This window comes from Bombina bombina, chromosome 5, assembly GCF_027579735.1.
Source record: "Bombina bombina isolate aBomBom1 chromosome 5, aBomBom1.pri, whole genome shotgun sequence".
Lineage (NCBI taxonomy): Eukaryota > Metazoa > Chordata > Amphibia > Anura > Bombinatoridae > Bombina > Bombina bombina.
In genome coordinates, this window is record NC_069503.1 from 149,760,754 (window position 1) to 149,832,842 (window position 72,089).

Consider the following 72,089-nt stretch of genomic DNA (forward strand, 5'->3'; position numbering starts at 1 on the left):
ATGGAGCAGCGGTCTTTAGACCGCTGCTTCATAACTGATGTTTCTGGTGAGCCTGCAGGCTCGCCACAATCACGGGCCCTCAAGCTCCATCCAGAGCTTGATAAATGGGCCCCACGGTGTTCACTCCTTTGTCATTCTCTCAATTCACAAAATGTGCACTTGATCATATTCTAATATTCACATCTCATTTTCTCCCTCTCTGCTACCCACACTCCAGTTCTTACCTATATATTTAGCATCTCTGTAATAACTGACACATTTCCATCCAGTCAAATCAGGATCCAAAGAAAGGTCTGAAAAGCAAAAGTTCATACACAGCCAGGGTAATAAGAACCACACAAACGTAGTAAAAAACAAACTAAAAGGAATAGTATTATAAATAGTTGCTAAGTGCACACCAAAAAGAAATTAAAATAACACTGCTACAGTACAGAAATAATGCAACCATTTCACTAACATGATGCATCCATGGCTTGAACCAATTACATGAAAAGGTTAACAAAACAAGACAGAACAATTGCAGTAATTTCCTTTCTTAGATCCTTCACCCAAATTCCCCCTTATCTCTAAACTACATAAATGGATTTCAATGCTTGTGGGATAATCCACTATCAGAACGAACTCGGCCAGTAGTCTTCTTATCCCGGCATCGAGCCAGAATGATAGGGAATATCCCAGAGCAGAGAAAGTTTGCAAGATGAGGTAAGCGGCACTCACCACAGGCAGGATGGTCTTTAGCGGCAACAGGCAGGGAATCAGAGAAAGGCAGTTCAGGGGTAAACCACAAGAAGGGTCAGGCAGGCAAGATTTGGCAACGGTAAAGCAGTCCAAGGGTAAACTAGAATGGTCAGGCAGGCAGGGTTTGGCAACAGAGAGGCAATCCAGAACAATAGGGGTTAAACAAGCAGAGTGGTCAAACAAGCAGAGTTCAGCAGCAGTAAGCAATCCAGCAATTTAGGGGTTAACAGGCAGAGTAGTCAGACAGGCAGAGTTCAGCAGCAGTATATCAATCCAGCAATTTAGGGGTTAACAGGCAGAGTAGTCAGACAGGCAGAGTTCAGCAGCAGTATATTAATCACATCAGAGAGAGAGAGGAGCGTGTGGCAATGACGTCAGCGCCACACGCATCTGGACCCGACACAGCCCCTGGTAATGAGCAAGGAAGGAGACACCATGCCCCTAGCAACGGCTAGAGCGGCGCAGCGTGACATAGCCCTCCTCTCAAGGGTTCCCTCCGGGAACTAGACTCGGCCTCAAAGGATGAGCAGCATGGAATTTGTAGACCAAAGATTGAGCATGCACATCACAGGCAGGAACCCAGGAACAATCTGCCACAGAGTAACCCTTCCAATGTATCAAATACTGCAGTTGTCTGCGCCTGTTTCTGAAGTCCAGGATCTTGGCTACTTCATATTCAGGGTCACCATGGACCAGGAACGGAGGAGGAGGAGCTTGGAGCCGGGTATATCTATTCTTGATGTAAGGCTTGAGTAGTGAGATGTGGAAGACTGGGGGTATGCGCAGGGTTTTGGGCAAGGCCACTTTGTAGGCAACAGGAGAAAGTCTTTTCTGGACTTTGTAAGGACCGATAGACCTAGGTCCCAATTTGTGACAGTTTTGATTTAGACGAATATGTTGAGTAGAGACCCAAACACGTTCACCTACTGAGATAGCACGTATAGAAGCTGTATGATGATCAGAAAACTTTTTATATCTAGAGACAGCTGAATGTAGCTGAGAGCGAATACTTTGCCAATGAGTGGTGAGTTCACTAACGTGTCGGCCTGCAGCAGGAACCCCAGTGGACTGAGCAGAAAGAGGGAAGACACAAGGTTGATACCCTGCTGTGGCTTGAAATGGAGAACATCGAAGAGAAGAGTGCCAATGAGTGTTTCTTGCCAGCTCAGCTAGGGGTAACAATTCAGACCAGTTAGTATGACGAGCATTGACAAAGGCTCTAAGGTGAGCTTCAAGATCCTGGTTTACTCTCTCTGTTAGTCCATTGGTCTGAGGATGGCAGCCAGAAGACAAGGAAACAGTGGTTGCAATCAACTTACAAAAGGCTCTCCAAAAGGTAGAGATGAACTGTGGACCTCTGTCGGAAACAATATTCACAGGAATGCCATGAAGTCGTACCATATGCAAGAGAAAAAGAGACAATAATTCTGTTAGGCTTTAACCTATTTTGGTTACAAATCGTGATGTGTAGTGAAAGCATGCAGCCTTATACCGCTCAGTCTCACACCAAACTGATGACATGGATCTATGCCAAGTCAAGTTTTTGCTCATTGACTGAGGGGACTGTAAGCAGTCAGAAATGTTAAAAGTTAAAATAAAGTGATCAGAGTGAATGAAGGTATTTAACACAAACAATACTTAGAGTGTGTTGTGGTATTAAAGGATAGGAAGATCAACTAACAATAGGTACAGATGTACCAGATATATATATATATATATATAAAGATTACTACTTAGATTCTTAGCTAGTATAGAGTTCTCCTATAATTCTGTATGTAACACTTAACCCAACTGTAGGATTATCTTAATAAAATGTCTTCCATTTTGTAACTAAAGCATAATGTGCCTTTTAATCCTAAATTAGATAACAATTGAGCCGTTATTTCTCTATACAACTGCTGTCATACTGCGTTGTAGCTTCTCCCATGGCGGTGTGTATACCGCTTGTTTGAAAGTATATCCCACTGTGTAAATTTGTGACAAGTCAGAAGGAATTCTTACCCGTTATCGGGTTTGTTTAGATTTGGAGATTCGGCATCTGGCGGCAAACTGAGAGGAGTGTTGCAGTCTCTCGGCTAATCAGCTGATGTGTGAACGGAGCGTGCAAGGTACACGCTAGCTGGTTTGGGCAGTCAGTCAGAGTGGAAGGAGCTGCAAGAGAGGATGACGTCAGACAGCTGCAGCGTGTAGATACAAATGTTGCTAATGTCTCCCAATAGTTCTGGAGCGGCAACACCGATTCTTTAGTAAGTTAGGAGTAATTAGCTAAGTAACAAGTTACAATCAAATAATGTAACAAAAGTCTGGAAAGACCAAGGCTAAGTTGATGCATCTGCAAGAAGTACTAGTTCAGGACAAAATACTTAGCAATGAGCCAGGAACAGGAGGAGCCTTATATAGACTCTGTTAGAAGCCTTAAAGGGACAGACTGAAAACCTGACAGAACACCCCCTCCAAGGAGCCGCTCTGCGGATCAGGGTTTAGGTTTGTGCGGGTGTCATCTGTGAAAAGCTGACACCAGGCGTGGAGCAGATATGTTTCTAGCAGATTCCCATGAATCCTCATCTGGACCAAAACCTTTCCATCTAATGAGATATTGAAGAGATCTATGTTGATACCTGGAATCCAGAATGGACTAAACCTCATACACATCCGTTGTTGGTATAGGTGGTAGAACGGGTTGTGGAGATGAATCCGGCCTGAGATGATGATACGGCTTCAGTAGGGCAACATGGAAGGTTGGGTGTATTTTATATGTTGGAGGCAAATCCAAAGTGACAGCGTTTTGATTCAATACCTTTTTTATGACAAAAGGACTGATGAACAACGGAGCCAACTTCTTAGTGGGGGCAGCCAACCTAAAGTGTTTGGTGGATAACCAAACCTTATCACCTGGTTGATAGGATGGGGCAGGAGACCTTTTGGAGTCATAGTGTCATTTTTTTTCAGGACTTCTGGGTGTCCTGAAGGATGTTTTGCAGGGATGCGAAGTTTTGAGCCAGGGAGTTAACGTACTGATTAACTACAGGAGAATAAGTCTGGGGTTTAGTGTTTAGGTGATAGGTTGGATGGAATCCGTAATTGATGAAAAAAGGAGTCATCTTTGTAGAAGTGTTTACCTTGTTGTTGAATGAAAACTCAGCAGTGGATAGAAGATTGACCCAGTCGTCTTGTTGAGAGGAACAATAGCAACGTAAATATTGCTCTAAAGTTTGATTTGTTCTCTCACATAACCCGTTTGTTTGTGGATGGTATGCAGTGGACATACATCTCTCGATTTTGAGAAGACGGCACAATTGTGACCAAAATCGGGAAATAAATGGTGTTGGGTATGCCATGGAGACGAACTATATGGTTAAGAAAGAGGTCTGCGGTTTCTTTTGCAGTGGGTAAGCCTATGGCAGGAAGAAAATATGCCATCCTAGAGAAACGGTCAATCACCACCAGAATAGTATTGTGGTTATTTGAAGGAGGTAAATCAATGATGAAATCCATGGCAATCGAGTTCCATGGTCTGTCCGGTATGGGCAAGGATAGAAGGCATCCATAAGGATGGTGTCTTGAGTGTTTACTTTGTGTACAGATTGCACAACTCCTGATGTAGTTGGTTGTATCCTGGAACAAGGTGGGCCACCAGAACTCTCTACGTAGCAATTCATGCATCTTATGTATCCCTGGATGACCAGCTAGTTTGGAGTCGTGAGTAGAACGGAGAATTTCATTCCTCTATGAAAGAGGAATGTACAGTTGTTCTCCGTGGTAAAGGAGTCCGTTTGATCCTCTTAGTAGAGGGAGGTTTGTGGTATTTTCAGCTGACTGATGGATGGCTATATGGTTTAGGTTAGAGGTGGTTAACCCGATGAGCCTTTCAGTAGGTATAATGGTATTGGGAGTAGAGTAAGAATCCGGTTTTGGATCCCTCCGTGAGAGAGCATCAGCTTTGGCGTTCTTATTTGCTGGCCGGTAGGTTATGATGAAATTGAATCTGCTAAAAAAGACTCCAGCGCACCTGACGAGAACTCAGTGTTCTGTTAGTTTTAAGAAACTGTAAGTTGCGGTGATCAGTGAAGATCATAATAGGAGAGGTAGCGCCTTCAAGAAGATGTCTCCAGAATTCCAGGGAGGCTTTGATGGCAAGAAGCTCTTTCTCTCCTATGGCGTAATTGAGTTCCGCCTGTGTCATAAGTCTGGAGTAGAAGGAAACAGGGTGAAAAGGTTCTTTTGTGGATCTCCTCTGGGATAGAATAGCACCTATGGCGTGATCGGAGGCATCTACCTCAAGAACATAGGGAAGAGATGGATCAGGGAATTGCAGCACAGGCGCCATAGTAAATTTCTTTTTCAATGTATGAAATGCCTTATCGGCCTCTAGGTTCTATTTGAACCTTTGATCCTTCTTGGTAAGTGCAGATAGGGGTTTAACAATCCCAGAGAAACCTTGGATAAACTTTCGATAGAAGTTTGAGAAACCAAGGAACCTTTGAATGTCCTTTTTGGAAGAAGGTGTAGGCCAGTTGGTAATCGCATCAACCTTATTGACCTCCATTTTAATCCCTGAGGGTGATATCTGATAACCCAAGAAGGAGATTGAGGAAGAATTGAAGATACACTTTTCGACTTTTACAAAGAGGGAGTTAGCACGTAGTCGAGTCAGAATGGCCTTAACATGTGCAATGTGATTATCAAGGTCTTCGGAATAAATCCAGCTGGTTTGGGCAGTCAGTCAGAGTGGAAGGAGCTGCAAGAGAGGATGACGTCACACAGCTGCAGCGTGTAGATACAAATGTTGCTAATGTCTCCCAATAGTTCTGGAGCGGCAACACCAATTCTTTAGTAAGTTAGGAGTAATTAGTTAAGTAACAAGTTACAATCAAATAATGTAACAAAAGTCTGGAAAGACCAAGGCTAAGTTGATGCGTCTGAAAGAAATACTAGTTCAGGACAAAATACTTAGCAATGAGCCAGGAACAGGAGGAGCCTTATATAGACTCTGTTAGAAGCCTTAAAGGGACAGACTGAAAACCTGACAAATTCTTGCGCAGAAGGCAGTTTTGTTAGGGGTATAAAATGAGCCAGTCTGGAAAAACGATCCACCACAACCCAGATAACTGTATGGTGGTCAGAAGGAGGAAGGTCCACAATGAAATCCATTGTTATGTGTGTCCATGGTTGTTTGGGAATGGACAATGGTTGGAGCAAGCCAGGAGGCAAGGATCGGGGAGTTTTGTTGGCAGCACAAGTTGTGCAGGCTTTCACATAATCTTGAGCATCAGACTTCATAGTAGGCCACCATACGTTTTTGTGAAAGACTCTTAAAAGTCCTTGTTAAACCAGGATGTCCTGAGAGTTTACAATCATGAGCCCAGGACAGTACAGGAGTGCATCAGTTCAGAGGTACAAAAAAGATTTCAGAAGCCACAGGAGCTTCAGGAGGTTTACTAGGCTGGGCACGTTGCAATCTTTGAAGAAAGGGGGTATTTAGTTGAGCTACCACACCGGAGGGAGGTATGATGTGTTCAATAGGGGCTTCAGAGGAATCACTTGAGTGAGGGAACTGACAGGAAAGGGTGTCCGCCTTCTTGTTCTTGGTCCCAGGAAGATAAGAGACCACAAAGTTAAAACGGGAAAAGAACAAGGCCCACCTGGCCTGTCAAGTATTGAGTCGATGAGCAGTCTCTAGATACTGTAAGTCAGATTCTTGTGGTCGGTGAGAATCTGAATGGGATTGGCGGTGCCCTCTAACCAATTATGCCATTCAGTCAAGGCCATCTTAATGGCTAAGAGTTCACGATTAATCACTTCGTAATTTCTCTCTGCAGGAGTAAAGCGTTTAGAGAAAAAGGCTACAGGGTGTGACTTTGAAGTCAAAGGATCGCTTTGGGTTAGAAATGCTCCAGCCCCTATCTCGGAGGCATCAACCTCTAAAGTGAACTTAGGTCAGGATCAGGATGGCGGAGCACAGGAGCAGAACAGAAAGTCTTTTTCAGATGAGAGAAGGCATTTATGGCTTTAGGAGGCCAATGTTTATGGTCCTTGACTGTTTGAGAAAAGTTCTTTATAAACTTGTGGTAATAATTGGAGAACCCCAAGAATCTATGTAATTCCTTTAATGAAGTAGGTTGAGGACATTCTAACACTGCAGTGAGTTTAGCAGGATCCACGGCAAAACCCTCCTTCAAGATGACATAACCTAGGAACTGGATCTGAACTTGGTCAAACTCACATTTTTCTAGCTTGACTACCAAAGAATTGTCTCTGAGACATTGAAGTACCTGTCTCACATGCTTATGATGCTCCTTCAGAGTGTAAAAGAAAACAAGGATGTCATCCAAATAGACAATGACAGTGCGGTTGAGGAGGTCATGGAAGACATTGTTGACAAATGCCTGGAAGACTGCAGGGGCATTACACAGCCCAAAGGGCATTACGAGGTATTCATTTTACCCTGATTTTGTGTTGAAGGCGGTCTTTCATTCGTGGCCTGGGAAGATACGAATCAGGTTGTATGCCCCATATAAGTCCAGCTTAGTGAAGAAGCGAGCATCCTGGAGTGAGTCATACAGTGGGGCTCCGGGAAAGAGGTCGATTTTTCAGTCATAAGGACGGTGGGGTGGCAGCACATTGGCTGCTTTTTTCTCAAACACATCTGCGAAGTCCGTATATACTGAGGGAAGGTTTGGAGGAGTCTGTATACTGGCTATGGGGATGCGGATCAGAGGAGTGACTTTAGCAAGGCAGTAGTGGAAACAGGAGGTACACCAGAAGGCCAGTTGTCCTTCAGCCCAGTCGAACTGTGGATTGTGTATCCGAAGCCAAGGGAGACCAAGGATGACAGGCTGTGTTGGGAAATGAATGACCTCGAACTGTAGCTGTTCGGTATGAAGGACTCCCACAGTCAGGGTTAGGGGTGCTGGCTCAAAATGCATCAACCCTGAACCAAGGAGGTGCCATCCAGAGTAGTTATTTTGAGACAATGTCTTTTCTGCAAAAGAGGCAAGCAAGCTTGTATCATGAAACGGTGATCCAGGAAGTTTCCAGCTGCCCCTTAATCAATGAAGGCTTGAGTGTGGACAGTATTCTGAAGGAAGGTAAGGGTAACAGGTACCAGAATCCGAGAGAAGTGAGGGGATTTAGTAGAGATCATGCTTAGAGGCCCAGTGTTATCCCTTAAGCATTGGCTTTTCCCAGCTGAATTTTACAGTTCTTTAGTTGGTGGGAGTTAGAACCACGATAAATGCATAGTCTCAAAGATCCATGGGTTCCTCTACTGGGGTGACTGGAGAAGTGGAAGTGGTAGAGGACACTGCAGAAACTGTACGAATAGGACGGGAGGGAAGGATTCTCCGAGTTCTGTCTCTCACAGCTTGTCTCTCCTGGAAGCAAGAGTCTAGACTGATACAAAGTGTTATAAAATCATCGATAGAAGAGGGAACATCACGATAAGTGAGTTCATCTTTGATGCGCTCATGCAGACCCCTCCTAAAGGCTGCCTTGAAGACACCACTCTCCCAACTGGTCTCTAGTGCCAAGGTGTGAAACTCAATGGCAAATTGTGCCACAGTTCTATTGCCCTGGTGGAGATCTAGGAGAGAAAATTCTGCAGCAGAAGTATGGCCAGAAGTCTCAAACACAGAAGTAAGTGCAGAAATGAACGCATCAGCGTCGTTCAGAAGTGGAGCATTCTGTTCCAAAAGGGGAGAGACCCAGAGTGTTACAAACTGCTGTTTGTAACTGGCCCTTTAAATGGAAAATTGCCCTGCTTCCCTGGATTTTGGAGAAGCCTATTTGCCAGCCTCCTTCCACATGACTATGGCCCCTGGAAGATTGTGCCCCTGAAAACATATTAACTTTTATTGGGTGTGTATGGCCCTTTAAGAACCGTCTGGGGACATATTGTGACTTTGGTGAACAATGCCCCTTTAAGACTATGTCCCCAGACCTGTGAAATGACTTGTCCCTGGCTTTCTCCAACTTGGTTCAGTTTCATTGTGTGCCATTAAGTGCTATGTGATAGACCCTTCAGTCAGAACTACAGAGATAACTTTGTTCAGCTTTCTAAATACAAGTTTGCTGGGATCAGCTCTAATTAAGTTTAGTGATAAACTTTCCCATTGTCTAATCAGACTTCTAGTAGTGATAAGGTGGACTGCATTGTTTTATTGTGTGTAAAATGTTATCTGCTGAAGTAATGTTGTGGCCTGTCAAAGGGAGTGTCTCTATCTAATATCAAATGTGTGATGGGGGATTTTATGCCTCCCCCTGAGAGTGTCCTGTTTGCATGTAACCTCAATAAAAAGCAGGCTGTGTGCTCCAGCACATGAGACCTATTTCTGACCCTCTAACTTGCAGCTTTGACTCATGTTTGTAGGGGACAGCTTCAGCTATAATCACTACAGGGATTGCTATGCTTTTCATACTCCCTTAGCTACGGGGATTGCTACAGAAGGAAGAGGTCGTAGGTCCAGGGCGCAGAGCAGACGGCGAGATACCAGCCCAGCAGCGGTGGTTCATATAGTCTGCATTACTGATGGTGGCTACGCAGTAGTTAGAGTGTCTACGGTGCTGCTGCTTCTTTGGTGAGCGCTAGGAGCATCCTTTTCTACGGTCCAACTTCCAGCCAGCCTGGAGGCAACCGTAACATTTGGCGGCAGCGGTGGGATCGCGTCCTAGCGCAAGGAGCAGCACCACAACAGCACTGGTATCGTAGGAGAGTAATTGAGGGCAACGCTAGCCACTGCGCAGCGTCCCTACCTACAGCAGCATGGAGCTGACAAGACACTGGTCAGAACCCTGTGAAGAGCACCTCAACCTGATCCGTCGCTATGAGGGCGCTAATTTTGTTCCAGAGGTAAAGAGGCGGCTAGTCCGATATGGTCCAGACCCTGCACAGGAGGTAGTCAGTCGCCTCATCCGGGAATTGGCTACTGAGAACGAAGCGGCACGAGCCTTTGAGCGCCAACTGTGGAGTTTGAGGGTATGGACACCTGGTCTCTCTCCCCAGCCGCAGCATGTTCCACAGGGAGAGGAGAGCAGCGACCTCCCTCCCCAGCGGCAGTATACTGTGCAGAGGGAAGAGACAACCGGTCTCCTTCCCCAACCCCAACCAGAGATACCAGAGGCAGCAGGCCTCATAGACTGGTTCTGGGAGGACCCCCAGCAGGCAGGTGGAGATGGGACCGCAGTCTCTCTACCGGCCCTACAGGGATGCTGGGCAGGCGGCCCAGATCCCCATCGACAGACCCAGCTACAGGGAGGGGAGAGCATCGACCTCCCTCCCCAGCCGGAGTGTGCCTTCCAGGGAGAGGAGACAACCAGTCTCTCTCCCCAGCCGCAGCATGTTTCACAGGAAGCGGAGAGCATTGACCTCCCTTCCCAATGGCCGCCGGAGTATCAGGAGGAGGAGGTAAGCCAATCTCCCCCTCCCCAGCTAACTCCTAACTTGGGCCCAGGGTTAACAGTGGAGATGCTAACCCCCACTGACCCCCACATTCCCTTTGCCACCGGGCAGGACTATGCCCCAATTCCCCCAGCAGAAGAGCTGGCATCAGGACAGAGCGCTGCTGGCCTCTGCCCTACAGACCTTGTCCTTGTTACAGGACTGGCCTGCAAACCCCTCACCCCAGCAGAAGCGCTGGCACCAGGGCAGAGTGCCGCTGGCCTCTGCCCCCCAAGTACCATCAGCTATTTGCCCAGCTGCGCCAGGAAGGCCGAGGATGCTACACTTTCATCCTACAACCTGGAACTTACAGGCCAGTACTACGTATTGTGGGGGGGCTACTTTGCTGCTAACGATTATTTGTGGGTGGGTTGCGAGACTAACTTAGGCACTGACCGGCAGAAGGTCAGGTGCCTGGTTAGTCTCCCTCCAAAAGGGGAGATATGTTACAAACTGCTGTTTGTAACTGGCCCTTTAAATGGAAAATTGCCCTGCTTCCCTGGATTTTGGAGAAGCCTATTTGCCAGCCTCCTTCCACATGACTATGGCCCCTGGAAGATTGTGCCCCTGAAAACATATTAACTTTTATTGGGTGTGTATGGCCCTTTAAGAACCGTCTGGGGACATATTGTGACTTTGGTGAACAATGCCCCTTTAAGACTATGTCCCCAGACCTGTGAAATGACTTGTCCCTGGCTTTCTCCAACTTGGTTCAGTTTCATTGTGTGCCATTAAGTGCTATGTGACAGACCCTTCGGTCAGAACTACAGAGATAACTTTGTTCAGCTTCAAGAAGCATTCTAAATACAAGTTTGCTGGGATCAGCTCTAATTAAGTTTAGTGATAAACTTTCCCATTGTCTAATCAGACTTCTAGTAGTGATAAGGTGGACTGCATTGTTTTATTGTATGTAAAATGTTATCTGCTGAAGTAATGTTGTGGCCTGTCAAAGGGAGTGTCTCTATCTAATATCAAATGTGTGATGGGGGATTTTATGCCTCCCCCTGAGAGTGTCCTGTTTGCATGTAACCTCAATAAAAAGCAGGCTGTGTGCTCCAGCACATGAGACATATTTCTGACCCTCTAACTTGCAGCTTTGACTCATGTTTGTAGGGGACAGCTTCAGCTATAATCACTACAGGGATTGCTATGCTTTTCATACTCCCTTAGCTATGGGGATTGCTACAGAAGGAAGAGGTTCACCTACTGGAGCCTGGTCGTAGGTCCAGGGCGCAGAGCAGACGGCGAGATACCAGCCCAGCAGCGGTGGTTCATATAGTCTGCATTACTGATGGTGGCTACGCAGTAGTTAGAGTGTCTACGGTGCTGCTGCTCCTTTGGTGAGCGCTAGGAGCATCCTTTTCTACGGTCCAACTTCCAGCCAGCCTGGAGGCAACCGTAACACAGAGGGCCTTGCCTTTCAGTAAATAAATGATAAAGGTGACCCTTGACTGGTGAGACTGAAAGGTGTGAGGATCATTGTGGAAGTGCAGTCTGAATTGGTTAAGTAAACCCCTGTAATCAGTAGTACCCTCATACTTGTCAGGCAATGGTATCCGGGGTATACTTCCAGAAGCAGAGGAAGAAGCCACAGTACTAGGAGCAGAGACTGGCGGTACAACAATGGGAGCGGTATTCTTATCTGTAACAAGTGATGAGAGTTGAACGGTTATAGCCTCTAATTTGGAATCCATACTCTGCAACTGTGTGGTATGGGTTCCCAACATCTGTCCCTGAAGATAAACTGCTCTTGCCACCTCATCTGGCTCCATGGCCCAAGTATAATGCTTCTGGGATAATCCACTATCGGACCGAACTCTGCCAATAGTCTTCTTATCCCGGCGTTGAGACGGAATGATAAGGAATATCCCAGAGCAGAGAAAGTTTGTAAGATGAGGTAAGCGGCACTCACCACAGGCAGGATGGTCTTCAGCGGCAACAGGCAGGGAATCAGAGAAAGGCAGTTCAGGGGTAAACCACAAGAAGGGTCAGGCAGGCAGAATTTTGCAACGGTAAAGCAGTCCAAGGGTGAACCACTAGAATGGCCAGGCAGGCAGGGTTTGGCAACAGAGAGGCAATCCAGAACAATAGGGGTTAAACAAGCAGAGTGGTCAAACAAGCAGAGTTCAGCAGCAGTAAGCAATCCAGCAATTTAGGGGTTAACAGGCAGAGTAGTCAAACAGGCAGAGTTCAGCAGCAGTATATCAATCCAGCAATTTAGGGGTTAACATGCAGAGTAGTCAGACAGGCAGAGTTAAGCAGCAGTATATCAATCCAGCAATTTAGGGGTTAACAGGCAGAGTAGTCAGACAGGCAGAGTAACACCTATACTTGGGCAGTGATAGATCATTTTGAAAAAACTTACATAGGCGCAGGATTCGCGCCACAGGCATCCTGACCAGCATCAGAGAGAGAGGAGCGTGCGGCAATGTCAGTGACGCACGCATCTGGACCTGACACAGCCCCTGGCAAAGAGTAAAGAAGGAGATGCCGCACCCCTAGCAACGGCTAGAGTGGCGCGGCATGACAACCTTATTTGTAAACTCACCTGATGAAACGGTTGTTGTAAGACCGTGAAACGTCGTGTTTTATTGTTTTTTAATTATATTAGACTTTCCACGAAATCTAATTATACATTGCAGTTTTATAGTCACATTGAGCTGAAGTTTCTAGAACTTCTGTGACTGTCTTCCAAATATACTGTTTGGCATGAACAGTTTTATCCCTTACTCTATTTTTACCTGTGACAGTGTACCTGCCTGAGAGTGTGTAAGCTGTATATACATCACGGAGGAGTCTGGAGAGTACAAGGATAAGTTTGCTGAGTGACTATAAGAGCTCAGAAGGCCTTTGTAGCACTTATCAAGTGCCTTGCATCCTGTAAGTACAACTGATTGGAGTGGGGGCTTTCTTTGACACCATTGATTTTGTACTATTGTGGCGCCTTCTTTTGTTTTCTCCTTGATACTGCAGAACTTTATACCAACTAATTTCCTGAAGAAGTAGCAGGCCCCTGATTTGCTATCCATTTGGTGCAGGGGACACAACCATCGTTCCCTATACAGTTTGTGGGATACCACCATTGCTCCAGGGACAAGCATTGCCGTATATGATAAGAGACTTCTTATTTGAACATTACGGACCTTATAGCTGTATTTGATTATACATATCAGATTGTTTGGGGTTTTTTTTGTGAATATATTAGTTGATAAGTATTTCTCACCATTTCACATATTTTAGTGACATATGGGATGTGATGTTTTATACTTCCATATATATGGTATATATAACATTAATTTAATGCCAATTGGTTTTCAATAGGCGCATCCAATTATTGTTTTGTATTTCTCATTTGTAAAGGACTGGCTCACTGCCAAAGCCAACAAATTCATACTCTTCTGAAAGCTCACTTCTCCTTTGACCTGAGTGTCAGTGCCCTTTCCTGTATTGAACCCTGCCTCTCTAACTAGTCCATCAGCATCTACTTCTCTGGTACCTCCTCAGCAATCCTCCCACACTATATGTCACTGTACCCTAAGATTAAGTTCAAATCTATGCTTTACAAAACCTCAACTGTACATTTAATTTGATGATAATATCACATTAACACCATTACCCCACATCTACTCTCTTGGAGTATTACTGGATCCTGTGCTCTTCTTTACCCCCAATATCCAATCTCACAATGAATCTTCCTGCTTCCATCTGTAGAACATTGCCATAATTTATTCATTACTCGTTCAAGAAACAACATCTCTGGTCCACTCACCATTTCATGTATTTACTACTGCAACATCCTTCTAATTGCTTTGTCTCTCAACGCTGTGGGCTGGATTTATCAAATGTCGAGCGAACATGATTCACTATAGTTAATTAAAGTGATGTGCCAATGCAAGCTAATACCTCCTTATGGACCTGTATAAAAACAAACTATAGTAGAGTAGACACTGTTATTGATATGTTAATCTAATATAAATGTATTCACAAATTGCATCAAAATAACAAGTTTTTGCATTTAGATAAAAAGGGTTATAAATGGTAAATAGTCTTAGGTTGGCCAAACTTGTAAAAGTAAGGGAATAAAACCGTAACTGTTAACTATGTATTTATGTTGGTGCACAACTTGATTCTTTTTTGTTGTCATCGAAGTTCAATTTAATCCTTATCTGCTAATAAAAGAGGCTTTGTTCTTTATATTGAATATGTGTCGTTAATTCTTTACACATGCCCCGTGTTAGAATACGGATTCCTTTTTAAAGGAAGACATTTACTAGTCTTTTATCCAGCTTCTGTTCCTTATCTGTGTATAAGGGCGTAGCATCTGATACTCTGTGGTGGAGAGAGATTTGCCTCTATTTCTTCTGCAAAACTCAGTATGGGAACCGATTCTAGAGTCTTGTTTACCACTGCGGTCTGATCACATATGTAGCTCTACAGCAACCCACTGGATTCAAAAGAATGTGAGAATGTGATTACATAATTACAAGTATGCGCACATGGAGGTAGCAAATCTCGACGAAGAGGAAATTTAGTCCTCGCATTTCTTCTTAAAGCGGCCATTGAGATGCGCACATGCGCACAGTGTCATTTCTCATTGAATTACACATGTAATCAAAAATAAATAAAGCATCTCTACTTCTGACTTAAAGGTCAATGTGTAATGAAAATTTAAATAAAGTTTGACTCCACCTATCCTGGCTCTCCATCTTTTTTTTCATATGCACGTTAATTGATTACTTCTAAATTCGTTAAACAATATTCAATGGGTTAATATGTAGGCCTATAAATGCATCTAAACAGATGAGGCCCATTAGCATGATTAAGGGATAATCTCCTGAAACGTCGCTGTAACCTGTTTTGTACCTCCATGCGAGAAGAAGTCTAATACATTTTCTTGAAAAGGAAGGTGCTGTGGAATCATTTGTTTGCTTTAAATTCATTAAAGAGACCGTAAAGTAAAAATTTAACTTATATGAATTTGATAGAACGTGACATTTTAAACAACTTTTCAATTTACTTCTATTACCAATTTTACTAAGTTCTCTTGATATTCTTTGTTAAAGAGTAATCATGGGTGAGCTCTATAGATAACATTGTGTTAAGCATTTTTGGCTGATGGCTATGGACACAAAGAATACCAGTGGAACTAAGCAAAATTGCATTCTCTATCTGAATCATGACAGTATAATTTTGACTTTACTGTCCCTTTAACTCTACGCTACGTTGTCTCATCTGCTTGATCAGTTCCTGTAGCACATGAGTATAGCGCTCCAGACACGAGCACAGCACCTACCTCAGTATTCTCTTCAACAAAGAATACCACGAGTACAAAGTAAATTATATAATAGAATTAAACTACAAACATTTTTTTTTAATTGAGTTTTGTCTCTTAAAATATTTTTAAACAGGAATGTTCCTGTACTGAGAAATATATTTTAACTTTATTTCAAACAATATTTGTACAATGTTTAAATATTAAACTTCTATTACTATTGAAATAATGATGTATTAAAAGCTGGCTGAGAAATCATACTAATAAAATATTCTTGATTGAGTTTGCGCTAAGGTTTCTGACGGTGCAGTGTTTTTCTGTCGCAATGGTGCCCTCATGTGGCCACTTTTTAGAGTGCAGTCAGGAAAAGGAAAAAGTGTGATAAAGAAAATTTTTATACTGTATATATATATATATTAATTTGAACCTTATGATCATCAGCCTTATCTTTAACATTTGCCTACAAAATAAATGCTTTAAAAGCATTTAAAACTGTACTTTCGTAAACGTTCAAATCATTCTTTTTCCAGTTCTGGGACAGACTCCTTGAAAAGAGATGTTTATCTTATCTCTTATGTTGTAGCCAATTAGAGACAGTTATAAATGAGCAGGGTCAGGATTCTAAATTGCATAGAATGCACTCCATTCGGGCAGAGTTAAATTACAGGAAAAGCTAAAAAAATAGATACTAAAAATACTAAGGGCTAGATTACAAGTGGAGCACTATTTTAATGTGCTTCTGTAAAGGAGTAAATTTGCCCGTTTACAAGCACGTGATAAGTAACCATCCATTACAAGTAGATGGCTAATGCTCCCGCGAGCTCGCAGTATTACTTTGCGCTTATCGCAATTTGCCAAAATTTTAAATATGCCCTAATTGCACCCAAAATAAAGTGGACAGTAGCTTGCATTAAAAAATAAAGATGAGCAATTAAAAGAAAAAAGTACATGAAGCAGTTATAAAAGGTTAAAGTGAGGGATGTGGGCACCTAAAGTACAGTGCGGTCAATTGGGGACTCTATTTTCACTTTAAAGGGACAGTCAACGCCAGAATTTTTGTTGTTTAAAAAGATAGATAATCCCTTTATTACCCATTCCCCAGTTTTGCATAACCAACACAGTTATAATTATACTTGTTTTATCTCTGTGATTACCTTGTATCTAAGCCTCTGCAGACTGCCCCCTTATTTCAATTTTTTTGACAGACTTGTATTTTAGCCAGTTAGTGCTAACTCCTAGGTAACTTCACGTGTGTGAGCTCAATTTTATCTATATGACACACATGAACTAATGCCCTCTAGAGGTGGAAAACTGTCAATATTCATTTAGAGGTGGCCTTTAAAGTCTAACGCCTAGATTTTGAGTTTTGTCAGTAAATTCCCGCAGTGCTAACAAGGCTTTTTTTCCAGTGCACCCTTAAGCCAACGCTCATATTAAGAGTTGTCTGAATGGCTGCGTTAGCCTCAGAAAAGGGAGCGTTGAGCATAATTTAGCTCCACTTCAACCCTCAATACCAGCGTTGCCTACGGTAGCGGTAAGCTGGAAAAACGTGCTCATGCACGATATCCCCATAGGAAACAATGGGGCTGAGCTGGCTGAAAAAAAAACTAACACCTGCAAAAAAGCAGCGTTCAGCTCCTAACGCAGCCCCATTGTTTCCTATGGGGAAACACTCTCTAAGTCTACAACTAACACCCTAACATGAACCCCGAGTCTAAACACCCATAACCTTACACTTATTAACCCCTAATCTGCCGCCCCTGCTATCGCTGACACCTACATTATATTATTAACCCCTAATCTGCCGCTCCGGACACCAGCCGCAACCTACATTACAGCTATGAACCCCTAATCTGCTGTCCTCAACATCGCCGACACCTACATTATATTTATTACCCCTAATCTGTCCCCCCAATGTTGCCGCCACCTACCTACACTTATTAACCCCTAATCTGCCGACCGGACATCACCGCCACTATAATAAATGTATTAACCCCTAAACCGCCGCACTACCGCCTCGCAAACACTATAATACATTTTATTAACCCCTAATCTGCCCTCCCTAACATCGCCGCCACCTACCTACAATTATTAACCCCTAATCTGCCGCCCTCAACGTCGCCGCTACTATAATAAAGTTATTAACCCCTAAACCTAGGTCTAACCCTAACCCTAACACCCCCCTAACTTAAATATAATTTAAATTAAACAAAATAAATTTAGTATAATTAAATAAATTAATCCTATTTAAAACGAAATTCTTACCTATAAAATAAACCCTAATATAGCTACAATATAACTAATAGTTACATTGTAGCTATTTTAGGATTTATATTTATTTTACAGGCAACTTTGTATTTATTTTAACTAGGTACAATATCTATTAAATAGTTATTAACTATTTAATAGCTACCTAGTTAAAATAATTACAAAATTACCTGTAAAATAAATCCTAACCTAAGTTACAAATACACCTAACACTACACTATCAATAAATTAAATAAATAAATTAACTACAATTATCTAAAATAAAATACAATTAAATAAACTAAACTATAATACAAAAAAAACACTAAATTACAAAAAAAATTACAAGAATATTAATCTAATTACACCTAATCTAAGCCCCCTAATAAAATAAAAAAGTCCCCCAAAATAATAAAATTCCCTAACCTAAACTAAATTACAAAGTCATCAGCTCTTTTACCAGCCCTTAAAAGGGCCTTTTGCGGGGCATTGCCCCAAAGTAATCAGCTCTTTTACCTGTAAAAAAAAATACAACCCCCCCAACATTACAACCCACCACCCACACACCCCTACTCTAAAACCCACCTGATCCCCCTTTAAAAAAACCTAACACTACCCCCCTGAAGATCACCCTACCTTGAGCCGTCTTCAGCCAGCTGGCAACCGATGGGACAGAAGAGGACATTCGGACTGGCAGACATCTTCATACAGGCGGCATCTTCTATCTTCATCCTTCCGGAGCGGAGCGGAGCGGAGCCATCTTCTAGCCAGCCGACACGGAGCCATCCTCTTCTTCTGACGGACTAACGACGAATGAATGTTCCTTTAAATGACGTCATCCAAGATGGCGTCCCTCGAATTCCGATTGGCTGATAGGATTCTATCAATCGGAATTATGGTAGGAAAAATCTGATTGGTTGTTTTAATCAGCCAATCGGATTGAAGTTCAATCCAATTGGCTGATTGGATCAGCCAATAGAATGCAAGGTTAATTCTATTGGCTGATCCAATCAGCCAATTGGATTGAACTTCAATCCAATTGGCTGATTAAATCAACCAATCAGATTTTTCCTACCTTAATTTTGATTGGCTGATAGAATCCTATCAGCCAATCGGAATTCGAGGGACGCCATCTTGTATGATGTCATTTAAAGGAACCTTCATTCGTCATTAGTCCGTCAGAAGAAGAGGATGGCTCCGCGTCGGCTGGATAGAAGATGGCTCCGCTCCGGAAGGATGAAGATAGAAGATGCCATCTGGATGAAGATGTCTGCCGGACAGGATGTCCTCTTCTGCCCGGATAGGATGAAGACTTCTGTCGGTCCGGATGTCCTCTCTGTCCCATCGGTGGCCGGCTGGCTGAAAACGGCTCAAGGTAGGGTGATCTTCAGGGGGGTAGTGTTAGGTTTTTTTAAGGGGGGATCAGGTGGGTTTTAGAGTAGGGGTGTGTGGGTGGTGGGTTGTAATGTTGGGGGGGATTGTATTTTTTTTTACAGGTAAAAGAGCTGATTACTTTGGGGCAATGCCCCGCAAAAGGCCCTTTTAAGGGCTGGTAAAAGAGCTGATGACTTTGTAATTTAGTTTAGGGTAGGGAATTTTATTATTTTGGGGGCTTTTTTATTTTATTAGGGGGCTTAGATTAGGTGTAATTAGATTAAAATTCTTGTAATATTTTTTTTTTTGTAATTTAGTGTTTGTTTTTTGTATTATAGTTTAGTTTATTTAATTGAATTTTAGTTTAGATAATTGAAGTTAATTTCTTTAATTAATTTATTGATAGTGTAGTGTTAGGTGTATTTGTAACTTAGGTTAGGATTTATTTTACAGGTAATATTGTAATTATTTTAACTAGGTAGCTATTAAATAGTTAATAACTAATTAATAGCTATTGTACCTAGTTAAAATAAATACAAAGTTGCCTGTAAAATAAATATAAATCCTAAAATAGCTACAATGTAACTATTAGTTATATTGTAGCTATATTAGGGTTTATTTTATAGGTAAATATTTAGTTTTAAATAGGATTAATTTATTTAATTTAGTAATTTTAGTTTGTTTTATTTAAATTATATTTAAATTAGGGGGTGTTAGGGTTAAGGTTAGACTTAGGTTTAGGGGTTAATAACTTTATTATAGTAGCGGCGACATTGGGGGCGGGAGATTAGGGGTTAATAATTGTTGGTAGGGGCGGCGATGTTAGGGAGGGCAGATTAGGGGTTAATAAAAAATTATAGTGTTTGCAAGGCGGGAGTGCAGCGGTTTAGGGGTTAATACATTTATTAAAGTGGCGGCGATGTCCGGTCAGCAGATTAGGGGTTAATAAGTGTAGTTAGGTTGCGGCAACATTGGGGGGGCAGATTAGGGGTTAATAAATATAATATAGGTGTCGGCGATGTTGGGGGCAGCAGATTAGGGGTTCATAGCTATAATGTAAGTGGCGGCGGTGTCCGGTCGGCAGATTAGGGGTTAAATAATTTTATTATAGTGTTTGCGATGTGGGGGGGCCTCGGTTTAGGGGTTCATAGGTTGTTTATGGGTGTTAGTGTACTTTGTAGCACTGTTGTTAAGAGCTTTATGTTCCGGCGTTAGCCCATAAAGCTCTTAACTCCTGACTTTTTTATGCGGTTGGAGTCTTGGCGGTAGAGGCTGTACCGCTCACTTCTTCCAAAACTCGTAATACCGGTGTTAGGCAAATCCCATAGAAAATATAGGATATGCAATTGACGTAAGGGGATTTGCGGTAGCCTCGAGTCATGGAAAAAAAGTGAGCTGTACACCTGTACCTGCCAAACTCTAAATACCAGCGGGCGTTAAAAAGCAGCATTAGGACCCCTTAACACTGCTTTTTAAGACTAACGTGGAACTCTAAATCTAGGCAATTCTCTTTTGTAGCTGGCTATTAATAAATTAAAATGTCAGGTTATGAGATTAAAGCTATCTAGCTAATACTCTATCTGTAATTATAAAGTCCTTGCTACATAGCTGCTCAATGTAATAGATTTTGTCTGCTTGAACTCTCTCGATAGCAATATATAGCATAGGTATGTAAATAATACCTCTGAGAGTCATGTGTCTAGATATGCTAAAATTCTATCTGTAATTATAAAGTCCTTGCTTGCACAGTTAACTTTTGCACATGTATTCAGTGCAATATATTCTGTCTGCTTAAGCCCCTTCTATAGCAGGGGCAAGATTAACGTTTAACTGACTTGTTTCACTAACATAGCACAACATCTGATCTCAGAATATAACACACATTTACAAGCTATTGGCAATCAACAGTTATCATAGAGAGTAAGCAGGTATAAAATGAGAGTATGAACTCAGCGAAACAAGTGTCAGGGGTCAGGCTTCAGAGAGTTCATACTCTCATTTTTTTAACCGCTTTCTCTCTATGATAACTGTTGATTGCCAATAGCTTGTAAATGTGTGTTATATTCTGAGATCAGATATTGTGCTATGTTAGTAAAACAATCTAGCCCCCGCTATAAAAGGGGCTTAAGCAAACAGAATATATTGCACTGAGTAGCTGTGCAAAAGTTAACTGTGCAAGTTATATAATTACAAGTTATATGTGCAACTTTATAATTACAGATTGAGTATTAGCTAGATAGCTTTAATCTCATAACCTGACATTCCATATATTAACAGGTCCTCTTGTTACAGCATTATTTCTGAATTTATTAATAGCCGGCTACAAAAGATAATGTTTGTATCTGACTGCTTGATATTATACAAACCAAGTACAATGTTTCATATCTATTATTCACACACCTATGCTATATATTGATATCTAGAGAGTTTAAGTGTTTATGTATGATTGAATAGTTAAACCAATAAAGATAAAGTATGAATGGTTAAAATCGTTTCTGTATTATTTAGTGAGAATTTTTCCTAAATAATTGCAGGGGTAAAGCACTCTTTTTTTTTGTTACAGACTTTGTAACTCATTTATCATTGGAGAGTGCAGCCTGTTAGTGTGGTTTACAAATACTCCAAATACGTTCAATTGTTTGGACTTTGAGTGAATATTGTTTGATATACATGTATATTAGTCCTTCACTGTATTAGTACCTATTTATTTGTGTGCGGAACTCTGTCACAATATTGTCAATCGATATTGTGAGTCTTTTCTAACATTATAACATTATTAAAGGGACAACCCCCCCTACAAAAATAAATAAATTATGATTCGGACAGAATATACATTTTTAAACATCTTTCCAGTTTACTTATATTATAAATGTTGCTTCATTCTCTTTGTATCCTTTGGTGAAGGAGCATCAATACATTATTGAGAGCTAACTGAACACACTGATAAACCAATGACAAGAGGCATCTATGTGCAGCCAATCAGCAGCTAGATCTCAGTAGTGCATTGCTGCTTCAGAGTCTAACTAGGTATTCATTTGAAAAAAGGTTATCGAGAGAACTACGCAAATTAGATAATAGAAGTAAATTGGAGAGTTATTTAGCATTGTTTACTCTTACTATTTGAGGAAAAATGTTGGGTTTCATGCCTCTTTAATGAAAAATCCTGTATTCCAACACACTACATAGACATCATCATCATCATTAAAACTTAATTAAAGGGACATGAAACCCAAAAATGTTCTTTCATGATTTAAAGGGACAGTCTACACCAGAATTTTTATTATTTAAAAAGATAGATAATCCCTTTATTACCCATTCACCAGTTTTGCATAACCAACACAGTTATATTAATATATGTTTTACCTCTGTGATTGCCTTGCATCTAATCCTCTGCAGACTGCCCCCTATCTCAGGGCTTTTGACAGACATGCAGTTTAGCCAATTAGTGCAGACTCCTAAATAACTCCACGGGAGTGAACACAATCTTATCTATATGACACACATGAACTAGTAGTGTCTAAAGGCTGTGACACACTGCAAGCGGAGAGGCGCGCAGCGTGTAGATGCAGCTGTGCGTGCTCAGTGTGTCCTGCCTTTTCATCTCTGAGCACTCTGCTGGGTCAGGTCGCGTAGCTGAGCACTCAGAGATGAAATAATTGAACTTCAGAAGCGATGCGACGCGGTGCGAAGCAGCTGCATCGCCTTGCAACGCATCGCTTGCAGTGTGTCATAGCCATCAGTATAAATATGCAGCCACCAATCAGCAGATAGAACCTAGGTTCTTTGCTGCTCCTGAGCTTACCTAGATAAATCTTTCAGCAAAGGATAACAAGAGAAGGAAGCAAATTAAATAATAGAAGTAAATTGATAAGTTGTTTAAAATGGTGTGCTCTGTCTAAATCATGTCTAATTATGACTTAAAAAATACTTTGAAAAACCTACTTGGAAATTATATGATACTAATTTATGTTTTATTTATTTTTTATTTATATGATTAGATTTTGCTACCAGTTTTTTTAATTCAAATCTCGTCTCTTGTTGTGCTCTGAAATGACTTATGACTGAATAATAAGCAAAAAAAAAAAAACAACAACTAGACACTAGAATATTAAAGGGACATTAAACACTAAATAAAGGGACAGTCTACAAAAGATTTTTTATTATTTTAAAAGATAGATAATCCCTTTATTACCAATTCCTCAGTTTTGCATAACCACAGTTATATTAATACACTTTTTACCTCTGTGATTACCTTCTATCTAAGCATCTTAAGACAGCCCCCTGATCACATGACTTTTTATTTATTCTCTTTTGACTTGCATTTAGTACTGTGTTGTGCTAAATCTAAAATAACTCCTCGGGCGTTAACACATTGTTATCTGTATGGCCCACATGAACGAACAGTATCCTGTTGTGAAAAGCAAATAAAAAAGCATGTGATTAAGAGGCTGTCTATAGTGGCTTAGAAACAAGCAGAAATGTAAATGTTTAAATGTTATAAAGTATATTAATATAACAATGTTGGTTGTGCAAAGCTGGGGAATGGGTAGTAAAGGTGTTATCTATCTTTTTAAACAATAACAATTTTAGTGCAGACTGTCCCTTTAAACAATATTCCCTAAAAAAATATATAATTATTATTCGCCACTAGGTGGTGCTATAGCTAAAGCAATGTTCTAAAATAAATTCTATACATTGATGAGCTTAGTAAGTTTGAAAATGTTTTATTACATAAACACCTTGTTTGTTGCAATTATCTTTGATTGCAAACTATCCATGGTTTTGTTTATCTCATCTCTATTAAAGGGACAGTCAACACCAGAATTTTTGTTGTTTAAAAAGAAAGATAATCCCTTTATTACCCATTCCCCAGTTTTGCATAACCAACACTGTTATAGAAATACACTTTTTACCTCTGTGTTTACCTTGTATCTAAGCCTCTGCAAACGGCCTCCTTATCTCAGATCTTTTGACAGACATGCATATTAGCCAATCAGTGCTGACTCCAGGGTAACTTCACATGCATGAGCTTAATGTTATCTACATGAAACACATGAACTAATGCCCTCTAGTGGTCAAAATGCATTCAGATTAGAGAAAGTCTTTAATGTCTAAGAAATTAGCATATGAACCTCCTAGAAATAGCTTTCAACTAAGGATACGAAGAGAAAAAAGCAAAATTGGTGATAAAAGTACATTTGAAAGTTGTTTGCAATTACATTCCCTTTTTAAATTATGAAAGTTTATTTTGGACTTGACTGTCCCTTTAAAGTCAATTATGAACACGTGTTAGGTTTTGGCTTGTAAAGTCTGCCATGTGATGTCAGACTTAAATAACATACACCTAGATTTAGAGTTTGGCGTTAGCCATCAAAACCAGCGTTAGGGGCTCCTAACGCTGGTTTTGGCCACCCGCTGGTATTTAGAGTCAGTCAGGAAAGGGTCTAACGCTCACTTTCCAGCCGCAACTTTTCCATAACGCAGATCCCCCTACGCCATTTGCGTATCCTATCTTTTCAATGGGATCTTTCTAACGCTGGTATTTAGAGTCTTGGCTGAAGTGAGCGTTAGAAATCTAATGACAAGACTCCAGCCGCAGCAAAAAGCCAGGATTTAAGAGCTTTCTGAGCTAACGCCGGTTCATAAAGCTCTTAACTACTGTGCTCTTAAGTACACTAACACCCATAAACTACCTATGTACCCCTAAACCGAGGCCCCCCCACAACACCGCCACTCTAATAAATGTTTTTAACCCCTAATCTGCTGACCGCACACCGACGCCACCTACGTTATCCCTATGTACCCCTAATCTGCTGCCCCTAACACCGCCGACCCCTATATTATATTTATTAACCCCTAATCTGCCGCCCCAACGTTGCCGCCACCTACCTACACTTATCAGCCACTAATCTGCCGATCGGACCTCACCGCTACTATAATAAAGTTATTAACCCCTAATCCGCCTCACTCCCACCTCAATAACCCTATAATAAATAGTATTAACCCCTAACCTGCCCTCCCTAACATCACCGACACCTAACTTCAAGTATTAACCCCTAATCTGCCGACCGGACCTCACCGCTACTCTGTTAAATGTATTAACCCCTAAAGCTAAGTCTAACCCTAACACTAACACCCCCCTAAGTTATATATAATTTTTATCTAACAAAATAAATTATTTCTTATTAAATAAATTAATCCTATTTAAAGCTAAATACTTACCTGTAAAATAAACCCTAATATAGCTACAATATAAATAATAATTATATTGCAGCTATTTTAGGATTAATATTTATTTTACAGGCAACTTTGTATTTATTTTAACCAGGTACAATAGCTATTAAATAGTTAATAACTTTTTAATAGCTACCTAGTTAAAATAATTACAAAATTACCTGTAAAATAAATCCTAACCTAAGTTACAATTAAACCTAACACTACACTATCAATAAATGAATTAAATAAAATATCTACAAATATCTACAATTAAACCTAACACTACACTATCAATAAATTAATTACATAAAATACCTACAAATAAATACAATTAAATAAACTAACTAAAGTACAAAAAATAAAAAAAGAACTAAGTTACAAAAAATAAAAAAATAATTTACAAACTTTAGAAAAAGATTACAACAATTTTAAGTTAATTACACCTACTCTAAGCCCCCTAATAAAATAACAAAGCCCCCCAAAATAAAAAAAATGCCCTACCCTATTCTAAAATACAAATAGAAAAGCTCTTTTACCTTACCAGCCCTTAAAAGGGCCTTTTGCGGGGCATGCCCCAAAAAATTCAGCTCTTTTGCCTGTAAAAAAAAAACATACAATACCCCCCCAACATTACAACCCACCACCCACATACCCCTAATCTAACCCAAACCCCCCTTAAATAAACCTAACACTAATCCCCTGAAGATCTTCCTACCTTATCTTCACCACGCCGGGTATCACCGATCCATCCAGAGGAGCCTCCGAAGTCTTCATCCAAGCCCAAGCGGGGGCTGAAGAAGTCCATCATCCGGCTGAAGTCTTGATCCAATCAGGCGCTGAAGAGGTCCATCATCGGGCTGAAGTCTTGATCCAAGCGGGCGCTGAAGAGGTCCATCATCGGGCTGAAGTTTTGATCCAAGCGGGTGCTGAAGAGGTCCATCATCCGGCTCAAGTCTTCTATCAAGCGGCATCTTCAATCTTCATCCATCCGGAGCAGAGCGGAGATATCTTCTTCCAGCCGACGCAGATCCATCCTCTTCTACCGACGCCTACTCGCCGAATGACGGTTCCTTTAAATGACGTCATCCAAGATGGCGTCCCTCGAATTCCTATTGGCTGATAGGATTCTATCAGCCAATCGGAATTAAGGTAGGAAAATTCTGATTGGCTGAAGGAATCAGCCAATCAGATTCAAGTTCAATCTGATTGGCTGATCCAATCAGCCAATCAGATTGAACTTGCATTCTATTGGCTGTTCCGATCAGCCAATAGAATGCGAGCTCAATCTGATTGGCTGATTGGATCAGTCAATCGGATTGAACTTGAATCTGATAGGCTGATTCCATCAGCCAATCAGAATTTTCCTACCTTAATTCCGATTGGCTGATAGAATCCTATCAGCCAATCGGAATTCAAGGGACGCCATCTTGGATGACGTCATTTAAAGGAACCGTCATTCGGCGAGTAGGCGTCGGTAGAAGAGGATGGATCCGCGTCGGCTGGAAGAAGATGGCTCCGCTCCGCTCCGGATGGATGAAGATTGAAGATGCCGCTTGATAGAAGACTTCAGCCGGGTGATGGACCTCTTCAGCGCCCGCTTGGATCAAGACTTCAGCCCGATGATGGACCTCTTCAGCCCGATGATGGACTTCTTCAGCCCCCGCTTAGGCTTGGATGAAGACTTCGGAGGCTCCTCTGGACGGATCGGTGATACCCGGCGTGGTGAAGATAAGGTAGGAAGATCTTCAGGGGCTTAGTGTTAGGTTTATTTAAGGGGGGTTTGGGTTAGATTAGGGGTATGTGGATGCTGGGTTTTAATGTTGGGGGGGTATTGTATGTTTTTTTTTACAGGTAAAAGAGCTGAATTCATTGGAGCATGCCCCGCAAAAGGCCCTTTTAAGGGCTGGTAAGGTAAAAGAGCTTTTCTATTTGTATTTTAGAATAGGGTAGGGCATTTTTTTATTTTGGGGGGCTTTGTTATTTTATTAGGGGGCTTAGAGTAGGTGTAATTAGCTTAAAATTGTTGTAATCTTTTTCTAATGTTTGTAAATTATTTTTTTATTTTTTGTAACTTAGTTCTTTTTTAATTTTTTGTACTTTAGTTAGTTTATTTAATTGTATTTATTTGTAGGTATTTTATTTAATTAATTTATTGATAGTGTAGTGTTAGGTTTAATTGTAGATATTTGTAGGTATTTTATTTAATTAATTTATTGATAGTGTAGGGTTAGGTTTAATTGTAACTTAGGTTAGGATTTATTTTACAGGTAATTTTGTAATTATTTTAACTAGGTAGCTATTAAATAGTTCTTAACTATTTAATAGCTATTGTACCTGGTTAAAATAAATACAAAGTTGCCTGTAGAATAAATATTAATCCTAAAATAGCTACAATATAATTATTATTTATATTGTAGCTATATTAGGGTTTATTTTACAGGTAAGTATTTAGCTTTAATTAGGATTAATTTATTTAATAAGAGTTAATTTATTTAGTTAGATAAAAATTATATTTAATTTAGGGGGGTGTTAGTGTTAGGGTTAGACTTAGCTTTAGGGGGTTAATACATTTAATAGAGTAGCGGTGAGGTCCGGTCGGCAGATTAGGGGTTAATACTTGAAGTTAGGTGTCGGTGATGTTAGGGAGGGCAGATTAGGGGTTAATACTATTTATTATAGGGTTAGTGAGGCGGATTTGGGGTTAATAACTTTATTATAGTAGCGGTGAGGTCCGGTCGGCAGATTAGGGGTTAATAAGTGTAGGTAGGTGGCGGCGACGTTGGGGGAGGCAGATTAGGGGTTAATAAATATAATATAGGGGTCGGCGGTGTTAGGGGCAGCAGATTAGGGGTACATAGGGATAACGTAGGTGGCAGCGGTGTGCGGAGCGGCAGATTAGGGGTTAAAAAAAATATGCAGGGGTCAGCGATAGCGGGGGCGGCAGATTAGGGTTTAATAAGTGTAAGGTTAGGGGTGTTTAGACTCGGGGTTCATGTTAGGGTGTTAGGTGCAGACATAGGAAGTGTTTCCCCATAGAAAACAATAGGGCTGCGTTAGGAGCTGAACACTGCTTTTTTGCAGGTGTTAGGTTTTTTTTCAGCTCAAACTGCCCCATTGTTTCCTATGGGGAAATCGTACACGAGCACGTTTTTTAAGCTGGCCGCGTCCGTAAGAACCGCTGGTATTGAGAGTTGCAGTGGCGGTAAATTATGCTCTACGCTCCTTTTTTGGAGCCTAACGCAGCCCTTCTGTGAACTCTAAATACCAGCGGTATTTAAAAGGTGCGGGAGAAAAAAAGCCAGCGTAGCTAACGCACCCCTTTGGCCACAGAACTCTAAATCTAGCCGATAGAAAGGAGAGAAAATAAAAATTAAAAGATTTGCATAATCAACAAATGCATGATAAAAAGTAAATGCAATAACACTTAGTCTAAAGTTCAAATGAGAAGTAGATTTTTTTCTGACAAATTTCAGTTATGTATAATTCCACTCCTCCTGTATCATGTGACAGCCATCAGCCAATCTTGCACATGCTCAGTAGTAGCTGGTGACTCAAAATGTGTAAATATAAAAAAACTTTGCACATTTTGTAAATGGAAGTAAATTTGAAATTTGTTTAAAATTCAATGTTCTATCTGAATCATGAAAGTTTAATTTTGACTGTGTCCCTTTAACCCCTTAGTGACCAGAGCACTTTTCCATTTTCTGTCCGTTTGGGACCAAGGCTATTTTTACATTTTTGCGGTGTTTGTGTTTAGCTGTAATTTTCTTCTTACTCATTTACTGTACCCACACATATTATATACCGTTTTTCTCGCCATTAAATGGACTTTCTAAAGATACCATTATTTTCATCATATCTTATAATTTACTATAAAAAAAATGATAAAATATGAGGAAAAATGGAAAAAAACACACTTTTTCTAACTTTGACCCCCAAAATCTGTTACATATCTAAAACCACCAAAAAACACCCATGCTAAATAGTTTCTAAATTTTGTCCTGAGTTTAGAAATACCCAATGTTTACATGTTCTTTGCTTTTTTTGCAAGTTATAGGGCCATAAATACAAGTAGCACTTTGCTATTTCCAAACCATTTTTTTCCAAAATTAGCGCTAGTTACATTAGAACACTGATATCTTTCAGGAATCCTTGAATATCCCTTGACATGTATATATTTTTTTTTAGTAGACATCCCAAAGTATTGATCTAGGCCAATTTTGGTATATTTCATACCACCATTTCACCGCCAAATGCGATCAAATACAAAAAATTGTTCACTTTTTCACAAATTTTTTCACAAACTTTAGGTTTCTCACTGAAATCATTTACAAACAGCTTGTGCAATTATGGCATAAATGGTTGTAAATTCTTCTCTGGGATCCCCTTTGTTCAGAAATAGCACACATATATGGCTTTGGCGTTGCTTTTTGGTAATTAGAAGGCCGCTAAATGCCACTGCGCACCACAAGTGTATCATGCCCAGCAGTTAAGGGGTTAATTAGGGAGCTTTTAGGGAGCTTGTAGGGTTAATTTTAGCTTTAGTGTAGTGTAGTAGACAACCCCAAGTATTGATCTAGGCACATTTTGGTATATTTCATGCCACCATTTCACCGCCAAATGCGATCAAATTAAAAAAAACGTAAAATTTTTCACAATTTTAGGTTTCTCACTGAAATCATTTACAAACAGCTTGTGCAATTATGGCACAAATGGTTGTAAATGCTTGTCTGGGATCCCCTTTGTTCAGAAATAGCAGACATATATGACTTTGGCGTTGCTTTCTGGTAATTAGAAGGCCACTAAATCCTGTTGCGCCTCACACGTGTATTATGGCTAGCAGTGAAAGGGTTAATTAGGGAGTTTGTAGTGAGCTTGCAGGGTTAATTTTAGCTTTAGTGTAGAGATCAGCCTCCCATCTGACACATCCCACCCCCTGATCCCTCCCAAACAGCTCCCTTCCCTCCCCCACCCCACAATTGTCCCCGCCATCTTAAGTACTGGCAGAAAGTCTGCCAGTACTAAAATAAAAGGGTTTTTAAAAAAAAATGAAATTTTTTTAGCATATTTACATATGCTACTGTGTAGGATCCCCCCCTTAGCCTCCAACCTCCCTGATCCCCCCCAAAACCGCTCTCTAACCCTCCCCTCTGCCTTATTGGGGGCCATCTTGGGTACTGGCAGCTGTCTGCCAGTACCCAGTTTACAATAAAAAGTGCTTTTTTTTTTGTTTTTTTGTTTTTTTCTGTAGTGTAGCTTCCCCCCCCCACCCCCCACAGACAAACCCCCACCACCTTGCTGATTGTTTAAAATTTTATTTTTTGATATATTTTTTATTTCCCCATTTTCTGCAGTGTAGCGGTTCCCACCCTCTCCCTCCCCGTGCACGCGCCCGCCCCCACCCTCCCGTGCACGCGCACGCGCCCGTGCGCACCCCCCAGCCACCCCCGCCCACGATCCCGCCCCCCTTCACATCCACATGGCCATCGATGGCCGCCACCCGCCTCCCGGTCCGGCTCCCACCCACCAACGCAGGTAGCCACCGATCTCCGGTGCAGAGAGGGCCACAGAGTGGCTCTCTCTGCACCGGATGACTTAAAAAGGTTATTGCAGGATGCCTCCATATCGAGGCATCACTGCAATAACCGGAAAGCAGCTGGAAGCGAGCAGGATCGCTTCCAGCTGCTTTCCACACTGAGGACGTGCAGTGTACGTTCTCAGGCATTAACTGCCTTTTTTCTGAGGACGTACCCTGCACGTCCTCAGTTGTTAAGGGGTTAAATATTAACAGTTTTGCAAACTGTAGTCTAGTAAAGGCTTTCTGTATTCAGTAGCACAAGCTGCTTAGTCTGGCTACCAACACAATGTTTTTCTTTGTTTTTGTTTTTTACACTTTAGCAAAGAAGTAGATCTTTCAGATGCATTATGGGAATGTTGGGACTTCATTTTAGCACTAAAAAAAGTAAGAGATATATATAGTGTCCCATTAACCATGACACCGAGTGCCATCCAGCCGCTTTTTTTGACATCACATATGATCATTTTAAGGTTTAGATCATCGTAGATACAATGGGATAAATGTAGAAATGAATTTTACCTCAAGGTTCAACATTTTCATAATATTTTACATATACTCAATGGCCACTTTATTAGGAACACTTTAAAGGGACATTAAACTGCTGGGCACAACTACTATACTTTGGTTACTACTCTTATGCCATTGTTTTTTCCACTTGTGTCTGCAGCTCACTTTAAAGCTGTTCTCTTATTTTAACAAGAGCGGGTAATGAAGCTCTGAAGCTTCACACTGGGCGCCGCCATCTTGGAATTTAAGTTTACTCACACACATTGTGACAGAAGTGGTGGGCATTCACAGATCAGTGATATTGTTGTCTTCTTTACAAGTCTTATCATTCTCTTCAGTTTATAATGCACAATACAGAGCGGGAGCTGTACATTTTTGCAGTGGGTAACTTTTAAACTGTGTAAAAAAAAAGTGTTAATTTGTAAAGCTTCTGTTTTCCATTATTTCAGCTAACTCAGAGTGTGAGGTAAAGCTGTGACATGACATATTATCCAGTTGAATGTAGAAAATGGGTTTTCTATGGCCATTAAACAAATGGGGCCAGATTATAAGTGGGGCACTATTTAGCACTTTCACTTGAGTTAGCAAAGATTTTGCACGTGTGAGTTAGTGCTCGTATTACATGCTAAAACTAAAACTTTTGTACACGAGCAAAACCCGGTGCGTGCTAACTTCAGGACTGCAAATATCGTGACCTCACTAACTTATTCTCCCCATAGACTTTAATGGAGAGTGCAGAAGGAAAAACCTAACAATTTTCGCTCGCACACTATCCCGAAAGAAGTTAATATTTCACATTCTAATGTCATTCACATACAGGAAAATTATATTTGTATTTTATATAAATATTTCTATATATCTATATATACTTTTACCTATATATCTATTCATAGAGATGTATAGATATATATTTTACATTAACATTATCTGATATATATATAGGAATATACAGGACTGTTCAAAAGTCTTAGGCCACCATTAGATTTGTTGTTTTAGCATGGGCATAATGACCATATATAATTATTTCTCAGTCTCTTTATTAGAATACAAAACAGAAAATACAGGATATTTTTAGCAGTATTAAAAAACAGAAACAATAAGAAAAAGCTGCTTCTATAAGCTAATGTGGCAAGTTTTTAGTGTGACCTTCCCTTACACTTGAGCAATAGCAGGAACATGGCTCTCGTAAACCTAAATGGAATGGAACCCTAATTAATATTATTGCTAACACCTGTATTTGCCCTACTATTTCATGTCAAAATGACTGCTGTGAAAAAGGTCTATTACACCAGCTTTGTACAAGACATGCTTGAGCATTACATACACGTGGTATGAGTTTAATTAATTGGAAGCTTTCTAATAAGACCAACTTTCAATCACATCATTCCATTCAAAATGCCAAAGATCACAGAATTTAACAGACATAAAATACTTTTGCATTAGCAAGGCCTTTCTCAAAAGGAAATCAGCAAACAAACTGGATACTCAAGATGTGGTTTTCAAGCTGCTATAAAGAATTCTGAAGAATCAGGAGAGGTCAAGGACAAAAAAAAGACTGGAAGGCCAAGAAAACTTTTAAAATCTGATGAAGCTTCGCAGAGTTTCTTCTTTGAGAGATTAGAAGAAGTCCAGCAAGGACCTGATTCAGCATCTGGCAGCTTCATCGAGATGCCAAGTTGACCCTTTTATAATCCGAAGAAGCATGATCAGGAAAGTTCTTTGTAGAAGTGTAGCAGCCAAGAAACCTCTTTTTCGGAAGGGGAATAGGGTGAAAAGGCTAAGATATGCTAAAGCTCACAAAGATTGGAATGAAGATCAGTGTAAAAGAGTATATTGGAGTGACAAATCCAAGTTTGAAATTTTTGGGTACAATTGTCGACAATATGTGAGAAGAAGAGTTGGAAGGATATGGAAGAAACAGTGCTTGTGGCCTTCAGTAAAACATGGTGGAGGATCTGTCATGTTTGGGGCTGCATTTCTGCCAGTGTTGTTGGTGATATTGTCTGAATTGATGGAATCATAAATGCTGAAAAGTACAGAAAGGTTTTAATTCATCATGCCATTACTTCTGGAAAGCGCCTAACTGGGAATGGTTTTATTTTTCAGCATGATATCGATCCCAAGCACACTGCTAATGCAGTGAATTCATATTTGTAGAGAAAAACAGCTGATAAAACACTGACAGTCATGGATTGGCCTGAATATTATAGAGGCAGAATGGGATCACCTGGACAGGGAAATAAATAAAAGACAACCTAAATCTAAAGAAGAACTCTTGGAAGTGCTGAAAGAAGCCTGGTATAATATACCAGAAGATTGCTTCAGAAAACTTCAGGACAGGTTCCCCAAAAGAGTTTAAGATGTGCTTAGTACCAAGGGATTTCACACTAAATACTGACATGCCTGAAGAGGCCATTTTGTTCTGAAAATTGTGGGGGGGGTTTATATTTTGTGTATATATTTCCTATATTATCTGTTTGTATCTTAATAAAGAGACTGAAAAATAAATATGTATGGTCATTAGAACTTTGCTAAAACAACAAATCTAATGGTTGCCTAAGACTTTTGCACGGTACTGTATAGTTAAACATAAAAAGTACAAAAAAAAATATGTATGAAGAACATTGGAATGTAAAATATGCATAATGCACTTCGGGTTTCATGTTTTGGTCTAACGCCGTGTCGGGTTGGCACATGTGAAGAATTACTTATGGCGCGTATGTAAATATTAAATATAAACTATTGTAAAAAAATATTAATAATTATTAATAATTATTATAGATACTATAAAATATGCATATATATATATATATTCATTTGATTTTTTAAATATTTTAATACATCTATAATAATTATTTACATTAATTATTAATATTTTTCAGTATTTTATATTTAATAAATACATAACACACCTTAAGCACACATGAAGAATTAGTGTTCTCCTGTCGGGTTTGTGCACAAAAGCCAGATAGGAGTTCACTAATTGTTCATGTGCGCTAACCCAACATGTGTTATATTAGGGTGTGTTACGTATTTATTAAGCATAAAATATTGAAAAATATTAATAATTAATGTAAATGAGAATTTTTAACAGTGGGTTGCACAATCCAATTACTCCCAATGAAGGTGCTGCTTAGGGGGGTGGGAGAAGTATTGATCCCTAATGGTTCTTTGGCTATATGTACGTAAAATTTATGCTAAAAAAATCTTTAAATTGTTTTCAATAATAACAATGTTGGTGATGTTTAATATCCTAGAGGAATACATGGATACTCTGTAAATATGAGGTCATCAATAGTGTCATAACTGTAGCAGACAACCTTATCAGACACCCAGGACCTTAAATTCATCCCATCAGTTTATTTTCACATTAGCCTTTAGATTATAAGCTCATGAGTCTACTTCACCTGTTGATCGTCCTACATAAAGATGGTTTACAGAGACTCAAAGGTAGGACCTATATATATATATTCCATACAGATTATGTAGGGAGATGCGCTCACTTCCAGCCAGAAACTAGATATTTGCTGCACAATGGAGAGAGGGTGTAATTAAATCCTCCAGGTGCTGGAACGTACAATGCTGCACCAAGTATGTCTACTCCACACACAGAAAAGTGAATACTTATCCAAAGGTGATGTGCACTGTTTCCCAGCAAGAAAGGACAGTTCACAGCAGAGTAAAAAAGTTCAAAATACTTTATTTATCCAATGTTTAAAAACATATGAGGTGTAGCTCCTTAAAAGAATGCAATAGCATACACAGATAAGTGTAGTCTGGTCCCAACGCAGACGCGTTTCGTGCGCATGCACACTTGATCACTGCATACCGGTGACCAGACTACTCACATTTAAATATCCACCATTTAAAGGTATATGTATACCTATTTACATAACATACCTGTTTATCGACTCAGTAAAGAAATGTATTGCATATAATATACTTAGTGCTAAGTATATTAAGTGCCATGGATCACTTAAAAGGCTCTCACATGTCACATGCATCTTGATAAAGCCCAAGGGAGGGCGAAACGCGTCGCTTGCATTTGTGACACTGTGACATTGAAAACACAAACGGACATTCCAGTGCAGTTTGTACTGCAACTCTAACCCGGGTTAACAGCATCTTCATATATCCTAAGGTGAGGGATAACTTGTGCCCCACCATTCTACTGGATCAACAAGTACATCTATAGCAGACAAGTCTGCCTTTACAGCGAGTTTCCATCAGGACACAGCAATCAGCTGTTTTTTCTTTCACGCTGCTGGAGCATCGAATAACAACCTGAGAAGAGCGGATGAAAAGTCTGTGACGTCAGACGCCGACTCACATGTGCAGAGGTTTGCACATTTCTATCCCCAGGAACGGCAGTTACTGCAGCCGCGTTCCGAGTTTTGACCGAAGGATTTTCCTTTCCTTGGTAACACCCTCTGAACACCCTCTGAACTCACGGTACAGTACATTGTATCTGTTTGTGGCATAAGCTTTGAAATCCAAGCCGTTATTTCTCACAAGTGTTACAATACTGTTGCTCATTTGCATACGGCTACCTGCACTGTGACTATACATATGAAATTGGTGCTTATCATTTTATTCAATCCCTTTGATTTTAAGTTATATTTTATAATATCAGTGTTATGCCATACATTTTAACATTTCCTTGATATCATAAATCATCAATTGTTATCTGCAAATATTTGCTTAGCATATATAGGTTTTTATCTGCATTTTTAATCAGGCCGTTTATCTGAATTTCATTTACTCTACAGGGAGACGTCCCTATATCCAGTATTTGTATATTTTTGTGTATTTTGTTTTATGTGTTCATTAAATTCGAACATCAATCTTTATATGGTGTGTATACTTTTAGCTTATTAGCGCACTCTCTCTATCCTGAAGCTTAGGCTTCGTTACTGGTTCTTTTCTTGTGTCTGATACAAACAGAGATTGTATCTTTAGAGTAGTGTTTAGTAATACTATCCTCTAGCACGCACTAATCTTCCCATTTTTAATCTGTTTGCAGTTTCTGGTTGTCAGAGGAAGGGACGTTTATGGTCCCGAAACGTCACAAATAAATTTCTTTGGTTCACATATTGCTGAAGTCCAGTGAGTGCTTCCTTTCATCTACTTCACTGTTATTCCTAGAGAGCACCCTGGCAGATGTTGGAAGGTGGTGAGAGTGCATATCCTTTTCAAATTTTCTCTCTCTCTCTCTCTCTCTCTCTCTCTCTCTCTGTATATATATATATATATATATATATATATATATATATATATATATATATATATATATATATATATATATATATATATATATATATATAGATAGATATAGATATATATACAGTATATGTATAAATGTATTCTATATTATAAAAGGCCAAGTATGTTTGTCTGATGCAGTCATGTGCAGTAGAGACTGTGCGAGGAAAAACATACCTGGGATAATGCAAGGTTCTTCATTTTGGAAGTAAAAATAAGCAGGCAATGCACAATGCAGAGCAGCTGCTTCATAGGCTAATAAGATACTTGCATGTATTAAAAGAGGCATTGATTCAAGGGAGTAAAGCATAATTCTGTAACTATATAAATCCCTGGTAAGACCTCACCTTGAGTATGGAGTGCAGTTCTGGGGACCGATCGCAAAAAAAGATATTGCAGAACTAGAAAAAGTTCAGAGAAGGGCGACAAAGCTTATAAGGGGAATGGAGAATTTAAGCTATGAGGAGAGGCTAGCCAAACTGGGTCAGTTTTCTCTAGAAAAAAAGTGCTTGAGAGGTGACATGATTACTTTATATAAATATATTCAAGGCCCATATACAGAGATGGCAGAAGCTCTGTTTATTCCAAGAAAATTGTTTGTGACAAGAGGTAACAATTTAAGGTTGGAAGAAAGAAGATTTAATCTCCTGCAACGGAAACGTTTTTTCACTGTAAGAGCAATAATGGTCTTTTTTCAACCTCATCTACTATGTTACTATGTTAACCGCAGGCACTAGATAGCTTCAGGAAGCTCCAGCACTCTCAGCTGTTAAGCTGCTGCATATGGAGCCAGAGCGCAATCGGAGCTCCGCGTCCATATGAGGGCAGATGCCTGATCGTTACAGACAGTGACACTGTGTGTGTCACCATTTGTAACAATCTTCTGCTGGTGCCAGCGGGAGGTGGGTGGGTGGCTCAGCGGAGGGGGAAGGGAAGGGGAGGGAGTGAGAGGGCCCTACACTACAGAAATTATTTTTTAAAGGATCAGGGAAGGATGGGTCAGCTACACTACAGAAAAGGAGTTTAGGGGTGTGTGTGGGGGGGTACTCAATGGCAATCATGGAAGGGGGGAGTTGGTGGGATCACTACACTACAGAAAAAAACATAAAAAAATAAATAAATAAAAAAGGTTTATAGGTACTGGCAGACAACTGCCAGTACCTAAGATGGTGGCAATAGAGGAGAAGGATTAGAGATCTGTTTGAGGGGGGATCAGGGAGGTTGGTGGGCTAGGAGGATCCTACACTGCAGAAAAATAATGAGATAGAGTGATAGAGATAAAGGGATAGAGATATAGGGATAGATGAATAGATATAGAGGTATAGGGATAGGATAGAGGGATAGATTGATTGAGGGATATGGATAGATTGATAGAGGGATAGGGATAGATGGATAGAAGGATAGAGATATAGGGATAGAGAGATAAAGATATATGAATAGATGGATAGAGGGATAGAGGTAGATGGATAGAGGGTTAGGGATAGAGGAATAGAAATAGAGGGATAGATGGATAGAGGGATAGATGGATAGAGGGATAAGGATAGATGGATAGAGAGATATAGGTAGAGGGATACTTATAGAGGAATAGAGATAGAGTGATAGGGATAGAGATAGAGGGATAAGGGTAGAGGGATATGGATAGAGATAGAGGGATAGGGAAAAAGGGATAAAGATAGAGGGATAGGCTAGAGGGATAGAGATAGAGGGATAGGGATAGATTGATAGAGGGATAGAGATAGAGGGATAGGGATAGAGGGATAGGGATAGAGGGATAGGGATAGGCTAGAGGGATAGAGATAGAGGGATAGGGATAGATTGATAGAGGGATACAGATTGAGGGATAGGGATAGAGATAGAGGGATAGAGAAAGATGGATATAGGGACAGAGGTAGAGGGATAGAGATAGAGGGATAGAGGTATAGGGATAGATGGATAGAGGGATTGGGATAGGGAACTAGAGATAGAGGGATAGGGATAGAGATAGAAGGATAGGGATAAAAGGATAGATGGATAGAGGGATAGGGATAGAGGGAGAGGGATAGGGTTAGAGGGAGAGGGATGGCGATAGAGGGATAAGGATAGATGGATAGAGGGATAGGGATAGAGGGATATAGATTGATGGATAGAGGGATAGATGGATAGAGAGATAGCAATAGAGTTATAGGGATAAAAGGATAGAGATAGATGGATAGGGATAGAGGGATAGGGATAGACAGATAGGGATATAGATACAGTGATAGGTGGATAGAAGGATAGGGATAAAGGGATAGAGATAGAGGCATATGGATAAGATAGTGGGATAGAGATATAGGGATAGAGATAGATTGATAAAGGGATAGAGATAGAGGGATAGGGATAGAGGGATAGGGATAGAAGGATAGAGATAGATAGATAGATAGATAGATAGATAGAGATAGAGGGATAGGGATAGAGGGATAGGGATAGAGGGATAGAGAAAGAGGGATATGGATAGAGGGATAGAGATAGATGGATAGAGGGATAGTGATAGATAGATAGATAGATAGATAGATAGATAGATAGATAGAGGGATAGCGATAGGGATAGAGGGATAGGGATAGAGGGATCTGGATAGAGGGATAGAGATAGAGGGATAGGGACAGATGGATAGAGGGATAGGGATAGAGGGATAGGGATGTAGATAGAGGGATAGATGGATAGAAGCATAGGGGTAGAGATAGAGATAGAATGATAGGAACAGATGGATAGAGGGATAGGGATATAGATAGAGGTATAGATGGATAGAAGGATAGGGATGAAAGGATAGAGATAGAGGGATAGAGATATAGGGATAGAGATATAGGGAGTATAATGGGAGTGTGTCCCCGAAGCGTCATGCTTATTTCATTAAATACACTTTGAAAAGACCAGTGAGTGCCTTCATATATCTTGTATATCTAACCGCTGGCACTCTGGCAGCTGTTTATTAGGTGAGAGTGCTCCTTTTTGGACTTATATATATATATTAAAAAATCTATGTGAAGAACATTGAAATGTATGTGTATTTATATGTATATATGCAAAAAAATGAGGAAAAAATTCGATCCGTAGGTCAGATGAGTGAGTTAAAAACAACTTTATTTGTTATCCATTAAAAAGTCCCTGGAGGGGTCCTACAGCAAAGAAAGATAGAGCACTGTGTACTCAAGCTGACATGTTTCGGCTGTGTGCCGTAATCATAGCTTGATTGAGTGCATCAGTGCTAACCATTTAAAAGACAATGTTAATTCTGATTGGTTAAAACATAATTACACATTTTCAATGTTAGAACTAAAGTGCTGTGTTAACCTATTCCCTGCCTGATTATTTTGTGCTGCTGACCAACTACTAACTTTTGTTGAAGAATTACATTCTTGTATTTGTATGTAAGTGTAGATATGGAAAACTGTGAAAAGTTATTTGAAAATTTGGACCTAATGCACTATATGACCATCATTAGAGTGGGTGAAATAAATTAGGTATTCTATTTTGCGTTGTTTTTAAACACTCTGTTTAGCGCATTATTTCTGTTTTGTGTATTAATTATGTACCTAAGTTGTAACACTAACTGATTGAGGATCGTACCTATAGTGAATAAAATTCTTGTTGTAGTTTTTATCTATCTACTTGGAAGACCTCTAATAAGTTTCACTGGACTGGTGACTTATTATACATTATGCTTACTAATCAATATCATTATGTAAGTGCATAACAGAGACACTTTTTTTCTTCTCTAGTGATTTATTCTGTTTACTGTTAAGGTACGAAAGAGTATATGTATTACACATTTATCTAAATGTTCTGTCTAACAATCAAAGCTTTTTCCCAATAGTATGTTATGAGATTTTTAGGAATTTGAGAATCTGAGGTACTTAATGTTTGCTTAGTAATGTTGTGTGAATATGAATATAATTCTACAGTACTGTTTATTAATTTGTTACTATTGCCAATAGTTTATTAGATCATATTCGGAGTTCAGACCCCTTGGCACTCTTGTTTGTAGTTTAAAGATCCAATACATCTCTCTTTTTCCCAAAATTAGATTCCTGTCCCCACCTCTTAAAGGGGTTTTGATTCTTTCAATGGCTTGCCATCTCAGAGTGGTACTGCTTTTATTGTGTGAATCTTTGAAATGTCTGACCAAGGGGGTAGTTGCCTCTCCCATTTTGATGGTAGACAAATGATTACGTATTCGGACATTAACCTCAGTTGAGGTGAGTCCTACATATTGCAGCTTACATTCCACACAGGATAGAACATATATGACATAGGAGGATGTACAGTTTAGGCAGGAGGTTATTTTAAACACTTCACCTGTGACTTCTGAACGAAATTCATTCGAGATAATGGCTTTGTCACACGGTTTACATCTGGCCCTACCACATCTGTACATCCCCCTATGCCTAAGCCAAGAGCTTTCTTCTGTTCCTGTTATCCTGAGCAATTCAGAGGGTGCCAAATAATTTCCTATAGTTTTGCTTTTCCGATAAGAGCATCTGAGGCCCCTATCCACACTGTCTACAAGTCTGTCATCAGCTTTAAGTAGATGGAAGTGTTTGTTGATTATACCACAGATGTTCTTATAATCCGTGCTATAATCTGTTACAAATGTAACTTTTCCTTCCTGGGTGGATGGATTGGAGGATCTTAATGATCCCTGTAAGAGTGCCTTCCTATCCAGTCTGTCTACCTGTGACTTCGCTTGTATATATGTGTAGATGTGTATATAGATGTGCACATACATATATACACATATAAACACATACATAAACACATACATATACACAGTATATATATATATATATATATATATATATATATATATATATATATATATATATATATATATATATACACACACACACACACATTGGAGCCCTTTCCAGTCAAACGTCAAACCCTTTTAAAACATGTTTATTAATATTTAAATTATATATTTTAAAAAGTGTATATATGTGTGTAATGCTTTATTTTAATGTGTTTTGTATGGTTTTTGGGCAACCGCACTAAATATTCTAATGCAGTTTCGGCCTGTGCTTGAGTGCAACTAATTATAGTTTATTATACCAGTGCAAGTTTGGCTGCAGTAACCAGAGGAGGGTTAACCATGGACTTGTAATATCAAAATTGCGTTCTAATGGTAGAGCAGTCCAGTGATATTTGTTATCACGTGTGCTCTATCATTAGCGTGCCACTTGTAATATAGCCATATGTTGGTGCTTTATACATAATTGAAAATTGTAAAAAACAAATTCAATTATTGTCATGTTTCATGGAATTGTATAGTTTATGTCCAACATATTTTTTCTTATTTAGTTATTTTTCTGAACTTTACATTGGGCCATTAAACAAGTACTGAACTTAATTAGATTGGTGATTCCCGAGCTCTGTTTGAAAAGTGTTCTCCCAAAACATTGTGAAATGGGTTTTAATTTTGGATCATTTTAATGGGATAAACTTAAGCTGGTTTCCTGAAGTGATCCAGGATTCCTGCTGGGACCACAGAAGGATAAATTCTTTTGAATTAAGGACTATGTTCTCCTCAAATGGAGATGATTAGCCATTAATCCCTCTTCTTTTGCAGAGAATCCCTCACTCAAAGGAATTCACTGAAAAGGCCAAATATAAATCCATCCAATGTTCCATTTAGAAGATTTTGTAGATCCAATTGAATGAAAATCTTTCTAATGTTATAGTGCAGCCTGAACGGGTTCCCAATAAGTCCTACAAAAGAGGGAGTCAAGCACAGGCTTGCAATACACTGTGTCATATGTACAAGCCACCAACAGTGTCACTCCTGGATTCCTGAACTTATTTCATCTACCAGTTTTTAAATTTTCTTTTGCCTCTTATTTGGACATTGCTTTCTTTAAGAATGAGTGGTCTCATGCTTCTCTAGGTAACGGGTGCCATAGAAATGGCAATCACTTTCTTATAGATAACTTTTTAGGTTTACTAGCCATTAAAAGAACCTTAGCTCCCCGTATAAACCTAAAATGTGCCAGGTGACCTTTTTTTTTGTTGTTGTTGTTTTTGGTTTTTAAGTAGGCACCTTTTTCAAATAAGAAGTCACATATCCAGATGATTTCCATAACAACAATAATAACAGCAGCAGATTACCTAATAGAACTAAAGGCATATGTAAGTAAATCAGGGGGGCAATAACTGCTCTATTGTCACCCACAATACATAGAGGGATATGTAATAACTTTTTTGAAAACTGGAAACCTCCTCTTTCAAATGAGTCTAGCTGTTAGGGATTCATATCCTTGTAGCTATCAAGTGGTTGTTATAGTAATAACGATCCCCAGGCAAAAACTGATAGTTTCACTTTTTTTTGTTTCTAATGCCAGGGCTAATAGATCATTGCATTTTAAAGCTAATTAACAAGGCATCCAAATAAATAAATAGGAAACGAGGTGCTATAACAACATTTGTGAAATACAATGTGGTATAATTTTGGTTCAAGTGTTTTTTATTTGGTTATTTTTTATTCTTTTTTACTACACTAAGTGCATTTGGACAGGTATAGAAGCACCCACATATTCTTTCTATAGCCTCAGATGCACCAGCATATTCTTTCTATAGCCTCCCACTCTTCTGGTAAATCTGTAATAATCAACATTTAAATGTTAAATTTTGTTCACCCCGTTCTGGTTTTCATGGATGTATAATAAATTGTGAGAGATAAAATTCATAATAGCAAAATTTAGTATTTGTATTTATTCTCATTGGCCTGGATTCAATAAAACCCATTCATGAAACTAATATTTAGTTGAAAAACATAGGAGTATATGAAATTTTATCTCAAATTGCAGGGTAAATCTATAAACATTTTCACAATGCAGTTCTCAATATTCTTCTCGCAAGTTAAAAAGTGGCGCGTTTTCACCACAGTACTCAAAACAATAATTATTCTGAATGAAAACCTATACATACAAAAATGACAGTGAATTTATGGTACAATGCACTGAAAACTGCGTAATTTGATTTGTATTAAGCATAATATTCATATTTTAAAACACTCTAGTTTCCCCTCTTTGCGAGACATTGCAAAACTTTTACCTAGCGAGCTCTCATTATTTGTATGGAAGACATCTCGACACTCGCAGGGACAGACCGTTTTTTATAGAATGCCTGTGAGAGTTAACGTGGAAAACCATATCTTGACTGCCAATTTTTTTTGATAATCGGGGCCTATGTACCCGATTATCTAAACGTCCCCAGGTTGGTGGAAATGTAGTGAATGTAAAACAGTTTTTTTCAAAGTAACACCTATACCAGATCAATATTTAAATATATTTCTGTTATCATTTAGGGTCTGATTATCCTCTAAGAAATCTCGCCAGTGCTATGAATCCTCTGGTGAATTTTATAAAGGCAGTTTTTACCTTGAGATCAGTGTGACTCGCAGTGGAGTATTCCTTGCATTTAAGTATGTGAAGGAGATACGTGCATTACAATAGGGCTCACTAAAAAATGTAATTTAAAAATAGTATGAAACAAATAAATGATGTATAGAAATAAATAGATGAAATGTTAAATAGCATTTAAAATTGTGAAAAAAATGTTCTTCAAAAATCGTATTTTATGAAAAAATTTAAATAGAAAAAAACTATTTTATGCACAGTAGAAGTTGTAATAAAACTACATTGCTGATGCAAAAAAATAATGTAAAATTCATGTAAAGTAAGACTAAAGGCAAAAATAAACTTTCATGATTCAGAGCAGCAGTGTTAAGAAACTTTCCAGTTCATTTCCAAAGCTTACATTGTATATGTATATGAGTCTGTGATTGGCTGAGAGCTGACACATAATACAGTGGGCCGGCAAATTGAAATAAATTGTGAAAAATGTCAGACAAAATCTATTGCACATTTAAAATTCAGAGTAAGTTATATTGCATTGTCTTTTAATTATGCACTTGTTAATTATGCAACTCTACTGCATTTAATACTCTTTAAAGGGACAGCGATCCATTTTACCTGCTAGAGTCTATTAAATTGTTTACAAATATATCCATTATCTTTATATCGGCACATAAAATAGCTGATTTTGCTATAGAAATCCCTACCTTTACTGATAGTTTCTATACTTAAAGAATATGATACCCAAATGTTGAAGCACTTGAAAGTGATGCAGCATAGCTGTAAAAAGCTAACTAGAAAATATCACCTGAACATCTCTATGTAAAAAAAACCCATAATTTATGTAAGAACCTACCTGATAAATTCATTTCTTTCATATTGGCAAGAGTCCATGAGCTAGTGACGTATGGGATATACAATCCTACCAGGAGGGGCAAAGTTTCCCAAACCTCAAAATGCCTATAAATACACCCCTCACCACACCCACAATTCAGTTTAACAAATAGCCAATTAGTGGGGTGATAGAAGAAGGAGTAAAAAGCATCAAAAAAAGGAACTGGAAATATAATTGTGCTTTATACAAAAAAACACAACCACCATAAAAAGGGTGGGTCTCATGGGCTCATGCCAATATGAAAGAAATTAATTTATCAGGTAAGTTTTTACATAAATTATGGGGTTTTTTTACATAGAGATGCCCATGAGCTAGTGACTAGTGATGTCCCGAACTGTTCGCCCGCGAACGGTTCACAGCGAACATAGCTTGTTCGCTTTCGCGTTTGTGGGCGAACACATGGCGATATTTGATCTGCCCCTATGTGTCATCATTGTGGAAACTTTGACCCTTTATGTCACAGCCGCCTGACACATTAGAGCCAATCAACATCAGACACTCCCTCACAGACCCTCCCAGCTACTCAGAATCCGCCATTTTAGACTCATAACGACCTTGCTTTCTTAATGAGAGGACGTGTTGTGTTTTTGCTCCTGACATTAATAGGAAAAACATAGCTAGGCTAGTGTATTTACAGTCCAGAAGGACTCCACTCATCTCTGCTGCAAGCACAGCACCCCAAAAAGCCCTTTTTAGGGCTATATTTCGTGTCGTTTTTTTTTATTTTTCCGTTTTTTTTTATTAGCATTTGCCTGGCTTTCAGATGTGTGTTTAACGCTCATAGCATATGCTGTGACTACTGCCACCACTGATATCTCCCTAACAACATTAGTTTAAATTTAACTAACCAAAAAATTTAATTATTTTTCTAGTGTAATTTTTTTTCATTTTCTATCAGGCCAGTGTCACACAGCATATACTCTGGTTCATTGCTCTGTGCCAGCCAGCAGCCACCAGTGTTAATATCCGTTTATAACATTATTTTAAATTTAAAAAAAAAAAAAAATATTTTGCTAGTGTAATCTAATTACATTTACTATCAGGCCTGTGTCTGTCAGGCTCACTCAGCATTAATATACCTCATTTTTTTCAGTCTTATGGTTAATTGGTCTGTGCCAGGCAGCCACCCAGCACTCATATCTATTCTTCTTCACCTTAATTTTAATATAAAAAAAAAAGTTTAAATTTGTTTGCTAGTGTAATCTAATATAATTTTCTATCCGGCCTGTGTGTTTTGCTGACATACAGAGCCTACTGTGTTTACTTGCTGCCCTCCCTAGTCTATGAGCCACGACTCATATGTGTTTAACCTTTTTTTAATTTCCCTCCCAAAAAAATAATTTCAATCATTTTTCTAGTGTAATCTAATAGTATTTTCTATCAGGCGTGTGTGTATCCGACTTACAGAGCCTACTGTTTTTAATAGCTGACCTTCCAAGGCTATCAGCCACGACTCATATGTATGTGCTTAACCTTTTTCTTAAAATTTCCAAAAAAAAGTCTTTAAATCATTATGCTAGTGTAATCTAATTGTATTTTCTATCAGGCCTGTTTCTAACTGTCTATCTGACTTACACAGCATACTGTATAATTGCTGCCCTACGTAGCAGCCAGCCAGTGCGACCACTCATAGAGTCATATGTGCATTGCACTTCTTAACATAATTTTAATATTAAAATCTAAAATTTTACAATATTTATTTATTTTATTGCAAACAATTTAGGAATGTTAGGTGATTTAGGCCCTTTATGGGTTAAAGGCAGACTCTGCATCAACTATGAAATTTTCCATGGGAGTTTTGCCAGGGATCCCCCTCCAGCATGCGACAGTCCAGGTGTTAGTACCCTTGAAACAACTTTTCCATCACTATTGTGGCCAGAAAGAGTCCTTGTAGGTTTTAAAGTTCGCCTGCCTATTGAATTCAATGGCGGTTTGCGCGTTCGTGAACAATACCGGAAGTTCGAGTCCGCCGTTCGCGAACCGAAAAATTTAGGTTCACGACATCACTACTAGTGACGTATGGATATTAATACCCAAGATGTGGAACTCCACAGAAGAGTCACTAGAGAGGGAGGAATAAAATAAAAACAGCCATTTCTGCTGAAAAAATTAAATCCACATCCAAAAAAATAAGTTTTTCTCATAATTGAAAAGAAAAAACTTAAAACATAAGCAGAGGAATCAAACTGAAACAGCTGCTTGAAGAACCTTTCTACCAAAAACTGCTTCCGAAGAGGCAAATACATCAAAATGGTAGAATTTAGTAAATGTATGCAAAGAAGACCAAGTTGCTGCTTTGCAAATCTGATCAACTGAAGCTTCATTCTTAAAAGCCCACAAAGTGGAAACTGAACTAGTAAAATGAGCTGTGATTCTCTGAGGCGGGGCTTGACTCGACTCCAAATAAGCCTGTTGACTCAAAAGCTTTAACCAGGATGCCAAGGAAATGGCAGAAGCTTTCTGACCTTTCCTAGGACCAAAAAAGACAACAAATAGACTAGAAGTCTTCCTGAAATCTTTAGTAGCTTCAACATAGTATTTCAGCGCTCTTACAACAATGCCATCCAGAGAATGTAAGGATCTCTCCAAAGAATTATTAGGATTAGGACACAAAGAGGGAACAACAATTTCACTATTAATGTTGTTAGAATTCACAACTTTAGGTAAAAATGTAAATGAAGTCCGCAAAACTGCCTTATACTGATGGAAAATCAGAAAAGGAGACTCACAAGAAAGAGCAGATAATTCGGAAACTTTTCTAGCAGAAGAGATAGCCATAAGGAACAACACTTTCCAAGAAAGTGGTTTAATATCCAAAGAATGCATAGGCTCAAAAGGAGGAGCCTTTAAAGCCTTCAAAACCAAATTAAGACTCCAAGGAGGGGAGACTGATTTAATGACAGGCTTGATACGGACTAAAGCCTGCACAAAACAGTAAATATCAGGAAGCTTAGCAATCTTTCTGTGAAATAAAACAGAAAGAACAGAGATTTGTTCCTTCAAGGAACTTGCAGACAAACCTTTATCCAAATCATCCTGAAGGAACTGTAAAATTCTAGGAATTCTAAAAGAATGCCATGAGAATTTATGAGAACTTATAAGTCTTCCAAACTTTATAATAAATCTTCCTAGAAACCGATTTACGAGCCTGTAACATAGTATTAATCACTGAGTCAGAGAAACCTCTATGACTAAGCACTAAGCGTTCAATTCCCATACCTTCAAATTTAACGATTTGAGATCCTGATGGAAAAATGGTCCTTGAGAAAGAAGGTCTGGTCTTAGAGGAAGTGGCTAAGGTTGGCAACTGGACATCCAGACAAGATCCGCATACCAGAACCTTTGAGGCCATGCTAGTGCTACCAGAAACACATGCAATTGTTCCATGATGATCTTGGATATCACTCTTGGAAGAAGAACTAGAGGCAGGAAGATATAAGCAGGTTGGTAAAACCAAGGAACTGCTAACGCATCCACCAACTCTGCCTGAGGATCCCTGGACCTTGACAAGTACCTGGGAAGTTTCTTGTTTAGATGAGAAGTCATTAGATCTATTTCTGGAAGACCCCACATCTGAACAATCTGAAAAAAACACATCTGGATGGAGAGACCGCTCCCCCGGATGTAAAGTCTGATGGCTGAGATAATTTGCTTCCCAATTGCCTACACCTGGGATATGTACAGCAGAAATTAGACAAGAGCTGGATTCCGCCCAAGAAAGTATCCAAGATACTTCTTTCATAGCTTGGGGACTGTGAGTCCCACCCTGATTATTGACATATGCCACAGTTGTGATATTGTCTGTCTGAAAACAAATGAATGGTTCTCTCTTCAACAGACGCCAAACCTGAAGAGCCCTGAAAATAGCACAGAGTTCTAAAATATTGATTGGTAACCTTGCCTCTTGAGGTTTCCAAACCCCTTGTGCTGTCAGAGATCCGAAGACAGCTCCCCAACCTGAACAACTTGCATCTGTTGTGATTACAGTCCAGGTTGGACGAACAAAAGAGGCCCCTTGAACTATATGATGATAGTCTACCCACCAAGTCAGAGAGAGTCGAACATTAGGATTTAATGATATTAACTGTGATATCTTTGTATAATCCCTGCACCATTGTTTCAGCTTCCAAAACTGGATAGGTCTCATATGAAAATGAGCAAAGGGGATCGCTTCCGATGCTGCAGTCATGAGATCTAAAACCTCCATGCACATAGTCACTGAAGGGAATAATTGAGACTGAAGGTTCTGACAAGCTGAAACAAATTTTATTCGTCTCTTGTCTGGAATCAAGGAACTTTTTGGTAAATTGATCATCCAACCATATCTTTGAAGAAACAACACTAATTTATGTGAGATTTGGCAGAATGTAAAGACTGAGCTAGTACCAAGATATTGTTCAAATAAGGAAATACCGCAATACCCTGTTCTCTGATAACAAAGAGTAGGGCACCGAAAACCTTTGAAAAAAATTCTTGGAGCTGTCGCTAAGCCAAATGGAAGAGCGACAAATTGGTAATGCTTGTCTAGAAAAGAGAATCTCAGAAACTGATAGTGATCTGGATGAATCATAATATGAAGATATGCATCCTACCGTGGACATATAATGACCTTGCTGAACAAAAGGCAGAAAAGTTCTTATAGTGACCATTTTGAAAGTTGGCACTCTTACAAAACGATTCAAAATGTTCAGATCCAGAACTGGCCTGAATGAATTCTCTTTCTTTGGGACAATGAATAGATTTGAATAAAACCCCAGACCCTGTTCCTGAAACACACTTCAGAAAAGCCTGAGCCTTCACTGGAATTGCTGCAATGCGTGAGAGAACAAATCTCACAGGAGGTCTTACTCTGAATCCTATTCCATACCCTTGAGAGACAATACTCTGAATCCAATGATTTTAGACAGAATCTGCCCAAATTCCAGCTGAGCTGGAATGAGGGCCACACCATCATGCAAACTTGGGGGCTGGCTTTGGTTTCTTAAAAGGCTTGGATTTATTCCAACTTGAAGAAGGTTTCCAATTGGAACCAGATTTTTTGGGGGAAAGGATTTCGTTTCTGTTCCTTATTCTGTTGAAAAGAACAAAAATGATTAAAAGCTTTAGACTTACCCTTAGATCTTTTATCCTGAGGTAAAAAAACTCCCTTTTCCCAGTGACAGTTGAAATAATTGAATCCAACTGAGAACCAAATAAATTGTTACCTTGGAAAGAAAGAGATAGTAATCTAGACTTAGATACCATGTCAGCATTCCACTACGTGAGCCACAAAGCTCTTCTAGCTAAAATAGCTAAAGACATAGATTTAACATCAATTTTGATGATATCAAAAATAGCATCACAGATAAAATGATTAGCATGTTGAAGCAATGGTAGACAAATCAGGATCTGTTTCCTGTTGCGCTAAGCTTTCCAACCAGAAAGTTGATGCAGCTGCAACATCAGCCATAGAAATGGCAGGCCTGAGAAGATACTTAGAATATAAATAAGCTTTCCTTAGATAAGATTCAAGTTTCCTATCTAAAGAATCCTTAAAGGAAGTACTATCTTCCATAGGGATAGTAGTACATGTGGCAAGAGTAGAAATAGCCCCATCAACTTTGGGGATTTTTTCCCAAAACTCCAATCTGACTGCTTGCAATGGATACAACTTTTTAAACCTAGAAGAAGAAATAAAAGAAGTACCAGGCCTATTCCATTCCTTTGAAATCATATCAGAAATAGCACCAGGAACTGGAAAAACCTCTGGAATAACCACAGGAGGTTTATAAACAGAATATAAACATTTATTAGTTTTAGTATCAAGAGGACTAGTTTCCTCAATATCCAAAGTAATCAATGTCATGGATACTGGGCTGCAAGGGTTAAATCCCCACCCCCCTACAACCTCACCCCTGTTGTTTCTCAGTGGTTTTGGGCTCCTCAGAGCAACCACCATCTCTGGAAGCTGTTTGTTTGCTTTGTTTTGGCTTCCTTTTGTGTTCAGAGAAGAGTTGGTTTATGACCAGGAAAACCTTCCTAGGCTTGCCGGGATCCTGGAACTCCCGGTCGGCCACCTCACAACGGACACCCGCCCAACTCCTCTCAGGCTGGCCAGGCTCCTGGAACTCCCAGTCGGCCCCAGGACAGCAGAACACCTGGTAACTTTAACCCAGGTCGCTCCATCAACCATGTGCCCCAAAGCTCCGCTCTTTTTGGGATTAGTAGCCCCTGGAGAGTACAAGGGGTGGTGGAATTGCCGGAGGGGAGCTCCTTTGGGAACTGAGGGTTCAATGGACTGTAACTCCGGTCCCCAGTAATGAATCATGCTGGTTTTTGGACTGTGAAATCTGGGGACAGAGAGCTTTAAAATGACACCCTGGAAGTGCCGCCGCTCCACCGGGATCCCCCTGAAACCACCACCCATAGGTATTGGGATTATGTGGGAATGTGGCTCCTATGGAGGTGCCGGGCTGTCTGGAGGGGCGGGAATGTTGGGAAAATAGTGGGATTGTCCAGGGTCTTATCAAGATAAGTGGACTGTATAAAAGGAATGTGTGTTTTCAATAAAAATCAGTTCCTGTCTAACCTGAATGCTAGTGTGTCTAGTTATTTGGGTTGGTTCCAGCTAAAATCACTTTCCTGGGCTACATAGCAGCCTGTTCCAGGCAGAGAAAGGATCCTCAGGCAGAGCTATCCAGCCTGGGTAGCTGGAGTCTGCCACAGGGTGGGACCCTGAGTACTGGTGCTGTCGGGCATCAGGGGTGGCTACAGGATGTGGTCACTTGCCAGCTACATAGCTGCAGTCAGCAGGAAGGAAGCAGGACCCGTTTGGCGGAGCTACCCAGTCGGGGTACCCGGGGGTATCCGTCACATTGGCTGGCAGCGGTGGGATGCTTCCAACTTCCTGGGACATTCAAACCACGAGCTAGTAGTAATATTGAATAGAGATTCGAGGAAAGACTGCGGGTACCAGGAACAGAACTACTCCCACCAGAGAAATGCTGGGAGAGAACCAGGTGGCCAGCGGTTCAGATGACGACCGGGGCAATGAGCTATCCATTACAACGCCAAGTTCAGCTGCAAGTACAGTATCTACTCCGGGGACATTCACGTCTGATGTACAGCGTGAAGTGCAGTGGCGATTGGCGTTATTTGACACCCGGCCACCAGAGGAGGTCATCACCAAGATCATTTCGGATGTTACCCAGCTCAAGTTAGCAGAAATCCACCAGTCCATAGGATGGGCACCATCAGCCCATGGAGTGCCGGCTCATCGACCGCACAAGCTACCCCATGGGGCTTTTCGAGCCTACAAAGAAGAGGAGGAGGATATTGACTGTTACCTTCAGCTCTTTGAGACCCAATGCGAACTGCAGGGGGTAGCCTATGCCGATAGACTGTCTGTCCTGATTGGTAAATTGTCAGGGCGGGCTTTGGCAGCTTTCCACGCTACCCCTTCTGAGGACCAAATGGATTATAACAAGGTGAAAGACCGTATCCTTGCCCGATATGGGCTCACACTGGAGGCCCACCGGCAGAAGTTCTGAGCACTAAGGAAGCAAGATGAACAGCCTTTCACAGAATGGACCCACCAATTCACCAGGTCGCTGACGTCCTGGCTAGCTGGCTGCAAGGCCACTACTGGGGCAGAAGTGGCACAGCTTTTTCTAATGGAACATTTTTATAATCATATTCCAGTCAAGATTGAAGAATGGGTCCAGGACCAGCGGCCCACCACAGCAGACCAGGCGGCTGTCCTAGCAGATCAGTACACAGATGCCCGCCGCCAAGTTAACTCTAACCCACAATCGACTCCCCGCACAGCTTCGGTGGTAGTCCGACCCCCAGCGGCTACCAATAAGCCTCCGGGCCTTCCGGCCTTTGTCCCTCCGGCCATAGTCAGGGACTCACAGGGATGTTTTTCCTGCGGACACCCCGGCCACCTCAGGCCGGAATGCCCAAGTCGGGTCCAACAACAGCCAGCCACTCAGCCAAGACACCTCCAGCCCACAGCTTGGGTGAGAGCTCCTGCCCCAACCTACCCAGCCAGTGCCCACTATGCTTATGCACCGGCTGACTATCCTGAATGGGCTGAAGAGGAGGTTGGCACCCTACAAGAAGCCTACCTGGTGTCCATAGATAACCTTCAGCATCACTGCCAGACCGTTTGGGTCAATGGAAAGGCGGCTCAGGGGTTATGGGACACTGGATCCACCATTACCCTGATCCAGCCTCATCTGGCCTCCACTTCTACCGCTACTGGGAGAACTCTTGCTGTTCGAGTGGCCGGAGGTACCACGATACGAGTCCCTATGGCCTGTATCCATCTGGCTTGGGGCGCTGGAGCCCGCACTGTGGACGTGGCCATTATGCCAGATCTTCCTGCAGATGTTGTACTAGGAAATGACCCCGGCCTACTTGTTTCCACCTTTTTGGGGGATACTCCCCTGGACACCTGCCCAGTAACCACCCGCAGGCAAGCTCAGCGGCAAGCCAACACACCACAGCTGGGGACCCAGGTAAGACCCCCCCACCCGACTCCTCTCCTTCCCCGATGGCCTACCCTCACGCCCCAACTCCCAACCCCACTCCCTGCCCTCCTTCCCGACCAACTATCCTGGGCCTCCTCTTCTGAATTTGCCCAAGAGACTCTGAGCGACCCGACCCTTACCCCCTTCCAAGACCAAGTAGGGACTGATCCCCAGGGCCCCGGGGAAGAACGGTTCCAATGGGAAAACGACCTGTTGTATCGGGTCTCCCGGCGGAAGAAAGGGCCAGTGCCCAAACGTCACCTGGTGGTACCGAAAAAATATCTGTCCAACCTGCTGTGAATAGGGCATGATATCCCCTTGGCCGGGCATTTAGGCAACTCCCGAACACACCATCGCCTTACTCAGATCTTTTTCTGGCCCAGAATCAGGCAAGAAATTAAGGAATATTGTAGGACCTGCATAGTGTGTCAAAAGGTAGGGAAGACCGGGGACCATACGCCCCCCTTAACCCTCTCCCCATTATTGACGAACCCTTTAGCAGAATCGCTGTGGATATAGTAGGGCCCCTACCTATACCTAGTCCCTCCGGGAAAAAATACATACTCACAGTAGTAGACTATGCCACTAGGTATCCAGAGGCCATACCTCTGGCGAATATCCAGGCGGAGACGGTGGCCAGTGCGCTGCTCCGGGTATTCACCTGGGTAGGCTTCCCCTGAGAAATGGTCTCTGACCAGGGGACCCAGTTTACAGCGGAGGTCACCCAACAGTTATGGGAACTGTGTGGGATAAAACCCCTGTACAGTACCCCCTATCACCCCCAGACCAATGGGCTTTGTGAACGGTTTAATGGGACACTGAAACAATTGCTTCGGACGTTCTCGGCTACTCACAAAGACTGGGAAAAATTCCTGCCGCACCTCCTATTTGCCTATAGAGAGGTGCCCCAGAAATCCACCGGGTTTTCACCCTTTGAACTGCTGTATGGCCGGAAAATAAGGGAGCCCCTAGACTTGTTGTGAGCCCACTGGGAGGGATCAGCAGGGGAAAAAGGACCCTCTGTTGTGAAGTACATCCTGAAGTTCAGGGATCGGCTGAAGGACCTCACTGCCATGGTGTGGGAGAACCTGCAGAGCGCCCAAAGGAGACAGAAACGGTGGTACGACCGTAATGCTTGTAGCCGAATTCTCACAGTAGGACAGAGGGTTCTTGCCTTGAAACCTGTCAAAACAAACAAGTTACAGGTGTTACAAACTGCTATTTGTGACTGGCCCTTTAAATGGAAGGTTGCTATGCTTCCCTGGATTTTGGAGAAGCCTATTTGCCAGCCTCCTTCCTCATGACTATGGCCCCTGAAAGATTGTGCCCCTGAGAGTATATTGACTTTTGTTGGGTGTGTGTGGCCCTTTGGGAACCGTCTGGGGACATATTGTGACTTTGGTGAACAATGCCCCCTTTAAGACTATGTCCCCAGACCTGTGAAATGACTTGTCCCTGGCTTTCTCCCACTTGGTTCAGTTTCATTGTGTGCCATTAAGAGTTAAATTTTGTTCAGCTTCAAGAAACCTATTCTAAATACAAGTCTGCTGGGATTAGCTCTAATTAGGTTTAGTGATCAACTTTCCCATTGTCTAATCAGACTAGTATTGATAAGGTGGACTGCATTGTTTTATTGTGTGTAATGTTATCTGCTGAAGTAAATGTTGTGGCCTGTCAAAGGGAGTGTCTCTCTATCTAATATCAAATGTGTGATGGGGGATTTTATGCCTCCCCCGAGAGTGTCCTGTTTGCATGTAACCTCAATAAAAAGGAGGCTGTGTGCTCCAGCACATCAGACCTATTTTTGACCCTCTAACTTGCAGCTTTGACTCATGTTTGTAGGGGACAGCTTCAGCTAATATCACTACAGGGATTGCTGACTATGGTGCTGATGATCCTTTGGGGAGCGCTAGGAGCATCCTTTTCTACGGTCCAACTTCCAGCCAGCCTGGAGGCAACCGTAACATTTGGCGGCAGCGGTGGGATTGGCGTCCTAGCGCAAGGAGCAGCACCACAACAACACTGGTATCATAGGAGAGTAATTGAGGGCAACGCTAGCCACTGCGCAGCGTCCCTACCTACAGCAGCATGGAGCTGACAAGATACTGGTCAGAACCATGTGAAGAGCACCTCAACCGGATCCGTCGCTATGAGGGCGCGGATTTCGTTCCAGAGGTAAAGAGGCGGCTAGTCCGATATGGTCCAAACCCTGCGCAGGAGGTAGTCAGTCGCATCATCCGGAAATTGGATACGGAGAACAAAGCGGCACGAGCCTTTGAGCGCCAACTGTGGAGTTTGAGGGTATGGACACCTGGTCTCTCTCCCCAGCCGCAGCATGTTCCACAGGGAGAGGAGAGCAGCGACCTCCCTCCCCAGCGGCAGTATACTGTGCAGAGGGAAGAGACAACCGGTCTCCTTCCCCAACCCCAACCAGAGATACCAGAGGCAGCAGGCCTCATAGACTGGTCCTGGGAGGACCCCCAGCAGGCAGGTGGAGATGGGACCGCAGTCTCTCTACCGGCCCTACAGGGATGCTGGGCAGGCGGCCCAGATCCCCAGCGACAGACCCAGCTACAGGGAGGGGAGAGCATCGACCTCCCTCCCCAGCCGGAGTGTGCCTTCCAGGGAGAGGAGACAACCGGTCTCTCTCCCCAGCCGCAGCATGTTCCACAGGAAGAGGAGAGGATCGACCTCCCAACCCAACGGCCGCCGGAGTATCAGGAGGAGGAGGTAAGCCAATCTCCCCCTCCCCAGCTAACTCCTAACTTGGGCCCAGGGTTAACAGTGGAGATGTTAACCCCCACTGACCCCCACGTTCCCTTTGCCACCGGGCAGGACTATGCCCCAATTCCCCCAGCAGAAGAGCTGGCATCAGGACAGAGCGCTGCTGGCCTCTGCCCTACAGACCCCCTTGTTACAGGACTGGCCTGCAAACCCCTCACCCCAGCAGAAGCGCTGGCACCAGGGCAGAGTGCCGCTGGCCTCTGCCCCCCAAGTACCATCAGCTATTTGCCCAGCTGCGCCAGGAAGGCAGAGGATGCTACACTTTCATCCTATAACCTGGAACCTACAGGCCAGTGCTACTTGTTGTGGGGGGGCTGCTTTGCTGCTAGTGTTTATTTGTGGGTGGGTTGCGAGACTAACTTAGGCACTGACCGACAGAAGGTCAGGTGCCTTGTTAGTCTCCCTCCAAAAGGGGAGATATGTTACAAACTGCTATTTGTGACTGGCCCTTTAAATGGAAGGTTGCTATGCTTCCCTGGATTTTGGAGAAGCCTATTTGCCAGCCTCCTTCCTCATGACTATGGCCCCTGAAAGATTGTGCCCCTGAGAGTATATTGACTTTTGTTGGGTGTGTGTGGCCCTTTGGGAACCGTCTGGGGACATATTGTGACTTTGGTGAACAATGCCCCCTTTAAGACTATGTCCCCAGACCTGTGAAATGACTTGTCCCTGGCTTTCTCCCACTTGGTTCAGTTTCATTGTGTGCCATTAAGAGTTAAATTTTGTTCAGCTTCAAGAAACCTATTCTAAATACAAGTCTGCTGGGATTAGCTCTAATTAGGTTTAGTGATCAACTTTCCCATTGTCTAATCAGACTAGTATTGATAAGGTGGACTGCATTGTTTTATTGTGTGTAATGTTATCTGCTGAAGTAAATGTTGTGGCCTGTCAAAGGGAGTGTCTCTCTATCTAATATCAAATGTGTGATGGGGGATTTTATGCCTCCCCCGAGAGTGTCCTGTTTGCATGTAACCTCAATAAAAAGGAGGCTGTGTGCTCCAGCACATCAGACCTATTTTTGACCCTCTAACTTGCAGCTTTGACTCATGTTTGTAGGGGACAGCTTCAGCTAATATCACTACAGGGATTGCTGACTATGGTGCTGATGATCCTTTGGGGAGCGCTAGGAGCATCCTTTTCTACGGTCCAACTTCCAGCCAGCCTGGAGGCAACCGTAACAACAGGCTTCCTGGCAAGGGCCCTACAGGGTGGTGGAACAATTGAATAACACCACCTACCTTGTAGCAAAATGCTCTGATGATCGGGTCCAACGGACCTTTCATGTGCTCAAGGAGTATGTAGAAAGACCCCAAGATGTAGCCACTATCTGTGCCCCGGCTATAGAAGACTCGGAGAGCCTTCCCATGCCAGAGCTCCCCGGGCCGGATGAGACCCCTCAAGGAGTAGCCAACATAATCTTGGATGAGAGGTTATCAGCTGGACAGAGACAGCAGATCTGGCATTTACTAGAGGACCACCAGGAGATGTTCTCCAATGTCCCTGGATACACCACAGTGGCTGTGCACCGAGTGGAAACCCCGGGACAAGCTCCCCTGAGACAGGCAGCTTACAGAGTACCTGAAGCTGTCAGAGACAGTATGCACTGGGAGCTCCGAGGAATGTTGGACCTCGGTGTTGTTGAACCGTCCAACAGTCCCTGGGCCTCCCCTGTGGTGCTGGTCCCCAAGAAAGATGGTACAACCCAGTTTTGCATTGACTACCGTAAGCTCAATGACAGAACCACAACTGACACCTATCCCATGCCCCGCGTCGATGACCTCTTAGATAGAATTGCCAGGGGTCACTTCCTAACTACCCTTGACCTCTGCACGGGGTATTGGCAGATCCCACTAGACCATGAATCTGTTCCCAAGTCTTCCTTCATCACCCCTTTCGGCCTCTACCAGTTTAAGGTCATGCCGTTTGGGATGAAGAATGCTCCAGCCACCTTTCAGAGGATGGTGGATCGCCTGCTTGATGGCCTACAAGACTATGCCTGTGCCTACTTGGACGACATCGTCATCTTTAGCGACACCTGGGAGGATCATTTGATCCACCTGGGCATCGTTCTAGATCGCCTCAGAACCGCCGGGCTGACCCTGAAACCCGACAAATGCACCATAGGCCGCTCGGAAGTCCAGTACCTGGGCCACCGAGTAGGCTGCGGTCAGCAGCGGCCAGAGCCCACCAAGGTTGAGGCAGTGGCAAACTGGCCCACTCCTCAAACTAAAACCCAGGTCTTATCCTTCCTAGGAACCGCCGGCTATTACCGAAGGTTCGTCCCCAATTATAGCACCCTAGCCAAACCCCTGACCGATCTGACTCGTAAAAGACTGCCCCGACAGGTACTGAGGTCCTCAGAATGTGAAAACGCCTTTCAGAGCCTCAAGTCTGCCTTGATCTCTGCCCCAGTCCTGGCCGCGCCTAACCCCACCAAACGTTTTTGTGTCCACACAGATGCCTCCATGTTTGGATTGGGAGCAGTACTAAGCCAGCTAGACGAAGAAGGGCAAGACCACCCCATAGCCTACATCAGTAGGAAACTGCTGCCCATGGAGGTAGGCTATGCATGGTATGGGCCCTCAAGAAATTGCAACCGTACCTCTATGGAAGACCCTTCACTGTCCTCACCGATCACAACCCCCTGGTTGTGTCGGGAGATAATGGACGTCTACTAAGATGGAGTTTAGCCCTGCAGCCCTTTAACTTTGATGTTCAGTATAGGCCGGGAAAGAGCAATGGGAATGCCAATGGACTTTCCCGGCAAACTGAAATAGAATGCTCCTCGGACATCCCCCAGTAGACCCGTGGGGATCTAGCTGGGTCTGCCGAACTGGAAGGGGGGAGTTGTCATGGATACTGGGCTGCAAGGGTTAAATCCCCACCCCGCCTACAACCTCACCCCTGTTGTTTCTCAGTGGTTTTGGGCTCCCCAGAGCAACCACCATCTCTGGAAGCTGTTTGTTTGCTTTGTTTTGGCTTCCTTTTGTGTTCAGAGAAGAGTTGATTTATGACCAGGAAAACCTTCCTAGGCTGGCCAGGCTCCTGGAACTCCCGGTCGGCCACCTCACAACGGACAACCACCCAACCCCTCTCAGGCTGGCCAGGCTCCTGGAACTCCCGGTCGGCCCCAGGACAGCAGAACACCTGGTAACTTTAACCCAGGTCGCTCCATCAACCATGTGCCCCAGAGCTCCGCTCTTTTTGGGATTATTAGCCCCTGGGGAGTACAAGGGGTGGTGGAATTGCCGGAGGGGAGCTCCTTTGGGAACCGGGGGTTTTGGACACCCCTAACTCCATAACTTCAACGGACTGTAACTCCGGTCCCCAGTAACGAATCATGCCGGTTTTTGGACTGTGAAATCTGGGGACCTGGAGAGCTGGGGAGCTTTAAAATTACATCCTGGAAGTGCCGCCGCTCCACCGGAATCACCCTGAAACCGCCACCCATAAGTATTGGGATTATGTGGGACTGTGGCTCCTATGGAGGTGCCGGGCTGTCTGGAGGGGTGGGAATGTCGGGAAAATAGTGGGATTGTCCAGGGTCTTATCAAGATGAGCTGACTGTATAAAAGGAGTGTGTGTTTTCAATAAAAATCAGTTCCTGTCTAACCTGAATGCTAGTGTGTCTAGTTATTTGGGTTGGTTCCAGCTAAAATCACTTTCCTGGGCTACATAGCAGCCTGTTCCAGGCAGAGAAAGGATCCTCAGGCAGAGCTATCCAGCCTGGGTAGCTGGAGTCTGCCACAGGGTGGGACCCTGAGTACTAGCTGCAGTTGGCAGGAAGGAAGCAGAACCGTTTGGCGGAGCTACCCAGTCGGGGTAGCCGGGGGTATTCGTCACAATCAACACCTCTTTAAACAAGGAATGAATATACTCCATCTTAAAGAGATAAGTAGATTTGTCAGTGTCAATATCTGAGGTAGGATCTTCTGAATCAGATAGATCCTCATCAGAGGAGGATAATTCAGTATATTGTCGGTCATTTGAAATTTCATCAACTTTATGAGAAGTTTTAAAAGACCTTTTACGTTTATTAGAAGGCGGAATAGCAGACAAAGCCTAGTGAATCGCATCAGCAATAAAATCTTTTATATTCACAGGGATATCATGTACATTAGATGTTGAAGGAACAACCGGCATTGTACTAGTACTGATGGATACATTCTCTGCATGTAAAAACTTATCATGACAACTGTTACATACTACAGCTGGCGATATAATCTCCGCTAACTTACAACAGATACACTTATCTTTGGTAGAACTGGTATCAGGCAGCGGGGATCCAACAGTGGTTTCTGAGACAGGATCAGATTGAGACATCTTGCAAATGTAAGAGAAAAAACAACATATAAAGCAAAATGATCAATTTCCTTATATGGCAGTTTCAGGAATGGGAAAAAAATGCAAACAACATAGCCCTCTGAGCATAGAAAAAGGCAAGACGCATATCGGAAGTGAGTTTTAAATAATTAAATTATTTGGTGCCAAGTATGACGCGCAACTCAAAATGAATTGTTTTTTCACGCTAACAAAATCCGAAAATGACGCAACTCGCGTCATGGCAAACGAAACCTTGTGCAAGGAGACCTGGCGTCAACTAAGACGCCGGAAATGACAAATTTGCGGGCAAAATAATTCTCGCGCCAAGAATGACGCAATAAATATCAGCATTTTGTAACCTCGCGAGCCTAATTTTGCCCGCGAAATTAATGAAAAACAGTCCATTTTGAAGAAAAAACTATACCCCAGGTAAGAAAAAATAACTTCCTAAATATGTTTTACCAATTTTGAAACTGAAAGTCTGCAATTGGGAATATACATAAACCTGACTCATGGCAAATATAAGTACAATACATATATTTAGAACTTTACAGTAATACTTAAAGTGCCAAACCATAGCTGAGAGTGTCTTAAGTAATGAAAACATACTTACCGAAAGACACCCATCCACATATAGCAGATAGCCAAACCAGTACTGAAACAGTTATCAGTAGAGGTAAAGGAATATGAAAGTATATCGTCGACTTGAAAAGGGAGGTAGGAGATGAATCTCTATGACCAATAACAGAGAACCTATGAAAAGATTTCCCGTGAGGAAAACCATAAAATTCAATAGGTGATACTCCCTTCACATCCCTCTGACAATCACTGTACTTTGAGAGGAAACAAGCTTCAAAATGCTGAAAAGTGCATATCACAGAAGAAAATCAAGCACAAACTTACTTCACCACCTCCATAGGGAGGCAAAGTTTGTAAAACTGAATTGTGGGTGTGGTGAGGCGTGTATTTATAGGCATTTTGAGGTTTGGGAAACTTTGCCCCTACTGGTAGGATTGTATATCCCATACGTCACTAGCTCATGGACTCTTGCCAATTACATGAAAGAAATTTTTTTTTACCTTAAAATTTATTCACACCCCATTGTAAAGGACTTTAAGCAGCCAATCAGTATGCCTGTCCCTGGACCTGCAAGAGAGCATTCCTCATGCACACTCATTTATTTCCCTATTCCGTTTAAGGAAGTTTACTATGAAATTTCATTAGATCACAGTAAAAGAGCTCATGACCTGAGCACTGATGCTGATTGGCTTCTGTTCCTTTCTTACTTTTTTTTTTACCTGCAGCTGGGCAGTAGCTGAAAGATAACTTTTTACATAACACTTACTATGGAGCTGAGGAAATTGTGAGGTAAAATATCTTCCTTTTTTACATAGAGATGTTCAGGTGATATTTTCCTGTCATCTTTTTGTAGTTATGCTGCATCACTTTCAAGTGATTTAGCATATGAGTATTATGTCTCTTTAACTGGACAGTCTACTCCAGAATTTGTATTGTTTAATCCCTTTATTACCCATTCTCCAGTTTTGCATAATCAACACGGTTATATTAATATACTTTTCACCTCTGTGATTATCTTGTATCTAAGTATCTGCAGACTTCCCCCTTATACATGAATAAGGGCCTAAGACAGGCCTGAATAAATAATAATAAAGAATAAAGCTTTTTCTATCAACTTGGAGGCTGGAATAAATTTTGTTATTTGACTTCCCCCTTATCTCAGACTTCCGTTTTAGCCGATCAGTGCTGACTCATAAATAACTTCAAGGAGTGAGAACAATGTTATCTATTTGGCACACATGAACTCTCACTGTCTAGCTGTGAAAAACAGTAAAAATACACTGTGATTAGAGTCGGCCTTCAAAAGGCTTAGAAATTAACATATGAGTCTACAAAGGTTAAACTTTCAACAAATAATACCAAGAGAACAAAGTAAATTAGATGATAAAAGTAAATTATATGCCCTATCCGAATCATGAAAGTTTATTTTTGACTAGACTATTTTTTTAAGTATAGGCTATTGAAAAGCTATGTAAACACAGCCAGCAGAAGACAAAGACATTACACTCCCAGTGGGAAGAGGGAGAGATCAAGTTATAAAATGTTCATTTTCAAATGTTATTTCTAAGTATTGTATAGAGGCAGAGATAAGAAAGGGAAGCATTTGAATGATACGATACGAACGTCTCATCTCTGTGCAAGCTTAGCCAATTTGATGGGTTGTGATTTCAAAGAGAAAATTCAGCTATTTAATAAAATAAACACAAAGGAGCAATTTCTCACATTTACCGCACTAGGGTTGGTGTCACCCGGTGCGGTAAGTTATGGTGTCACCCCCCCTCCCCCCAGAAAGCAGACACACACAAACACAAAAACACAGGCACACACACATACAAACACACAGACACACACACACTCAGACACACTTAAACACACACTCAGATGCACTCGGAAACACACTCAGACACATACAAAAACACTCTGACACACACACACACAAACACTCAGGCACACACACAAACATTTAGACACACACACAAAAACACTCAGACACACACAAAAACACTCAGACACACACAAAACACTCAGGCACACACACAAAAACACTCAGGCACACACACACAAAAACATTCAAGCACACACACACAAAAACATTCAGACACACACACACACACAAAAACACTCGGACACACATACAAAAACTCAGACACACACACACACATACAAAATATGTAAACTGCACTGCATTAATTATAAAGCTCATGCCTAGAGCTGCTCCCTGGCTCAGTAGAGCATCAAAAAAGGATAAACAGTGCACTCTAAAAATAAATCACTAAAGAAAAGGTTTAGGCACGCAAACTATGATAATTCTGCTCCCTGTCAATGCACAACCTCGTACCTACCGCTTCTTATGGCCAATCACCTCTTCACTCTGCCCACCCCCAGAGTCCCACCCGCCCTCCCCTCCTACCTCTTCAGTGTGCACTTAGTGTACCACAACCGTACCGGTCTGGTGGGCATCATACGTGGCTCCTTCATTTTAGAGACAGTGTCAGACAGTCATGCAGTCAGGTGCCAGGCATCCCCCTCACGATTTCCCGGTTCCCGTTTAGAGAGACAGCACAGCAGTGAGTGATTCCACTGCTCCACATGTCACTGAGCAGTGAGCACAGATAGGCAGGAAGGTTTAGGCTAGCAGCGCAACTTTGCAAGCCCCAGGACACGCCCACAACATTCATAGTGAAATTGGGCAGGGGAGGAGCAAAGTACAAACAAGCAAAAGCAGCCTGGAAAACTTTTTGTGGAAATTGCAGCGCTGGCTCAAGGGGCAAAAAAATTAAGTGTCTAGAACTTCATCAGTTCCACTAATGTTCACAAATGCTGGCCCCTCTAATAAAAAAATCTTTGCATCTCTACATTGTATTTCTTTGAATTTTAATAAAATTTAAAAAAAAGTTCTGGTGGTGTCACCCCCTGGCGAGTGTCACCCGGGTGCGGCCCGCACCCCCCCCCCTAGTGACGCCACTGACAAAACATCTGCAGTGCAATTTATACATAAAACATCTGCAGTGTAGTTTATACACTGCTCCCCCTCAGCAATCAACCCAACCCATGTCCATCAAATGCAAAAAAAATCTCCAAAAGAGCGGAGCTCTGGGGTAAAGGGCCTTTGGAGCGACCTAGGTTAAAGTTCAGTGGGGATCTCTTGCAAGCCCAGCCGGTGAGTAGTTCTATAAGCCCCGCAAGTCAGGAAGGGGCCAAGCGGGCAGAAATCAGCTTTTTCCATGACAAAATGTATTCCTAATACAAATAGCAGGGGAGCTGGGGGAAACACAACAATCAAAATAGGACAAGGGGTGGCCTTGGCAGTCTGGTATCTGTGACAATGCCCCCCCCCATAGTCCGGAAGACCCAGCTAGATCCCAACAGGTCGGCTGGGGGCTGTCCTGTGATGGTACTCCAATTTTAGGTTGCCGGGAGAGGTCATCCCATCCCCCAAAGCATCTCCCACTAGAAAGCACCAAAACACATAAAACATAAAGCTCTTTATGCCCCCTCCCCTGGGTTTGTGGCATCACTATTGCTCCCTGCAGGCATTTATCCCCTGCACCCAGGGGCACAGGGATATCCACATAATGCCTGGAGGGTGTCACCCGGGTGCGGCCCGCACCCCCCCCCCCCTAGTGACGCCACTGACAAAACATCTGCAGTGCAATTTATACATAAAACATCTGCAGTGTAGTTTATACACTGCTCCCCCTCAGCAATCACCCCAACCCATGTCCATGAAATGCAAAAAAAATCTCCAAAAGAGCGGAGCTCTGGGGTAAAGGGCCTTTGGAGCAACCTAGGTTAAAGTTCAGCGAGGATCTCTTGCAAGCCCAGCCGGTGAGTAGTTCTATAAGCCCGGCAAGTCAGGAAGGGGCCAAGCGGGCAGAAATCAGCTTTTTCCATGACAAAATGTATCCCTAATACAAATAGCAGGGGAGCTGGGGGAAACACAACTATCAAAATAGGACAAGGGGTGGCTTTGGCAGTCTGGTATCTGTGACAGTGCCTCCCCCCCCCCATAGTCCGGAAGACCCAGCTAGATCCCAACAGGTCGGCTGGGGGCTGTCCTGTGATGGTACTCCAATTTTAGGTTGCCGGGAGAGGTCATCCCATCCCCCAAAGCATCTCCCACTAGAAAGCACCAAAACACATAAAACATAAAGCTCTTTATGCCCCCTCCCCTGGGTTTGTGGCATCACTTTTGCTCCCTGCAGGCATTTATCCCCTGCACCCAGGGGCACAGGGATATCCACATAATGCCAAGTCCCATCACTCAGTTCCCAAAAACAGGTTGCCAAATCAGGCCCCACCCACAAGTAGCACTCACAGAGTGGACTCCTGACTCTCCCATGAAAAGCATCTGCCGCTGGAGAGAGTGGCCAATTGCCCCTCCTCTCTGCAATCTGGCTCACTGCTGGGGAGAAGGCAGGGTAGCTGGGGCTGCTGTAACACAAGGTTGGAGACCTGGGCCGACTGCCCAGCATTCCCTGGGTTTACAGGTGGAGGCTGTAGTCTCAATCACCCCCACTGGAAAATCCTCCTGGATGGGGAAAAGGCAGTGATCAGCATCCACCTGCCCGGTTACTAGCTATACGGCTGGTTGGACAACAGCTACTATTTCAGGGCTGTCCAAGGAGAGGAGGTATCCAACCAGCAGAGTGGTTTCAGGGAAGAGAGGAGAGGGAGAGAAGGTAGCTGACCTCCCTCCTTCCCCAGCAGCAGAACCCATTTCAGGGAGAGGAGATAGCCGATCGATCTCTCTCCCCATTGGCAGAACCAGTTCCAGGGAGAGGAGGTAGCCAACCTCCCTCCCCAGCGGCAGAGCCCGTTCCAGGGTGAGTAGGTAGCTGACCTCTCTCCCCAGTGGTAGATTGGTTTCCAAGGAGAGGAGGTATCCAACCTCTCTACCCAGCGGCAGAGTAGTTTCACAGAAGAGAGGAGGTAGTCGACCTCTCTCCCCAGCGGCAGCAGCATTTCAAGGGAGTGGAGATAGCCGATCTCTCTCCCCAGTGGCAGCGCCATTTTAAGGGAGAGAAGATAGCTGATCCCTCTCCCCAGCAGCTTGGCATGCAGGAAGAGGAGGTCAGCATCATCACCCCCCAGCGGCAGTGGCCAACAACCAAAATGGAAGAAAGTTTGGGGCTGGGCCATTTGACTAACTCAGGTCCATACCAGTGGGGAAACTGTAACAGAACCCTCCGTTAATTTTGCATTTGGAGAGGACCGCAGGCCAGCCTCCTCCCCACCAACTATGAACTCTGGAACTTGAGAGGATTCTGTGTTTTGGGAGGTGGGTGCCCAGGGGGCATGTGGAGGGCTTTTGCCATGGATTCAGATTTGCCCCGTTTCCCCAAGTTCCCAGAGACTCTGGGAGATGGAGGACCCTGGTGCAGGGTTGGGGTTCCTGTGGCTGTGGAGGTGACCAGTTGTGTCCCTAAAAACACCACAGCAGAAGGGTCAGAGCTGAGCCCTGAGAGGGAGATTGATTGTTGCCCTCCACCAACCAAACTGGGTTATACTGGAGAGGCAGTGGAAACTGTAAAGCCGGAGTATGTTCATGTGGTCCTGGAGGAGGTTGTGGTCATCCCCTATATCAACCCAGCAGAAGAGCTGGCAGCTACCTTCTCTCCCTGAAAATGGCGCTGCCACTGGGGAGAGAGAAATGCCTATGCCGCTGGGGAGAGAGGTCAACTACCTCCTCTCTTCTGTGAACCCACTCTGCTGGTTGGATACCTCCTCTCCTTGGAAACCAATCTACCACTGGGGAGAGAGGTCGGCTACCTCCTCACCCTGGAACGGGCTCTACCGCTGGGGAGGGAAGTCGGCTACCTCCTCTCCCTGGAACTGGTTCTGCCAATGGTGAGAGAGATCGATTGGCTATCTCCTCTCCCTGAAATGGGTTCTGCTGCTGGGGATGGAGGTCAGTTACCTTTTCTCCCTGGAACTGGTTCTACTGATGGGAAGACTGGCTATCTCCTCTGTGCAGAACCAGGACTGTCCAGCTGGGCCAGTGCCTCTTGCATTCTCCATTGGAACTCGGCTTCCATGGTTGCAGGCTACTGTGACACTTCTCCTCTGTCAGCAGAACCATGGTCCCCATGGTGGCTTCAACTGTCCATGTGGAGGAAGCAGATCCCACCACTGCCAACAGTTTTGACGGACTCCAGCTACCCCGAATGGGTAGCTCCGCCAAAAGGGTCCTTCCTCTACTTGGAACTTGCAGCTATAGTGTGGAGAAAGTGATTTTAGCAAGAGCCCACTCTAATAAACAGACAAGACCAGTATTAAGGTGAAACACAAACAGGCTTTATTGAGACAAACACAAAGCTTATATACACAACAGCCATCTGATAAGAGCTTAATCTGATCACCGTACAGGCTGGCGCCTCCATAGGAGCCATAGGAATGTACAGATCCCACAATAGCTAGGTCGTAGTTTTGGGGTGATCCCAAGGGAGCTGCGGCTATTCCTCCTGCAAATGGCTAGCAGTGTGTGTAATGCCTATTAAAATATGGTTTCAGTGTTTCCAAGATAACCGTCACAGTGTTGTTGTACAGAAAAAACTGCCACCATATTTGTACAGGCTGTGTGAGTGCATATTCTCTAGTGTGGACTGCCCAAAGGGGAAGGATGATTCACAGACACAGAATGATACACATAAGTTGCTAATGAAATAGAGGGCCCCTTATCATGCCCCTGCTTACATCCTCATAATATATTTTATTATGCTTAGTGAAAAAAATACAATACAGACATTTCTGCTTTTGCCTGCTTTTCCTGTAATTAATGTGACAATGGTAGTTTTTCATCTTCCTCCAGAGAAGCTAAATTGCATTCAAGGTAATTCAGACCTCTGACCCTCCTACATGATTCACGGTGATTGCTCAATAAATACAAAACTCTGGAGGCTTTTCAAGTGATGTTTCCCTGGACTGCAAAATAATGCAAATGCTCTTAGCAAAAAGTTTTAACTGCTTATGAACTTTTTTTTTGGATGCAGATTTGTTGCAATGTAGTCATTGTTTTCTGTACACATAAAAATTAACTGGAATGTCTCTTTAATATGCATCTTATATCCACTGAACTAATATCAACTCACTTAAAGGGACAGTAAAGTTATAATTAGACATTCGTGATTCAGACAGAGCATTTAATTTTACATGACTTTCTATTATTTAATTTGCTTCCTTCTCTTGTTATCCTCGTTGAAGGGTTTATCTACTTAAGTTCAGGAGCTGCAAAGCACCTAGGTGCTAGCAGCTGATTGGTGGCTGCATATATATACAGATTGTCATTGGCTTACCCCATATGTTCTGTTAGCAGAAATGATACTAAGAAAATGAAGCAAATTTGATAATAGAAGTAAACTGGAAATTTGTTTAAAATTGTATTCTCTATCTAAATTAGGAAAGAAAAATGTTGGGTTTAATGTCCCTTTAATGTAGTTAATGTTGTTTTTTTTATATTCTCAAAATATCTAGTTTTTACTTACATGAGAAAATATAACTAAATAAATGTTTGTATTTTTAAGACATGGAAGTCAAAATTACACTTTCATCATTCAGAAGGAGTACACTTTAAATGTACAGTAAAGTCAACATTAAATTTTCCTGATTCAGGCAGTTTTAAACAACTTTGCAATTTACTCCTATTACCTTATATCTAGTTTGTTTTGTTCTCTTGGTTTCCTTTGCTGAAAAGCATATCTAGATTGTCTCATGAGCAGCAACACACAATGGGGGCTAGCCCTCTTTTCATTGGCTCATTTGATGTGTTCAGATAGGTTCCAGTAGTGTGCTGCTGCTCCTGAGCCTACCTAGGTTTACTCTTCAACAAAGGATACCAAGACAATGAAGCAATTGTGATAATAGAAGTAAATTTGAAAGTTATTTAAAAATTAATTTGTTTAAAATTTAAATGTAAAGTAATCGCTAATGCTACAAGCCAGCAGAAACACAAAATATTTAATTTTTTTAGGATTAACCAAGAACAAAATTGAAATTTACGTACTTATTGGCTGACACAGAATCAACTGACAAATATTAAGCCTTTGAGAGTTTTAAACAGATCAATAAAGATTATTATTATTATTTTTTTTTGGTACATACATTTGTACGTTTATTTACTCAATAAATAGACCTTTTATTTTTCTAATTTCTTTTAAATGCAAAAAGTAGAGACTAATGATTTTATTTTAAAATTTCTCAGAAAATGAATCCATATGTCCTGCAAATAAGAATCATTCATAAAAATGTAAAACTCTTATCTTCCTTAGACAAACTTGTGTTGCTTTACTGTTTCTGAGAACACCAAGGATACTCCCGTGATAACTCTCTTCCCTTTTGCTTTGGCTAAACGGAGAGATACAAATAATGGAAAAATTGGTAAAATTCAAGAAGGAGCAAAGAGAGGGTATATTATCAGAAATTGAAAGTTTGGATAAAGAACTCGAGAGATTCAAGGATGATGCGAAAATTATACCTTTTCAGAAACAACTAGACGAAACTCTGGATAAACTAAATACTGAATTGTCTGACAATAAATATAGAAAGTACGAGAGGGATGCAAAGGACTACGATCTGGGCATAGTTTACAGCTGGAATACTGAGAGGAGGGCTAAGAAGACGTCATTTAATAATAAAAATGCTAGCAATAATAAAAATTAAAAAAAGTGACATTCTCTAGCTTTGAAAGTACAGCTGGTTTAAGTGACACTAGCTCAACAACAACATCTACTTCAACTATGCCCAGTAGTATCATGCCTACAACTGCTACACCTATCAGAGCATCCCCGGATTCAGATGCAGCATTAGGAGCAAGATCAAAAAACGGGGTTATATACATAGATCAGCTGAAAGGAAAAAACAAAGGGAATCAGGAGGAGGCTCCACCTATAGGGGGTGTGACACCAAGATACCCAAGTTGCACTGCACAGTGGAAGAAAAAGAACAACAAGGGAGAATGTTCAGTATTTTCAAGTAAAACCAGTGACTACATTTATGTAGAACACCCTAGGGTACCTGTGTTTAAGTATTTACCTAAAGTACACAAGTCCCTTGTTGACCCACCGGGGAGACCAATAATTTCTACTATTGGCTCCCTGGGGGAGAAACTGGGACAATGGGTTGATGCTCAATTACAACCAATAGTACAGTCCTTGCCAGGTTTCCTAAGAGACACCAAGCATCTGTTGAGACTTATTCATGACTTCCAATGGAGAGAGGGATATATGTTTGTTACCATAGATGCAGTGTCACTTTATTCCTGCATCCCCCACTCCCTTGGAATTGATGCAACCAGGATAATTTTGAATAGGTATTCTAGATACAACACTGAATTAATTGATTTCATTTTACAAGCAATTGATTTTCTTCTAAATCGGAATTTCTTTATTTTCAATGGAGATTTCTTTATACATCTCAGAAGAACGGCGATGGGGGCGAAATTCGCCCCCTCATATGCAAACTTTTTTCTTGCACATTTTGAACTTATGAGAATCTTCATTGATAATAACATCTTTAAAAATAATATCAAACTATATACTAGATATATTGACGATATTTTATTAATCTGGGGAAATACTGTTGAAGAATTAAGTGACTTTGTGAAGTATTTGAATCTTAATGATGATAACTTGAAATTCACATACAATGCTTCAGATACTAATATACCATACCTTGATGTATTAATTAAATATTCTGGACAACGTATAGTCACTGAGGTCTATAGAAAAGAAATTACTGGTAATACCATACTTAGAGCAGACTCCCTACATCCCAAACATCTAAAAAAAAAAGGGATTCCCAAAGGTCAATACATTCGGCTAAGACGTAACTGCACCAGTCTGCAAGATTATTGGAAACATGCAAATGACTTAACCTCCAGACTTGTAGATAGGGGTTATGAGCCAGATGAATTAAAAAAGATATCCCAATTAGTATCTAGTTTTGAAAGGGAAAGTTTATTGAGGGACAAAAATCCCAGGGTTTACACTTACAATAATCGTCAGCAAAGAGGGGTTAATTTTATTACTAAATATAGCAGACAGTTTGATGAAATCTGCAATATCATTAAAATTAGAATGCCCCTCTTAGAAAGAGATGTTGATTTAAAATAGATATCTAATAACTGTAACTTTATATCACGGAGATCTGATACTATAGGAGACAGAGTTAGGAAATTTTTTAGCTCCAATGTGTCTTCTAGCAACATGAAAAAATCTAGTTGGCTCTCTAGGGACCCAGGTTTCTACAAATGTGGGGGTAGACCCTGCAAATGTTGTAACTATGCTTTAGTGGGTAAAATTTACAGAATTAAGGAACGTTTAAATTGTAATTCTATTTTCACTATTTACCTTATAACTTGTACTTTCTGCAAATTTCAGTACACAGGTCTTACTTCTAGAAATCTTAAAGACAGGGTTAGGGAGCATCTATTATCTATAGAGCCAGATATTCCTAAAACTCCTGTTGCGAAACATGTTTTTGCACACCCTAACCGATTGGATTACTTCCAATTTCAAGGTATAGAACAAGTAACCTTAGGAGCAAGAGGTGGGGACAGATATCAAGCCCTCAGTAGAAAAGAAATCTTTTGGATACACACATTGAAAACAGGTTTCCACTAGAAATGAACAAGATAAGCGATGTTAAGCTGTTTATAGATAGATAAGAGGTGTTTACAGTGTGTTATTTAACTACAGGGATTAATTTACCTGATACTGGTTGCTTTTGCGTTTTATTATTATGCTCTTGACGACCTGGTGTTATCTGCTCAGCTAGCTCCCACCTTATACCTTCACTAAATTTTCCTTATTTTTTAATTATGAGACCGCTTTGAATTTGCCTCTTTTTCTTGATAAGGGATATTATCATGATATTCTCTATGCAGTAGTTTAAAGTGATACATTACATGCATTTATCTTACTTATACTGTTTTGCGTTTAATTGTACTCTGCGTATTGCAATATCTGTTTTGTTTATGCTTATATTCTCTTCTCAAGGTATTCA